We start from the raw sequence: 72089 nt of genomic DNA, 5'->3' as shown, positions 1-72089 counted from the left end.
GAGGCGATGTAGCTTTGACACACGTGATAGTACATTATGTAGTGGCTGGTTTGTTAGTAAGGTAACTGGCTAAAGCCTCAGTTTTTTTTGTATGTCCTTTACTATTTGTTGTAATAGCAATCATGTCATTACATGTGCCAGGTAATAATGGATAGCTGCTGAGACACTGGCCACTTACGCCTGGAACACAGAGGAGAGATGCTATAATGCAGTGAATGATCTTTCGCTCTCAGTTGTTGAGTGCAGCCTGATACTCTTAAATGCTGGTATTTATGGTCTTGATGCGTCAGGAGTGAGGCTGCTTTACCAGCCAATGACATTCTGCAGCATTGTGATTGCATATGTATGAGTTGATTAGCATTCTCCATATATTGATGATTCAGGACAGTGTTTGTGGCGTGTTCCCATACACATTTTTATAAGGTGATTGTAATTTATTAAGTACTAGCAAAATACCCGCGCTTCGCAGCGGAGAAGTAGTGTGTTAAAGAGGTTATGAAAAAGTAAAGGAAACATTTTAAAAATAACGTAACATGATTGTCAATGTAATTGTGTTGTCATTGTTATGAGTGTTGCTGTCATATATATATACATATACACATATACACACACATATACACACATATACAGATATATTATATATACATATACACATATATTTTTTATATATAGATTTTTTATATATATATATATATATATACACATACATACATACATACACATACATACATACATACATACATACATACATACACACACATAGATGCACTTACAATAACATAGAAATCAATATAAACAACATTAACATCATTATCATATGAGAATATGAAGTAATATATAAGAAGCACATTTCATATAAATATAAATTATTAAACAGTAAAATCTTCTTCTATAATTTGCTACCGTGGCTTTTCGTTGGTCTGTCCAGGATTTTAAATCAGCTGTAGCTTGCAAACCGTTTCACCTATTGACTTGAAATCTGGTACACATATAATACGTCACGTCTGCTATCCGCTTTATGGGTGATGATTGTATTACTCTTTTTATGTTTATTTTATTTTAGAATCAACTCCTATCTGCGCACACCAGGGCGGCCGTGGGCAGATGCGTATGGTGTATTCACTCCATGTTATCGTGCATTGCGCTGTCACTGGTATTTTGATAAAAGAATTTGAACAATATATAAAAAGCGTATAAATTATTAAACAGTAAAACATTAACATTTAAGAAGTAAAGTTACATTGAGTACTACTGCAGTGCCTTCGGGTATACCTCATTTTTTGTTTGCCCATTACATGCTTAAATGTATACATTTTTTGGTGTACCTACCCGAGAACACGCGACATATAACCGAGCGTGGGAGAAGCATGGATTTTAAACACGCGTTGAGTTCATCTGCTGGTCTCCCTCGTGGAATAACTGGTAATGTTTGAGTAAAATGTACAGCGAGTAAAACGACATTACCTCCTTTTTTTTTTTTTACGATCTCTGAGATCTTGCTTTTTTCGGTTCAAGGCTTCATAAGCTCTTTTATGTGCCATGGTGTACTTAATAAGTACTCATCTTTGAATGTTGCAAGACTTCCGTCTTGTATGTAGATCGGGGAAATTACATTCATTGCATTCCTAGTCTGAATCACAATCTGATTGTATGGGTGCTTACCTGGCACTGTAGGGTTGCCACCCGTCCTTTAAAATACGGAATCGTGCCGCGTTTGAGAATGAAATTGCGAGTCCCGTTTTGAATCAATACTGGACGGGATTTATCCCGTATTTTTTTTATCATTTTTTTTTTAAAGCAGCGTGTCATGCAAATCATCCCACACGCATTTTATGAAGATGCCTCCTTTCCTACTTTTGATTGGGTAATACTTGATGTCATCGTTAGTTTGATTGGTCTTTTTAACTGTCCAGTGAGGAGGGCGTGTCTTTTAAGTAGAGTCTGCAAAGTGTTGGCACTGAGATGTGGCGTGATCGCCATAGTTGAAGCCCCTAACGTTGCGGTCAGCAAGTCGGCTAACATCCGCCATGTGCTGTCTTTCAGTTACGAGAAGCAGATCATAGAATGGTTGAAACTGTTGCCCCTAACGTTGCGCCACGGCGTGTGGTTCGTTTATACCTCGTGTCTTCTCATTAAACTTTTATCTCGCGAATATGTTATTGCAATCCGCAGCGGGAGCGTTTCTATAAACTTAATTTAAACTTACGTTTTACACCGTGCTTTGTTTCCCTTATGAACATGCTTGTATGCTTCACTCGCTCCGTTCTCAATTGTTTAATTAATTTTTTGCTCTTCGCTGTTTCCGGCTCTTCCTCCATTTCCCCCTACTTCGTTCTTTTATCTCGCAAATATGTTATTGCAATCCTTAACGGGAGCGTTTCAATAAACTGATTGAAAATAGTTTTGCATTTACCTTTTTAGTAAAAGGCGAGCTTTTAAGCCTGAGAAATCACCCCGTAAATGCACACGTTTAATTGCACATGTGTTAATATGTATGGTTACACAGTATTAAAAGACAGTGAACAACGTCAGTTACCTTTGTTCCCGCGTTTGATAAAAGGTGAGCTTTTAAGCCTGAGAAATCACCCCGTAAATGCACACGTTTAATTGCACATGTGTTAATATGTATGCTTACACAGTATTAAAAGACAGTCAAAAATTAACGTCATTTACCTTTGTTCCCGCGTGTGTCTCGTGCTGTAAATCTCTTCCTTGTTTTTAGTTCACGTGATTACATAGGAGGCGTGATGACGCGATACGTGACTCCGCCTCCTCCATTACAGTGTATGGACAAAAAATATGTTCCAGTTATGACCATTACGCTTTGAATTTCGAAATGAAACCTGCCTAACTTTTGTAAGTAAGCTGTAAGGAATGGGCCTGCCAAATTTCAGCCTTCCACCTACACGGGAAGTTGGAGAATTAGTGATGAGTCAGTCAGTCAGTGAGTGAGTGAGTCAGTCAGTCAGTCAGTGAGGACTTTGCCTTTTATTATTATAGATAAATTGTGTGGAAATGTGTGTATACCAGGTTTTATAAATCTGATTTTTTTTTTTTGCAGTACACATTTTCCTTTTGGTGTGCACATATATTCCTACTTGAATCCACACAAAGTTTTATAAATGAGGCACATGGTTACAAGGTGGGATCTGCCCGAGTCACCTGAGGGCAGTCCCAGTGGTGCTAAGGTCAGAGAGGGTGGCAAAGAGGGATCTGGATCATGTCAATGGCAGAGGAAAGAACTAGCAGAAAAAGGACTATGTTCTAGTTAGCTGTAATGTGTGGACAACAGTAAGTAGAGCTATCTTGGTGAAATGGACCCTCTTGAAGCCTGACTAATTATTGTTAAGCGGTTGGTTCTGAAGAAGAAAAGAAAAGTTTTGGTTACGGATAGCACATTACATTTTTTTTGCAAAGCAAAATTTTAAGTTTCAATGTAAAATCAATTTTGTGCCAATTGTGGGCTCATCTTTATATATGCAATAATACGCTACTGTGGCTGTTCATTTATCTGTCCTGGATTTTAAATCACCTGTAGCTCGCAAAATGTTTGAAATATTGACCTGAAATTTTGTACACATATACTACGTGACGTCTACTTTCAGGGTGATGATTGACCTCCAAAGTTATTCCTCTTTTTATTTTTATTTTATTTTAGAACCAACTCTCAGCGGCCATGTGGCGTATGCATACACGTGCCATTCTCATCCCTACCACCTTCACTGTCACTTCCTCTACCTCTTCATATCTTAAATCATTCTTGAGGCAGATTGAAGACTTAAGTGCCAGCTTAAGTGAAAAATTAAAAAAAACATACTAAGTAATTGCAACACAAACACTGACTTAATCAGTTTTAATGTGAAAAGATGCCGAAGAAAGAAGAGAAGAAGCGGGCCACTAGGGTGGAGAAAAGAAGAGCTGCTGACGAAGCAGCAAGAGTATCAGTCTCTGAGCAAACGAATACTAAACATACAGAGAAAGAGTATGAAAACTAGGAATGCTCAAGTCAAGTGTATTCACTGCACGCTATTGTGCAGTGCGCCATTACTGGTCACTAATAAATACATAAAGAATGTAGCATTTCCTCTGGTGTAGGTCGCTTATGAGACAACAGAACAACTTTATGGTCTACAAGTGGGAATGTATGCTATTTTGTCATAGGTTATACAACAACAACATTTATTTATATAGCACATTTTCATACAAAAAGTATCTGAAAGTGCTTTACATAATGAAGAAAAGAAAAATAAAAGACAAAATAAGAAATTAAAATAAGACAACATTAATTAACATAGAAAAGAGTAAGGTCTGATGGCCAGGGGGGACAGAAAAAACAAAAAAAAACTCCAGACGGCTGGAGAAAAAAATAAAATCTGTAGGGGTTCCAGGCCACGAGACCACCCAGTCCCCTCTGGGCATTCTACCTAACATAAATGAAATAGTCCTCTTTGTTTTTAGGGTTCTCACGAAAGGACTTGATGATGATGGTCATGCAGACTTCTGGCTTTTAATCCATCACTGTTGGAACATCACGGTGCTTTGAGTACCAAAAGGACACCGGAAAAAGAAACAGAAGAGAGAGTAGGGGTTAGTACAGATTTTAGAGCCACCATGAATAGTTATTATAATGAATTGGATATACTGAGTATCAGGATTAAATTACAGTGAAGTTATGAGAAGGCCATGTTAAAGTAATGTGTTTTCAGCAGTTTTTTAAAGTGCTCCACTGTATTAGCCTGGCGAATTTCTATTGGCAGGCTATTCCAGATTTTAGGTGCATAACAGCAGAAGGCCGCCTCACCACTTCTTTTAAATTTTGCTCTTGGAATTCTAAGGAGACACTCATTTGAGGATCTGAGGTTGCGATTTGGAATATAAGGTGTCAGACATTCAGATATATAAGATGGAGCGAGATTATTTAAGGCTTTATAAACCACTAGTCATTTAGCCCGTTACAATAACGGGCTCTAGAACAGTAGTGCATAAACATTAGTAGGAACAGTCTATATTAAATGGCAAGGGACTTTGACCTCATTCTTTTTGTTGGTCGTATTTTTCTTTCTTTCAGCCTTTCTTTTGTTGATGTTTACTTACTGAGCTGACCGTTCTTCGTGGGCTGCCGCCGTGTATTGTGTGTCTTTAATTTTCTGTGACAGTTATACTGTCTTGTACGGCTCTATTCAATAAGGGCGCGTAGATAATTTAGTTCAAATGGCTCTGGAATATGTGAAGAGCAACAGGTGCAGATCTTTATTTACGCGCGCCTTTATTCGCTGCGCCCAATTGAGGACGTCCTTTTGAGGCTCGCCTTTTTGTGCGCGCCCTTATTGAAGGATACCATCTTGTACATCCGCTGGCTTGTACGTCCGCTGGCTTGTACGTCCGTAATATACGTCTGTACGTCCGTAATATACCTTTAATTTTCTCTGGCGGTAATACAGGCGTGCGCGTCGATAATATGCCTTTAATCTCCTCTGACAGTAATACTGGCTTGTATGTGGCTGTAATATGCGTCACTGTATTGTGTACCTTTAATTTCCTCTCGCAGTAATACTGGTTTGTATTTCCGTAAAACGCCTCTAACTTTCTCTGACAGTAATATCGCGCATAGCACCGTGCCCCGTGCATGCGCACTTCACCAGAAGACACCCACACACGGACACCTGGATGCACATAGGGATTTTATATATATAGATAAGCAGAATTTTAAAGTCAATCCTGAATGACACAGGTAACCAGTGTAGTGACATCAAAATTGGAGAAATGTGCTCGGATTTTCTTTTCCTGGTTAGGATTCTAGCAGCTGCATTCTGCACTCGTTGCAAACGATTTATGTCTTTTTTGGGTATTCCTGAGAGGAGTGCATTACAGTAATCTAGTCGACTGAAAACAAAAGTGTGAACTAATTTCTCAGCATCTTTCAATGATATAAGAGGTCTAACTATAACTAACTATAAGAGGTCATACAATTAGATATAGCCAATCAGCTAATTAACTGGATGATATTTTAAAACTTATTTTCTAGGAATTTGCTACTCCTTAAGAATATTTGAATTGCTTTGTAATAGAAACAGTTAAAAATAATTTCTGCACTGGTGTGTCACATGAATACTATTAAGCTGTTTGATCATGGGGATATAAAACTGCTCCTCTCCCAGTTTAGTCAGCATTCTGGAATAGAAGATCTGAAAAGAGCAGTTTAGATGATTCATCTATAGTCATGGATACTTTCTTTTTAACCTACTGTAGGCATATTCGCAACAGAAAAGCTTTGAAAAAGTCTAATTGTATATCTTTAACCACTGTAATTAACAAGAATGTTTGGAAGAAATAATTTTGAAGAAAATGAAAAACCTACAAATTCCATAAAAAGGACAGCCTACTTCAGAATCACACTTGGGAGACACCCATGTGGTGCAGTACACTGTACAACATTTCTGTACTAGCTATATTCTATAATAAGCTGGTACTTTTTAATATTTTTATTTTCATAAGAAAAATAAGTAAAAAATAAGTGATAATATAGGTAGTTCCGCTACCACTCATTTTCCAGTTCTCTCCATAGGATCATTTTTGTGCACAATAATGTTCCAACACAGCTGTAACTGTAGATCGACATGAAGCACTGTTCAACAAATTCAGAAATTTGAGACATGTCTTTATTAGGCACATATCTCTCTCTGCGACTTGACAGTGTGCAGCTGTCTTGGCTGGTAATGGTGGACACACCTGCTATTAATCCATAATTTAATATTACCGTGGTGACAGTAGTTGACAAGACTATTGGCACAATGGAATTATTTACAGGCTATTTGTCATCAGAATTTGATTTTAAAAATTGAATTTCAAATACTGCTTAATGATTCCACAAAGATATACCTGGAATTTTCTTTAAAAAAGGCTTTCCTTTGCTACTGAAAATACCTAATAAAGTAACCTTTCTGTTCAACATATACACAGTATAATTGCTAATAGAATTAAAATATACATTACATATCATTAGTTTATTTAGTAAATATTTAAACATTTTAACTTATTGATTGTATTTATACAAATATGTGTCATTTATATTAATATTTATATTTTATAAATAAAATTAAGTGTAATTTTTGAATAAGGGGTACACTTTGAAATATAATACATGTATATTCAAGGCCTTATACCCCACATTGTGATTAAAACTAATTATATGTTAGCCCAACATATCATGTCATTTTTCCACTATGAGGGCTTTCCACTGCTTACGTTAAAAGTTAAAGTCATTATTTTTGCATAACATAAATAGACACCTTTATTTGTGTTAAGCATTCTTTGTGGGTTCACAAAATCCAGCTTGCTACAGTATCTTCCCTGCTATTTTAAATTGCATAACATGTCTTCAGGAAGAGAGCATGCCCTTCAGAAATCCTCTGGCTAAATGGTCTAGTAGATTCCAAGTGCTAGCAAAAGGAATTAAAAGTACAACTCACACTAATATTTCTGTGAACTGTAAACTTCAGTGCATGCTTGACAAATGAAATCAGAAATTACTCTAGTTCTTTGTTTTGCAGGAATAACTTTTATCAGCCAATCAATTCTTTTTAGTGGCACTTGTCACTGTTATAATTGGTTAAAGAGAGCAAACAAGTTTACAAATCAACTGAATGCAATTCACGCGACTGCAAGGATGGTATGTTGTCAATATATGTTGGTATCTGTTATGAAGCTGCACATACTCCCCATATCTCCATAGGATTTCTCTGTGTATTCTGGTTTTCGTCCCAAACAAAATGTATTTAATTAATATCTGTTTCTAAATTGACCCTATGTGTGTGTGTGTGTGTGTGTGTGTGTGAAATGGACTTTGGAATTGACTGAAATTCAGCAAGGCAAACCTGGATGGAGTGCCAGTCCTACTCACACACAACCACACTTACAGTACATTGGGTGAGTTCAGAGAAGCCAATTAACATAAATGAAGAAGACCAAATAATTAAAAAAACAAACACAAGAGGAGAGTGCCGGGGGCTTTTAAAAAAGACTGGAGGAAAGTAGTAAATGTGTAGCCTAAAAGAAGGTACAAAAGAAAGCACAAGCAGCCTGTCATGTGAGAGCCTCTTGTTTATAACATGTGATGCCACACAAGCTGTCTTCTAAAGTTCTAAAATATACTATATATAATTCAGTTATAAATATTTCCTCTTTATATATTAGATATGCAAAATATTTGCATTCATAAATCTTGAGCCAAAAAGAGTCTTTATGCTGTATAAAAAGGTGAGTTTTCTACTAATGTCAGAAGCATTTGACTATACAAGCCCACAATTTTGATTTTAAAGGATCTATGCATTTCAAGTTAGTTTTTTTAATGAGAGAGAGGCTTACTTTTACAGACACTGCATGCATTTTATAGGGTGTAAAATAATACCAATGATGTCATTGAGGCTGAAGATCTGATCCTATATTAGAAAGCAATCTGGTGACTCAACAGTTCCATTCCTAAAAAAAAAAATAAAAGGAATGCAAAGTCAGCCTTATATAATGGATCTAGCTTTCTGGAGCATCAGCATTTTAATGCATATATCAGGTTTTAGAGGGACTTTGTGTTGTACTGCATTAGTTTTTGATTAGTGAAATCATGGCCATACGATTTGGATTTGAAATGCAGCATTTCTTCAGCCTGAGATAGCCCCTGTGCTGTTTGATTTGTTAATCAGGACTAAACAATGGCTGAGGTCAACTGTGTTCTGTAAATGGCACATTAAATGCCAGTACAAAGTGTTATCAAGGGTAGGTCTACCAGAATATTTCTTTTTGTTTATCTTGCCATGCAGTTAATCACATAAGGAGATTGTTTTAACTGCTAAGGCAGGCCATTACTATAATTGGGCTCTTATTGAAAAGAAAAAAAGGGTAAATGAGGCGGGTTCACTGTTTCCAGATTTTTATGTTTTATCAACCGAAACAAATGATGACTGTGTTGCTTGCATTTTAGCAGTATTTCAAAGATATAACTCCCTCTTGTTCATCTATTAATCTATTAACCCATCCAATTTTTAAAGTTATTATCTTGGCTCTATCAATACCCTGGACTCAGTGCCAGAATCTTTTGTTCAGTACTAGACCAGAGAATTGTATCTGTGTGTTCACCCAGGGGCTTGTGATACCAAATCACCAACCCCCCCCAATTCATGAAATTATCATGTGTCTGTGTGACAAAATCAAAGGGGAACCTGTGCTTGATAAAGTGATAGGGTGTCCATGTAACAAAAGCAAGTGTGGGAATTACTTAACGACCAGGTGCCCAAGAGCTGAACTGTTTGAAGACACTGTAGTAAGTCACCCAAGGGCCTGTGGGGCTCTTAATTCAGGCTTGCTTCATACTATAAAGACAATATACCTAGGTTGTGTGATGAGCATTTCAGAGAACTGTTGCTGACCAGCCTGGAATCCACCGTTAGTGGCTGGAATTTTAAAGCTCTACTGATACGTATTTAATCTGGTGAGAAAGAAGCCAAAATCTTATTCTGATTTCACTGAACATGAAGACAGGACATGGAAAGGTTTCAGAGAGCAGCAAAAGGGAATACTTTCTAGAAATAGTAGTGTAGCAAAACTATACTTTAGCAATACATATTCAATTGTTTATCAGTTTTTAAGAGACTTTTAGATAATGCATGTGCAAGTGACAAGCTCAATACACTTTTCATTTTTTCTGAAGTATATTGTACTTAAAATAAAAGAATAAACTGTTCCCCAGGGTTATGCTATCTTTTGGCCAGATCATTCAGAAGCATGGTGTGAAATTTCATTTTTGTACCGATGATAATCAAATGTATATGAAATTTAAACCTGCTAAATTGGTTTTTCCTTGTGTATTGATAGATTGTTTATAGCCAATACTAGCTGTGTAAGCCCATGCTATAACAATCTTGAGGTCCTAGAAACTATTGAAGTCGTCAGAAAAAAAAATGAAATGTAGAGATGTCAGGTAATTGAAAGGAACTACTCTGGGCATCTCTCTCCTAGGAGGTCTCGTTTTGCCGACGTGCTTGCATCGCTTGTGTGTTAGCGGTGGGAGGAAAAGTAAAAGGGATAAAAGTTTGCCGATGTTAGCGGCTAAGCGACTTTGTCTTTCTTCTGAGGTTTCATGTTGTTGATGTGCTGTCCTCGCTTGTGTTATTAGCGGCTAAGCGAGTTTTCTGTTTCCTCAGAGGCGGAGCTTTTACCCCAAATGCACCTCCCACTTCTGGGCCGGACAGACATACACACACATTTCCATGGGTAGACGTTTATATATAAGATTAATACACAGACATCTAAAAACTTTCTGAAGCTAAATTTTGATAAATCTCAAGCTTATTGTTGCATCGCATGCAGCACTCAAGACATGTGTTCACCTACCACTGTTTATTCCCAGTGTTCTTATTGCCAGCACAGATGAGGTGAAAAGCCTTTAGTTTTATTTTGGATTCTACTCTTTCTTTTGATTGACATATTTCTAATTTCCCTAGGACAGAATTGTTTTCTTTTCAAAATCATAGCTATATTATGTTCATTCTTTTCATAATCATGCAGCTGCTGGGACCTTCATACATGGACTACAGCAATGCACTTTCCATCTGATTGTCTGGTTGTACATTGAATAGGTTGCAGTATATCCAGAATACAGCAACAATACAGTTTTTACCCATACTAAATCATGTATTCATAGTACTCCCATTCTACGACATTTGCATTGGCCTTTTCATAACTTGGCTCCTCAGTATCTCCATAAAGTTCTCTGTCCCTACGTTCATTTTCGAGCATTGTAGATCCATGAGCACAACTGCTTTTTATACCTTCATCTACGTTACACTTTATGGGTGACAGGGCTCTTAGTGTAGCTGCTATACTATAGAATACCCTTCCTCTTACATTTCGCTTCCAAACTTTTAAGAAAGTGTCAAAAACTCATGTAATACATCTATAGGTATGTTGTTGTTTAAATTTCATTTTATTAATTTTATTTATAAATTGATTTTTTGAATTGTTAATTTTTGATTGTACAGTGACCTTGGGTGTTTTGAAAGGTGCTTATAAATAAAATGTACAAATAAATAAAACACTGTATAATCTATATATATAAAATCCCTATGTGCGTCCAGGTGTCCACTGTGTGTGTGTCTTCTGGTGAAGTGCGCATGCACGGGGCACTGTGCGATGCACGATATTACTGTCAGAGAAAGTTAGAGGCGTTTTACGGAAATACAAACCAGTATTACTGCGAGAGGAAATTAAAGGTACACAATACAGTGACGCATATTACAGCCACATACAAGCCAGTATTACTGTCAGAGGAGATTAAAGGCATATTACCGACGCGCACGCCTGTATTACCGCCAGAGAAAATTAAAGGTATATTACGGACATACAAGCCAGCGGACATACAAGACAGTATCCTTCAATAAGGGCGCGCACAGGCATCCTTCAATAAGGGCGCGCACAAAAAGGCGAGCCTCAAAAGGGCGACCTCAATTGGGCGCAGCGAATAAAGGCGCGCGTAAATAAAGACCTGCACCTTTGTTGCTCTTCACATATTCCAGAGCCATCTGAACTAAACTATCTACAAACGCTTTTATTCGCCGCGCTCAAGACACACAATACACGGCAGCAGCCCATGAAGAACGGTCTGCTCAGCAAGTAAACATCAACAAAAGAAAGGCTGAAAGAAAGAAAAATACGACCAACAAAAAGAATGAGGTCAAAGTCCCTTGCCATTTAATATAGACTGTTCCTACTAATGTTTATGCACTACTGTTCTAGCGCCCGTTATTGTAACGGGCTAAATGACTAGTATGTAAATAAAAATACAAATATATATATTATTATTATTGTTAATTACATTTCTATAGCGCTTTTCTATCCTACTCAAAGTGCTTTACATAGAGAGTGGGGTGACACTTCAGCTACCACATATGTGCAGCAGGATGATGCAATGGTAGCCATTCTTGCACCAGCTACTGAGTGGAGAAGGGGTGAGAGAGATAGTTAGCCAGAAAGGAACAGGGGATGATTAGGGGTCAGAATGGACAAGACTGTGCTGAGCAATTTAGCCAGGACATAAGGAAACATCCTGCTCTTTTTGTAAGAATGCCTAGAGATCTTTTATGACAAAAGAGAGTCAGGAACTCGGTTTTATGTCTCACCCAAAGGACAGAGCCAATTCTTACAGCAAAGTGTTTCTGTCACTGCACTGGGGCTTTGGGATGCACACACAGAAGACAGGGTAAGTGCCCTCTGATGACCTCACGAACACCTCTTCCAGCAGCAACCCAAGCTTTTCCTAGATGATCTACCCTCCAAGTACAGGTAGTACTGGTCGAGCCAAAGAGCATGCTTAGCTTCAGGTGGATTACCTGTTCTGAAATGATATGAGTATCTGTATGGTTTCTCTTTAGATTCTGTAGTCACAGCAGATAGAAATGAATGTGGAGTGAATAACACATCAAACTCACAGTAGTAGGGACTTCCATTCAGTTCCTGGCTGTATGGACTCTGCATATTCTCCCCATGAGTTTTCTTCAGGCATTTCGGCTTCCTATCTCATGCATCCTATTGTCATTTGCAACATCAAAAGACCTGATGTGTGTGTGTGTGTGTGTTGTGTGTGTGCATGAGTGTACATCTTGTGCTTAATGTCATTGAAAAGGACATGTATCTAAATGTATACATATATAAAGCTGGGTCAAAATAGGAGAAAAAAATAAAACTTCTCTTTACAAAGATGTAGAAGGAATGTATTTCTGAGGCCAGTGTTCCCCACTTTGTTTTCTAAAACAGTAGGGATCCTATAAACAGAGACCAAGAAATTTTAAGACAGGGCAAGCTGGGGTACCATTTTTGCTTTTGTGATTATTCGGTGATTTCCAGTGTTAAAATATTACAAATCTGGATTCCAGGTTCTTTTACTGTCTCTGAAATCTTTTAGCACTCAGTTAAAAGGCCTAGTAGCATCCTGCCAATATTGATTTTTCTCTGTTTTGTCTAGTTGAGGGGCACAGGGAAATATTGATTTATTAAAGCTAAAATTATACAGCAGCTTTAAATACATGACAATAAATTGTATTCCCAAAGCAGTGTCAATATAAGGGATACTGGTGATTTAAAGGGCAAAGCCAAATGATCTTAAAGCTCAGTTTCAAAGCAGAATGTGTGTGTGCGTGTGTGTATGCAGAATGTAACACATAGAACAGAAGGCCATTCTTTTAAATTCCTAGAGGTCCTTGTAATAAGAAAAGTAAAAGTTGTAAATACTCATTCATTTGTTTTTCACAAGAGCAATTTCCAATATATATTTTTGTTGGAGGCCCAGACTGGCAACATCAAGGGTCACGGGAAAAAGCAGCAACAACCTCAGTCAGGTCTCCATTCAATTTCAGTGAAGTTCAATGTATAGATATGTAATACCACGTAGTATGTATGTGTACAAATTATTCAGTCAACACATTTTGCTGTCTTGGGTTTCATAAGTGAAAAAAATAATACTTTTGATTTTGTTTGAGTAATCTACAAAGCTTTGTATACCATATAAAATTAAATAGAAATAGCGAAAAATTTTCAACAGGTACTGCAACATATGAAATGCAAATCATACAATTAAATAAGCATTTAGCACCTTTGAAATGTTTATTGATGGAATCCACCTATATGGGTGACTAATTTGTGCATAGAAGCCCCCCTCTTTCTCTCTGTTAAGTCCTACAGTATGCCAGAAACTTTCCAAAAAGGCTGGATTTAAGCTCCAATGGGGTGCATTTTTGGACAAGCCCTCTATGCTTCTCTGGACAGTTGTGATTGTCTAGGCAGCTGTGCGCTGAGTCCATATAAGGGAAGCAGGCACAAGTTGAATACAAGTGCAACTAACTGTGTGGTGCAGCGGCACTCGAAACAAATTTTAAAGAAGCCAGACCCTTCCACCTTACATAGTCACAAAACATGCGACCTGCAAAATAATGATAATAAAGATGGCCCATTCTCGTCTAGACTGTTCTAATATGTTAATGTTTCTGAATTTTTGGTACAAGAAAAAAGTGTGAAACATCTGCACAGATAGATCGGAAACAAAAACACATACCAGCTGCGTCTCAAACGTGACTTGAAAAAAATGTAGCGTGGCATGGCCAATCAGTGCCTTGAAGACTGGAACTCTGTAAGAATAATTATTTTAATTATATTTAGTTTTCCTGACCCTTAACACTTAAAACACTGTTACACTATTATAATTTACTCAAAACTAGTTTAGTTACTCCATCCTTATTGACTTCAGTGTATTTTGCTGAATTGTGAAGATCCTGAACATTTCTGTGATTTTGCAGAGCTTGCAGTGAAGAGAACTCTGCTGTTCTTGCTCATCACTAGTTGGGGTATCCTTCAATAAGGGCGCACACAAAAAGGCAAGCTTCAAAAGGGCGACCTCAATTGAGCGAATGTTTTAATATTCTTGCTTTCGCCTTTTTATACGTTCAATCATTGCCTTTATCTAATAAATTTTCTGTAATAATTTTGTTGTGTTTGCCTTTATTCGCTGCATCCAATTGAGGTCGCCCTTTTGAAGCTCGCCTTTTTGTGCGCGCCCTTATTGAATAGAACCACTAGTTGGTAATACCCAATTAAAATGATCCATCCATCCATCTTCTAACCCGCTGAATCAGAACACAGGGTCACGGGGTCTGCTGGAGCCAATCCCAGCCAACACAGGGCACAAGGCAGGAAACAATCCCGGGCAGGGTGCCAACCCACTGCAGGACACACACAAACACACCCACACACCAAGCACACACTAGGGCCAATTTAGAATCACCAATCCACCTAACCTGCATGTCTTTGGACTGTGGGAGGAAACCGGAGCACCCGGAGGAAACCCATACAGACACGGGGAGAACATGCAAACTCCACGCAGGGTGGACCCGGGAAGCAAACCCGGGTCTCCTAACTGTGAGGCAGTAGAGCTACCACTGCGCCACCCCAATTAAAATGATTCATGTGTTTTTTAGGAGCGATTTTAAAAACCTCTATGAAAGTTTTAAGAAGAGTGAGCTATGCTAAAATATTAAGTATACAGCCCATATTTAAATACTGAGACCATTGGGACTTCTCTAATATTGGTAGGCAGATTGTTCTAGAGTATGGGAACCCTACACCTAATTGCATCTGCCTGATACACTGGTTTTATTTGCCTTAATAATTCATTTTTCATTTCATACAATGGAACAATGTTTTTCATAGTTAGAGTGAGAGATTTCTCAGAATTAATTTTGTAATCTATTATTCAGTTTAGGGGGGATTAACTAACATAACCTTCTCCAACCCATGGGTGTGGGGCCTGGAGCCAGAAGCCTCAGGCCTAAAGCAGGAAGTTGAGTATCTGATGCATTGGAAAAGGAATGGCCCAGAGGACCACACTTGGGTCCATTCCAGTGAAATTTTTGCAGCTCATGTGCTGTCTGGATTTCATAAACGACGTCCTGCCAAGCCTGATTGGCATTTTCAGAGACCACACCCTAACCAGGGGAACTCTATTATGAATGGCGTTCTTTTTGTATTTTTATCAGGCTTCCTTGAAATTGGAATCCTAGTTTTGGTGTTATTTTGGGAGTTTTGCCAGCCAAGGAACCTAATTCTATAAACCTATAAGCCTTCATTTTGAAGTTAATTCATTTTCATTGTTTTCTCCACTGCCATTTCGTTTTGGCAATAGGCATTACAATTTTGCAGAGTTTGCATTGTTGTCTCCATGGAATTCCATCCAATGATGTTTTAGGTTGTTGCAGCTTATGATATCATCAGGAACAAGCCTTGGGCATGGTGCCACTCCATCACAGAACCCACCAAAACTATCAGTTAATCTTAAAAACATGTCTTTGGAGGTTGGAAGTTGATAAAGGGAGAACATGCAGACTCTACACAGCCAGGGATCAGGTACAGCATTTGAATCCACGGCACTGGATCTGTGAGGAAGCAATGCTAACTACTGCACCACCATATCACCTAGAGGAATAAATTACTGTCACAATATAATCTGAGTCTCCATGATGTTAGCAACTACACTGTAGGAAGACATGGATGCAGCATACTGTCACAAGGTGTAATGTTTCTGTCTCACTGCACTTGTTCATTGTCTAATTTTTCATCCTCACATACTGTATTGAATTTCATAGTGTCCTGAAAAAAGCCCTATTGTTTTCTTAACTTGGTTGTTCTGAGTGTATAACTATATTTGTACATCCAGTTATAGAATAATGTCCCATAATCTTGAAAAAGTTGAGAAAGTGGAGTGAAATGTGACGTTCATTGTCAAAATTTTCTCTTCTCTTTGCACATATATGAGAGAAAAAACAAAAAATAAAAATACATCTTGGTCTAATGATACAAAACAACCCCACAAAGATATCAATATATTATTAGCAGCACTGTCCAAGTCATCTACTCTGTACTGCTATTACATGTGCAAATCATACAATTTGCCTCTTGGCCATACAGCAGGGCAGGCTTTATTGTTTTGCATTCATCTGTTCAGGGAGATTTTTTTACTTTGCTTTCAAATGACATTCCTCAACAAAAGGATGGCTCTATTCTTCACAAGTGCACTTGTGGTAGATTCTAAAACTGACAGGACTAAATCCAGAATCCGCAGACAGTCAGTTTAGCCAAACTCTGCAGTCATGTGTATAATTAACACTAACTCCGAACATAGCATTCTGCAGCTTCCATAAAGACTTGTGTGCAGCTATTCTAGTTCCCCAGACACTGCTAATTTAATATTATAAATGCTAATGTAGTCCTTGGGATTTATAAGTCAGACGCTGACAGTCATACCATGAATTCATTGTAATATGTGACACATGAAAAAAATAAAGACTCCATTTATAGATGTGCAATCTTTAAATAGCTCTGTGCGCTCAAAATAGATGAGAGAAACAACTATAATGATAGACTGTTCACCAGAATGGGTAACCTTATTTTGCAAAGCAAAGGAAAAAACAAATCAAATCACAGCTTTTAAGCTTCCGCTTTGTCTGAACTTGAAACTCTCCTCTTGACAAAAGTATGAATTAAAGCAGAAAAACAAATCCAACTAGCGTTAATGCAGTCTGCCATATAAATTGAGCTGAATGTTCTCAAAAATAAGTGATTTAATAATTACAAAACATGTAGAGATTAGTTCAATATAACATATAATAAAAGAAAAATGTCTATCGGGCATACCTTCCAGAATTTATTTCTGACTGTCTGTTGGAGTGGCCACTCCAGTATTATAGATGGTCTGTCTTTTGCCTCCTTGTCCCATTCTTTAGAATTTTCTGGTCGATCTTCCTTCTCAATGTTTCTTTGACCAAAATTCACCTTTTGACTCCACAGTGCCACAGTCTTTAAATCACATCTTGGCCATACTGTTGATTTAGCACTCAATAACTTCTAGACTCAAACATTAACTTAAATTCTGGGGTAGTTTAATTTGCAGCCAGTGTATCCAATGCCCCCTTAGACCCAAACTTCCAAAATAAGAATCAGCTTTACTTTTATCGACCAAGTATGCATGCATACAAGGGATTTGAGTCTGTTGTTTTTTTTTATGACCCTCCAAGTATAGTTACATGACAAACATACACACCTGAGATAAATACAAGACAAAGAATGAAAACATATGCATACAAGGAGCATGGCAGGGCTAGAAATGCTGAAATAAATACAGAATTTAACATTTATGTAAGAATATTGCAAGATATTAATGGGCAGGTTCTCAGACTGAGCAAAGACAGCTGAATTAACCATTTATGAGTCTGATGGCCTGTAGATAGAAACTGTTCTTATATCTGCTAGTTTTGGTGTAGCTTGGAAAGGTTAAAAGAGGTTGTGGCCTGGACGTGAAGATTTGGTGATGAATATTTCTGCCTGTTTCATGACTTTGGAGTAGTACAGGTCCTATAAGGTGAAATGATTGGGGCCAATGATCTTTTCTGAGGACCTGACAAATTATTGTAGCCTGTCCTTGTCATGTTTTTGCTGATCTAAACCACATTGTAATGGGTGCGCTTAGAACAGACTCAACGATTGCTTTGCAGAACTGAATCTGCTGCTCCTGTGGTAGATTGAACTCCCTCAGCTATTGAAGGAAGTACATCTCCTACTGTGTCTTTTTTATTATGGAATCTATGTTGGTCTTCCATGTCAAGGTGATTATAGATCCCAGAGATGTGAAGGTTTCCACATCTAACACCTCTGTGTTAAATATGGAGAGGGGTAGTAATATTGAGGGACAGTAATGAAGTCCAATGTCATCTAGACAGTTTTGAGCATGTTTAGCTTCTTAACCTCCCTTCTGTATGAGTCCATATTCGCATATTTGAGGAGCTTGACTTAGGGTTCTCAGAGGTGCAGTCATTAGAGGGAGAAGAGCAATGCGGAGAGCACGCATCCCTGGGAGTCACCAGTGCTTATTATATATGAGCTAGAGGTGAGTTTTCCCAGTTTTACCTGCTAATCCTTATTTGTTAGGAAATTGGTAATCCACTGACAGGTGGAGGCAAGGACAGAAAACTGAGTGAGTTTAGAGTGGAGGAGTTCCAGGATGACTGTGTTAAAACACAGAGCTGAAGTCCACAAACAGAATCTTTGCCTAGTTCCTGTACTTTCAAGATGTTGCAGATGTAGTACAGACCTATGTTGAGTGCTTCACCTACTGACCTATTTGCTCAATAGACAAACTAAAAGGGGTCTGACAGGGGAACTGCAATGTTCTTCAAGTAAGCTAACACTAGTCTCTCAAAGATTTTCATGAGCACAGATGTCAAGCAACAGATCTGAAGTCATTCAGCCATGCTATGTGGGATTATTGCGACTTGTTTGAAGCTTAAGGGAGTTTCAAACATCACTAATGATTTGTTGAAAATCCAAGTAAAGACAAGGGCCCTGTTGATCAGCGCAGATTTTCAACCTGGAGTGTGAGACATCATCTGGACCTGTTGCTTTCTTGGTGTTTTGTCTCTTGAAAAGCCAACACACATCTTCAACACAAATGTTTAGTGCAGGAAGCACAGGTTAAATGAGAAAAAGTGTAGGGGAGAAGGACATAATTGTTTTATTACTGGGAAGGCTGGACCTGGTGAGGGGTGTGAACTTGGGCTTATCAAACCTGCAATAAAATATGTTCAGGTCATCAGCCAGCTAATGGGAAATTACAATATGGGGGGATTGATTCCTGTAGTTGGTGATACTGCGGTGGGTTGGCACCCTGCCCGGGATTGGTTCCTGCCTTGTGCCCTGTGTAGGCTGGGATTGGCTCCAGCAGACCCCCGTGACCCTGTGTTCGGATTCAGCGGGTTGGAAAATGGATGGATGGATGGATGGATGGATAGTTGGTGATATCATTTCTGCCCTGATGCAGGACCATTAGCTGAATTCTTACTTTTCAGTTTTTCAGAGCAGTTCTTCTTAGCCATTCTGATTTCTTTTGTCCGTGTTATTTGCCTACCTAAACAGTGTTCTGTTTCCACTTCTATAGGCAGCTTCCTTGGACTGACAAAGCTGCCTGAGTTTTGCCGTAAACCATGGTTTGCTGTTGTTAAATTTTAACAAGGTCCTGGTGGAGACACACAAGTCCTCACAATATCTGATACAGGTTGTGATATTGTCTGTCAGCTCATCCAAGTCAGCTATTGCATCTTTAAAAGCAGTCCAATCAGCACAATCAATGCAGGCCTGTGGCTTCAGTTTTTGCCTCATTAGTTCACATTCTCACAGTGTTAACTTAAAGGCTTACATATCTTTAACATATCCTTATAGGTTGGAAGCAAGTGAACCAAACAGTGATCAGGAAGTCCCAAAGCTGTTCTGGGGGCAGACAATATGCATACTCTAACACTGTATACCAGTAGTTCATTGTGTTTCTGTCTCTAGTAGGGTACATAAGAAATGTTTTATATAAATTTAGGTAGTTTGTGTATTGAATGTTTCCTGATCATCGGTGTTATAGCACAGCAGGTCAAGGCAAGTGCCAAACACCTCTGTGAGACTTCACGTTTTAAACTGTTGGCGCTGCAAAATGGACTAAACTTACCTGAAATTATACGATCAGTACGGGACAACAGCCATATTAACATTAGTGAGGATATGAATAAACAAGTGGATGGAATGCTACGTATATGGTTCACCTACATTAGACATCAAGTGATAAAAAAATAAAATGCAAGGCAAAATTAAGAGTAACGGGGGAAGCAAAAGACAAAGTCAAATAGTCCAATGCTGAAGCAATAAACATTAGGAAACTAAGCATGGGTAAACTTGCAAAATGAAGACTCTGACTAAGTGATAGATTCCTGGAAAATGCTTGAACAAGCATCTACAAAACATGGCCAACAGGGTTAGCGCAACAATTACAGCAGTCAGATGTATTTCCAGAGCCAATATAAAACCTTATTTATCAAAGTAAAAGATGTTTTAAGTCAAAAACAAAAAACATGAACATAATTCCCTAAAGATCTTGAAACACTAAACACTCCCCAAAGTTATTTATTACAAGACCAAATGTTTGGAAGGCTCTGAGAGTGGGTCACCATCCTAAAATTTGTCAGGTCACTGATGTCATTCATTGTAACCTTCAGTTGGCACGTGATAGCAACAGGAAAATGTTGTTAGCAGCAACGTGACTGCAATCACTGATGAATTCACTAAAAGGCAGCGATGTTATAAAAAAAAAAAATGGTTGCTCAAATGTATAAACAAAATCACATCATCAAAATGAAATTGAAAGTACGAAAAACTTCAATTAGCATCTTCTGAAACCTCAGAATCATAACATCAGGAGCAAGGAAAATCAGCACTTAAAAATGTTAGCAAAAAGTCTTTTTGATGGGTATGTCTAAGAGTTTGAGGATATAGAATGCCAGCCTGTGCTTGTTTAGTATTAATAGGACTCCTTAATTCCATTTTGGGGCCTAACTGCTGTAATTCCCAGGAAAACGGGAACAGCCAAGCTCGCATATATAGCATGTAAAAGTGTAAAAATTGATCAAGAAATAACAGAGTTATAGTTTAAAATAATTAAGTGGCACAGTTTTTTGGCCTACGGTGTAGTGTGTTGCTCATTAATTCATTCAACAACAGACCAGCAGCAGTCATTCTTCCAGCTCCCACTAAGACTGAGCACAGTGGAATGGGAGGTGTCTGCACTCTGCAGCTCACAAATGCCGGGACGGGGCAGAGCTCATTGACGTCTGTGCTGTTGACAGCTTTGAACGGCAACTTGAAATTGCAATGCGTCAGTCTGTTGCATCTGCATTATCTGTGCCAAGAAACTTGCCATCACAGAAACTGGATGCATCAGTAAAAGCTGAAATGGCAGTGTTTCAGAGCAACGGCAAGCACGGGCATTGTTTAGAACAAGTGTATCAGTATCTGATGACTGTGCCGCCTTCTTCAGTGGAGGCAGAGCGTGCTTTCTCAGCGGCTGGTGTACTCTGCACGAAGGTGCGCTCTCGCCTGGATGACCGCACGCTGGACACGTTGTGCTTTCTACGCTCTTATTACCGCAACTAATTAGATACATGTACTTATATGACAGCATGAACTATGAACTGCTTGTAATTAAGGTTAGTCTTTTATTGGTGTCAACATATTGCAGTAGTTTTATTAAAAATAAGTGTCGCTCGTTCTAAAACCGTTCACATGTGAGATGCCCATGCACTGTGTCATCCCCAGGAGCTTGGGATTCCCGGGAATGGATAAATCCATCCGGGAATAGATTCCCTAGGCCTGACTGCTACCATCTAGTACTTTAGAGCAGGGGTTCCCAAGTTCAGTCCTGGTCTGCCACTGTGGCTTCAGACTTTCATTCCAGTCAGTTTCACACATTAGTGGGTCACTCTTATGTCTCATCAATCTAATTGTTTAGCTGTCCTTTTCTTTTCTTATTCTGCAATCTGAAAAATGCTCTAGTATGATATTTGTATTTAGAAAAAAATCAGAAATGTGTTTTCTTTGTCACAGTTTTAACCACTGAACTTTGTTTTAATATTTTTATTTAACTTCACCTTATTTCTTTGGAGTATCCAGATACTGACAATTAGTGATAAGCAGCAGAGAGACTGGTGCAAATGACACCAAATGTTACAGCAGAGCCACTGCTTCAATGACACATTCATTAGTGCACTAATTAGTAACTAAGTGGTCCTCAAGTTCTGTTCTGTGGACCACCTAAACTGCAGGTGTCCATCTCAACCACCTTCTGCTTTTACCTGGACTCCTGCCTTTATTAAATGGTCTGTTATTCCCCAGTTTCTGCCTTTTTTTGTGTCAATCCAGAAATGACAAACTGTTTTTTAGGGGAATATAACAAGCATTTGCAACTTTGACATTAATTATTGTTCTTTTCTTGCATATAAAGATTTTGTTTTTTTCAATGTTCTGGTCATTTTAACCTTTTCTTATTAATCAGCACACAAGTGAATTTTATACTGAAGTAGCTGCAATCCTTTAGTATTCAGTGTCATTTGTACTACTCATCAATAATCATCAGCATTTGGATATATTTAAGTTAGTAAACTCCACAGGAATTGTGAATTAAAAAGAATATGGTAAAAGAAAATTAACATTTAAAGATATGGCAAGATTTAGCAAAAATACAATTTGCAATTTGCAAGCATGCACGTTTCTGAATTTTGTTTGCATGTAAACATACTAGCATGTATTTCTGAATGCAAAATAAGAGTAAAAAAGATTAATTATAGATCATTTATAAGTTGTGAAACTGGTTAGAATGAAAACCCACAGACTAAATTTGGGAACCCCTGGTGTAGAGGACTGTTTCTGCTTGTCTCTAAATTTGTTCAGGTCCTCCTGGAGAATTCCCTTCCCTCTGTTTATACAAGGCTTACCACTTCCCATAAAGACGCGTTCTCTGAGTGCCAGTGTGAGTTCTCTCTCTTATCTGTCTTCCTTCTGCCAAGCCAAACTGGAAATTCTATTCCTGGCAAGTATGTTCCGTGAACTTTATGTTCTATTATAAAACCTCCTTTATTTATATGACTTTGAAAAACTATAACGGCACATATTTAGCGTAATTGATTGTTTTGTGATGTGCTTGTTCAGTAAGTGAAACGAATAATTCATTAGACTAATAAGTGACTTTCTTCCTGTTCATTTGGATGAAAATAAGATTACATTGACATAAAGTTCTAATAAGTACTATCATTTTTTGGTGATCAATCTAATATTACTACAGTATATTGCCTTAAAAGAAAGCAATTCAGAATTAAGTATAAGTACACACATATATTAAAGGTCTCATGACATACACTTCTCTGAATAACATTTCTATTTATATTTCTGGCATTGCCATATATAGCAGGCAGCTTCTTAGAGTAGAGGTGGGAATTCACTTAGAAGTGTTACAAAACAGTGTCATCAGCATCGAAATGTAATCTTGGCAAACAGCATACTATACTTATCACCAGCTATTTATATTTGAGGTATTTCACATTTAACAAGAAAAGCCTTTATCATGTCGACACAAATGTAGAGCTTTAGTTAGAGGAACGTTTGTTCTGACGCTTAAGGCCTTACCTCATGCTAGGTATTTTAAATGGCTCTGTACCAAAGTAAACAGACATTTTTGATTTCTTAGTAGATAAAGCTTTCTCCTGATATGGCTTGTAAGCTAAGTGGCTGCTCTTTTATTTCCATATAGGGCTTTCATTGTATCAAAAGAAACCTGAGATTATAACTTTCTTAGTGGCCTGGTGCCTTTTGTTTAAAAGCTTATTAAACAGACCTCTGGGGATGTGTTGTACACTGCTAAGGGAGGGACAATATGGAAAAGAGCTAGTTCTGCTTTATTTTTATCTTCTTTTTCCACTAAAGCGTGCAAGGTGAAAAATAGAAAGTCCAGCCATACACGCAATATAAAACAGTTATATTACTGGTCATCATATGGAATTTGGAGGGCTTCTGAGTGAAAATTAACTTTGTCACTTGAAACGGCTACGCAGTTAATTTATTCTTATACAAAACTGACTGTGTACAGACTCAGAATGCTAACACAGACTTACAAGTATAATATAGTATTTTTGAACATGGTGGCACAACGTCTTCCAGCAGTTCTATTAGCTTTAATAGAACAGTGAAACTTTTCTGTCTTCATAATTCTAATGGCCTTCAGAAGCTAATGGATATTGGAACATAATTCAAAGTCCAAAGTCACAATCTTCTTGAAATGGAATTAATTAGTGGGGGTCTTTTTGGTATTTCAGGTGCAGACGTTGTCAGGCTACTTTGACTTTTAAGACATAAAATGATAATGCAAGCCAAGACGATGCAAACAGAACCAGGGTAAGTGGAAAACAAGACCTAGAAGATCTTCTTCTGCTCAGTTTGCTTCTCACAAATATGTTTTCTCTAGAAAATAAGATGGATGAACTATTGGTGCATTACAGAACATGACACTGCTATATGTTCAAGTAGGGTGTAATGAATGTCCTATCAGCCAGATTTTATTTAGCAAGTGGAACAGAACAATAAGATCTTTCAATAGGACAAAATCATGAGCAGTTGTCTAATGCATAGGTTGTTTGACAGGGAACCAATAGTTTGTCTTTCAGAATTTTCACGAATAAATCAAAGTCAGAGTCCATAACAATTCAGAAGTTGTGACCTGAATCTTTTTCTAAGTAATTTGTTTTACATTTTGTTGTTTGACTGTTTATTTTCTTGCAAATGTCTTTGTTGGGACACAATATGGATGTTTAGTACAGGTGGTCATCTTAAATATCACACCCACTATGATGTCATAGATCATGTGCATCACATGTCTGGTGACCATGAAGCATCATAGCAACTACATACACAAAATAATGTGCTTAAGAAATCTAACACACAAAATGGTGGCGCCAATGAGCAAACAAATGCACAAAATGGTAGAAAAAATGGTAAGACAATATTACAAAGAAAAATATCCTATTTCTTTGATCTATCTAGGGAATTCACTATAATTTTAACAAGCCCCCAAACCCCAGACACATAAGACCCAACACCACTCCGTGTTCAAATAAAGGGTTTTAAATACACGCAACTCTGATATAATGAGGATTACAGCCAATATACAGATTTAAATAGTCGCTCTTTTGTTCTCTCTCTTTTTTCTCTCCTCCAGTAAGTGTTGTCTGCTGCTCCCTGACTCACTGAGGTATGGCGGCGAGCTCCTTTAAAGCTGGACCTGGGAGTACTTCTGCTGGCATGTCATGGCTTGTTGGAAGCACTTCCGGTTCATACAGAAACCAGAGACGCCCACCCCTGGCAGTACCCTCTAATGTCACCCAAGGAACCCTACAGGGCTACGCCTGTGGGTGTCCAAACTGGGACTGCTTGCAAGGAACATTGCCACCTATTAATTTGGGGGATGTACTGCTCCCAGCTTGCAGCTCTCACCTGCCTATTCTTCCTTCCAGCATCCCAGCTAGGACGGGTATTAAAAGACGTCCTGGTCGGGTAGTGTTCTTAATCTGGCCGTCCTTCCATTATGGCCTCCCGGCTGGGCAGGAAATCCTCTTTTAGCCAGGCCTGGATTCCCATCCGTCATCCTGGGCACTTACAATATATTTAAATTTATTCCATCTGCTTACATAAAGACAGTCAAATCATCAATAATAACTCAAATGTTGGCAAGGTGAGGAAGAATCAATGTTCAAGGACTGTTTTGAATGCATTGTAATATGTTCAAAAAAGTAGCTGCTAATGGAAAACAAACTAAAGTAGATGAATATGTTTCTTTATTAGCTGTTTATATCAGGAAATTTGTTGGTGATATTGTACTGCTGACTTAATCAGACAATCAATTAATGGTGAATAGCATTTCCTGTCCAAAACTTTTCATATAGCTTTTAAATCTGGAAAACAACGGGACATCCAGCTACCTTCTCTTAAGGACATAGAAAATTCATTGACTTAAAAAGGCAAACAGGATTATAAAAGACATCAGTCACTTTTTTTATTCCTTGCAGAAAATGGTACAGGCTCACTGCCACTAATAACAATAGATAGGTATATCTGGGATAATAATGTATCCAAAGGTCACAGTGCGACTGAACAGACAAGTGTGAGTATGGTATATTTTCAGGGCTCCTCTGAAAATGTTATGCATACACCCAATGGAGACTGGGTGCACTTGCTAAGTCTTTTTGGAAAATTTCACCTGTAGAAGAACCATATAGGTACTGATTTCAGTTTTTGTTCAAGCTCCAAAACCCTGCCTTTTCCACCTCCACTGATATGCATGGTCAAGACATCCCGGAAGTCCGCAAATCCACAACTGCGAGAGACATAACAATTTACACATTTGTTTTTCCCTATTCCTATATTCTACTGATTTTCCTCCATTGACCAGGGATTGATGTGGAGACTCTCCAACTGTTTATCTTGTTTTCCTCATCTTGTATTACTGTATATACTGCTACACACTTGTGCATGGGAGATGGTTTACAGGCTAAAATGGTGTTATTTCTCAGCCAGACCAGGGATTGGCACTGTCACCTGATGCTTTCTCCTCTAGTCCCGCTGCACAGGTCAGTCGAAGACCCTGCCTCTCAGTGACATAACCACCAATCCACACACTGATGACATCACTTCCAGCACCCTTTGATGACATCATTTCCAGTACCCAGAACCCATCTACTTGCCACATGAGTTCTGGTTCCAACCTCCCTGACTCTACCTCTGCCTCTAATCCACCATATTTATAGACCAGTTTCATTCACTTAGTCAGTTCTTTCTTGAACTTGTGTCTGAAGATGAATTTTTCATTTTTGCCTGCCTTTTACAAGTATACATTTATTTATTTATATAGCGAGATTGTTGAGCTCTTTTGAGACCCTCTCCAACTCTGCTAACATGTCAATACACGTTTGACGCGTCTGTCAAAGGTTGCTTGTCTGTTGGCAAGGTAACTGCAGGTTTTCAGCACAACCAAGGCAACTTCAAGTTCAAAGCCTCCCCTCGTAACATGTCTGTTGCCCAATGGTTGATGTGGGGAACATTCTATCCCAGCCACTGACATGGCCCCATCCCTGCGTGTTTGCTGTGTCTGTGTGTATTGGTAGCTCCCATTTGAATAAATGCAGTACCTTGACTGCTATGCATAGTTTTAATGTGTGTGGGTCCTTTGTTGTCTCTCTTAAGGTTTCATTGCGCTATGTACACATGATAATAAACTTGTATTATTACAAGTTATTGAAGTTAAACTAATATTGGTTGCAAGACTACTAATTCTAGCATGTTAGTAGCTTCAGTCACTCTCCAGGGTCTCAAAATATACATTTGGACTGACACTATACACTTTGAATGTACAGATATTTTACGTGGATTCATACGTGAGGAACCAAAAATGCTTCTCCTATGGCATCCCTACAAAGAAACACTCTTGCACCTGCATTTTTATGAGTGTGTAGTGTCGGATATAATAGGTGTCTTTCTAATGCTTGCAGGTGGTTATATCTAAACCAAGTTTATCGTAAAAAAGACATTACATGCCCCATGAATTGTTTATGAAGATGTTTTTGGCATATAATCACAAGGGACAGTGCTTGCCTTAGCAGTTTCAGCTTAGACCTATGTGTGAGTTCCTGTCTTGCACCCCAAAACACGAGGCTGAGTCTCAGTACTTTAGCAAAACCAGCTTATTCCGCTTGAAACAGCAACAGCATGGTTATTTATTGTAGCAGGATCTACCACTCTCCTATACACAGACACAGCAATCCGGCAGGGTCGTGGCCAGGTTAGTGGCCAAGTAATACCGTTCCAAGCAGTTATAATGTTCCTTGCATCACCCATTGACGGCAGGTGCTCATAGCGTGACCGCTGTTTCCCTGGCAACCGACAGGCTATCTTCTATAAATGCGGCGTATCACACTTTTGGACGCTCTTGGGCATGTCGTCCTGTTGGGGGGAGCCCGAAAAGAGTTTAGAAAACTTACTATATATATATATATATATATACTAGGGGGCTTCGCCCCCTGCTCGCTTTGCTTGCCAACCCTCCGGCCTGCGTTATGCTCCAGCCACTTCACGTCTCTGCTGCTCGCATATGTGGATTTCACTTTCAACAAACAACAAATCTTTTAATTCTTGTGTATAGTCCTCTTCATTGGGAAGAAACTACTTTTCCCTCATGGCAACACGAATTAGATGATCTACAAGTGTCCGACTTAACCCTTAAACCACCACATACTTGGGGGTTAATGCACCCCTGGATGCCAAATACTTTTTTTCTGCACTTTTTAAGTAAACGTCACAATTCACAAAGAAAATGTGAAATTTTAATGGGACACGTTTTTTTTTTCACAATTACTGCAACACTGATCATTTTACACACTGCTAATGAACTGTAAAAACTTTTTAAAAAGTACTGTAACAATCAATTATTATATGTACAAGGTGCAACTGACGCCATTGATGACATTCAGTAAATCACCAAGCCAACTGCACTTGAACTGAATGCACGCAAGAACACACAGAGGTAAGCGCTGATGCTTGCAGGCTCGTCTAGTGCAGCGGCTGAATCCCAGGGACAGTGATGCTGCAGTGCTGCCGGGGCCGGCAGTGGTCATGAGCTGTTTTCTCAACGAATATACGGCACTGACTGATCAGCTCCGGCGTGCTGGCAAATTGCTGTGAAGCAGCTATAGCCAGTTGCAGTGTTCAATGAATGTACATCGCCAAATTTACTCGGCTCCTGCGTGCTGGCAAAATTCACTGAGACATGACTAGAGCCGGTTGCAGCATTCAATGAATATATGTCGCTGAATATACTCGCTCCGGTGTGCTGGCAAATTGCACTGGGAAACAACTTTAGCCAGTTGCGGAGTTCAATGAATGTACTTTTCCGAATATACTCGGCTCCGTCGTGCTGGCAAATTGCATTGGGAACTAACTATAGCCAATTCTGGTGGTTTAAGGGTTAAAGTTTAAAGCCGAACAATATCTACATATTTCTGTCATATCACCTATGTCCATATATTCAATCTCTTTTTGCTGTTCTGTTATTTTACCAAGTAATAATTTCTGTTTGTTAGCGCTAATGCAAAGTTTTTTGAGACTTTCCAATTTTAGTACTTTCATAATCTCTAACCTGCTCTGAATGTGTATCACGCCAACATTTTTGATCCTCTTTACGACTTTCTACTTTTTCTTCTACTCTTTGTCTTTTATTTCTGACCCGCTTGAAGCTGAGAGCGTAGGAACTGTGTCTGACAATAGCATTCACACAAATGAGAAGTGAGTGGACCATGGGCATGGTTGTAAATGTTTGATAGGAGGGCAGGACTTGTCACAATCTCTTGGCAAAAAGTCTTGTCTCGCAGGAGTTGAAATTATCTCCAAGAAAGTCTCGTCTCAGGATTTCCTTTTGTATATATATATAAGTACACACACACAGTACATTACAGGGCGGCACGGTGGCTCAGGGGTAGCGGTGCTGCCTCGCAGTAAGGAGACCTGGGTTCACTTACCAGGTCCTCCCTGCATGGAGTTTGCATGTTCTCCCTGTGTCTGCGTGGGTTTCCACCAGGTGCTCCGGTTTCCTCCCACAGTCCAAAGACATGGAGGTTAGGTGCATTGGCGATCCTAAATTGTCCCTAGTATGTGCTTGGTGTGTGTGTGTGTGTGTGTGTGTGTGTGCCCTGCAGTGGGCTGACACCCTGCCTTGCTCCCTGTGTTGGCTGGGATTGGCTCAGTGACCCTGTGTTAGGATATAGCGGGTTGGACAATGACTAACTGACAGTATATTACAAAGAATGAATGGCCAGTGGTATTTCTGTGTTGAGGGCCAATGGGGCACTGCTCCACCAGATATTGTGCAAAAAAGTAAATAAGCTTTTCTTAGTAATTTAACTTATTATTAAAATGTTTATAAGAACCCTCAACTGTGCCTTCAGGAATGTTTCACCAATTTCCCATCATATTCACAGTGTGATTTATTGTTTTTTGTAGTTAAACTCTTTGTGTGATTTGCTTCGAGTCTGCTTCTGGCTGACTGGCTAGCCAATTGGCCCTGCAGTGTTCTAGGTTTTCCGTTGGATGTGTGTAAGCACATCTGCTGATTGAATTTTCTAGTTTTTGTACTCCTGGTCCAACCTTTTTCCAGTCAAGACTATGCAGCACAAGCTAGTAAACAGGTACAAAAAGTCCAGTACCATTTAATCTCTTAAAGGTACCTACAGCGGATTTAAAATAAAAAATGATCATATTCAGTAATACATTGAGCAGAGGACATTACAAATATCAGAATTATGTCTGAAGTGCATTGCCTGATGGCACTAAAGTCGTAAAAATCACCAAGGAAGCATATTTGATGGAAAGGAAGCCAACAATATGAAGCCCCTGTGTCAAAGAGGTGCAGGATTCTGGAACAGAAAGAAACTCGTTTGTCAAAATGTGTTTTTCAATTGTGTTCTGGTCCCACATTGTCCAGCAATCACCTGGCTGCACCGTAGTCAGCACTGTGACCAGACAACTCCAGAGTCTTTTGTTGAAGTCGTGCAGTGTATGTATTCATGCTATTTTTATTTATCTTTTTTCACCTCAAGCCATTTCATTCTAAACTTGAGGTGTTGCTGTTTGCATTTAGGCAGTTCATACTTAATAGATTTTCCTGAGCAGTGGGTGGTTGTGAATCTTTCACTTTACTTAGTGTTTAAACCTATATGCTGTATTTTGTCATAAGCTGACAATGCCAGAGGCTATCACAATGATCTGATTGCAGCTGAGGCAGATCAGGTACCAACATCACATTGTTTGAATGATTTTTTGTGAACTTGTATGTCTCACAAGTCATTATTCAGAGGGGGACAGATATTTTAGGGTAGGTATATTCATACTAATGTTACAGAAGTCTGTACAAATAAGACAAAATTGTGGAATGGCCACACAACTGTTTTCATGCTAAAAATGCCACTGTGTATGGCCCACACAGGGGCTGGATAAAGACAAAGAATAGACAAAAAAATATAGTTCTAAATTTTTTCTCTATCTACCTGAGATTATCCTCTGCATCAAAAGCAAATGACCATGTTCTTCCAGTTTCTTTTTTTTATATCCTATGTTAAGTGAACATTTGCCTCAACTCACACCAGGATAATCTCACTGGCTGTAGTTACAAGCAATTTGCAAAGTTTCATAATTTAGAATGTGTATATACAATGTTATTGCCAAATAAAATGCTCCATTTAAAGCTGCTCTTTAATTCTGCAATCCAAAAGGTAATTGTGGTGTTTTCCAGCAATCACAGCAGACGTCCGGAAAACGGGTGCAGTAGTGCTGTGTTTTACACAGAATATTTATATAACAGGCCTAGATTTTATTTTGGCTGCCATATGAGATGTCAGCACGCTCTATTTTCTTTGTGCAGCATTGTGTCATGTTCTGTTAAAGTTCAGGCATTCTCAGCTGTACTCAACCTTTTGAAAGGAAGACAGGAACTTGAGTCAGAAATGTATCTAAACCTACTGTTTACAGTCCTTCAGTTTACTGCTTCTGGTTTCTAAAGCAACTTAAACAAAGTGGATAAAAGTTTAGTGAAAAACATGTTAGGGAGATTCACTCAAATAGAGCAAAAAATATTTTTTTAGGTGAACTGTTTATGAAACCATGTCCATTGTCTTCATCCACCCATTCATCTACTCAATCAATTACAGAATGTCAAGGAGCTAGATCCTTTTCATGTGGCATTTGGCTTGAGGCAGGAATCAGAATAGGGCTCAATTCAAACGTTTTGCACAACAATGCATACACAAAGCTTTGAATCTGAATAAGAGACAAAAAGTTAGAATAAAAATACAAAAACACTACAAGAAAAACCTGAATAAATAACATAATTTGTGATACAAATGCATTCTTGCATTCAAATTGTCTTGAACACCTGGGGCATCATGCTTAAATGGTGCATACACACAAAAATGTTGCGTATGCCCGTTTCCATGCTCACATCACAATGTATAAAAACTAAACTTGCCATAAAGCCATGCACATTTTCATGCTAGCTCAATCCCTGGCATACATAAGTTCTCCACTCGGTTTTGCAAACTGGTGGCACCCAACGTCAAAACAGTGCTTTTGTTCCAGTGTGGTTTCCTTTTCTTTTTTAGATCCACATTAACCGCATATTGTTTATTAGTTTAAGGCATCTGATTGTAATTAACCTGTAACAATATAATGGTTCACGGAATGGCCAAACTATTCCAAATACCATAGCTGCTTTAGCGTTGTTACTCTCACTGTACCACTCGGAGTATTTATATTACTGGATCTGAGTGTGGAATCACAGCTGTACAGCAGCTGATCAGAAAGAGAATTATCGGTATACAGCATCAAGCACATGCTGCCTCAGCCATGGGCAGAGTCTATTGAACCGCTCCCATACGGCAAACGCTTCAGAGCCTTTCCTGTATGGACCTCATGGTTCAGAAACAGTTTCATCCCAAGAACGATAAACACACTCAATCAGTCCATCAAGTGCTCCTTGTAGAACGCTTTGTACTTATAAGTGCAATTACCTCACTGTAAACTTGCGATACAGTTATAATATTGCACAACCTGAGCCACTATAAAGCGTGTATTTACATATGATGACGATATCATTTTTAAGATGAAATGCAGCAAAATATGTTTATTACATTATACAGATAAAATGTTAACATCATTTAAATAATCTATATTGTTAATAATTAACCATGAGAGGACACTGTGTCGCAGTGCTAGTGACGAGCTGGATTCCTGCTGGGACTGGTGCGACACTGTATGGATAGATGGATAGAATAATTAAACATGTACTACAAAAATATTTCAATGTTCCTTAGAAGTGTTGAAGAATCTGCATTCTAAGCTTACAAATGACTTGACATCTATTACAGAGCTGATTGTGTGGAGATTGGTTAGTTGGAGAATGAAAAGGAAGGACAGGAATTGGGGATTAGTATGTTTGAAAGAGACAGTACTGCTGCAGTAAATTATTTCATCGAAGGTCACGCACAGCGCAGCAAGCATCTTGCGGGCGGCAGGAACAATCTCTGGACGGGGCGCCAGCTCATCACTATCACTGCGCCACCATGTTCCCATGTTTAATAACATGCTTTAATTCCTATCATCATGAAATACATCTCAGTATTTAAATTATTCAGAGAGCTCTAATATCACGAACGTAATGGATTCTGTGTCCTGTCAGAGGAAGAGAATGCCTGTTTAAGAATCACATAGTGATTCACACACATAGAGCACATAGAAGAACACATACAAAACAAAGCATTTAACGTGCTACTTTAGTTACGATGGTATTTGAGAAACTAGTAAATTAAAGATTTTAAAATGAAGTTTATGATGTTCTACTTTAAAGACAAAATAAACTATGTGATTAAAGTGGAAATTTCGAGATTAAAGTTGACATTTCAAGCTTTTTTCCCACTGTCTCCCTATTTTTTTCCTTTTCTCTGTACCCTAATAGGCTTCCATATAACTCTCAGACGGTGGGCTACAACTCGCCTTTTCATGGTGACTTTGATATCTGACTTCTTTTTTATTCTTTTTTTGCAACTTTGTGAGCGCAGCACTGCTGCCTCGCAGTTAGGAGACCCGGGTTCGCTTCCCAGGTCTTCCCTGTGTGGAGTTTGCATGTTTTCCCCGTGTCTGCATGGGTTTCCTCCAGGTACTCCGCTTTCCTCCCACAGTTCAAAGACATGCAGGTTAGCTGAACTGGCGATTCTAAATTGTTCCTAGTGTGTGCTTGGTGTGTAGGTGTGTGTGTGTGCGTGTGTGTGTGTGTGTGTGCCCTGCGGTGGGCTGGCACCCTGCTCAGGGTTTATTTCCTGCCTTGCACCGTGTTGCTTGGGAATGGCTTCAGCAGACTCCCGTGACACTGTAGTTAGGATATAGCGGGTTGGATAAAGGATGGATGGAAACCAACAAATAGTACGTTTTTCCTTGCCTCCACTTGGCATTCACTGAAATTCTTCTATTTTCCCCTGTGCTTTTGCCATTGTCTTTTCACAGAACGCTGAGCTTAAGAGCTATTATACTGATTTGCATATTAAAAGAGGCATAATTCTGGGAGGAGTTGGGAAGTGGCAGAAGGCACGTACAAGTGTGTTACTTTTCATGCAGACCGGGATTTATGTAGCAGAAGAATGTGGAAATCGGCGTACGTAGAGATTCATGCATCTGGATTTTTTTGTGTGTACGCACATTTCTGCTTTTGTCCGTATGCCATGTTTAGTGTGAATTCTATGTGTGGCGTTATACATGAGGCCCCTGCAGATTCTTAGCATATCTACTCAAACCATTCTCTATTGTACAAAGTTTTTCCTGTTTGGAACCCTAACTTTTCTCCTCATCTTTTGCGTTTATTTTTTTACAGGTGATACCGATGTATCAAGAATATCACCAACTTAAAAAACAACCAGAACAATAGTCCTGTGGTCAAAAACAGATGTTTAATAAAAAGGGCCAACAGGGACTGCCTTCATGAATCCAATAAAATAAATGGGTTACAGTCAGTTGAATACAATAGCGGTTCCAAAAGAGGCATATTAATTGTAAAACTTGAAGCATATTTTCATGGATGGTTATGGCATTGCCTGAAACCAATACCCTTTAACTCATGTCATTGAAAATAGCATGTCACTGCAATTGGGCTAAGGAAATCAAATAATGAACACTGATAGATTAGAAAAACACTGCCTAGTCAGATTAAGAGATGGATCAGGATAAGGAAAATGTTTCATGAGTCAACTGATAAATCCTAGAGGATGTTGACAATGAAAGCTAGTGGTGGCTGTGCAATGGTGTGGAGTGTATTCATGTATTCATTAATTATGGCTTGACCAAAGTATGAATGCCACCATGTTACTGTTGTTAAACAGGGGTATCTTTTTATGGCATCAGTGTGCCCATTTTCAAAAACAAATTTCCAACAGGTTAATCTACATACCACAAGGTTTAAGAAAGTTCTGGAATAGTTTAAGGAATGTAACAACAAATCCATTTTAATGTAATGGACTCCCCAGTCTCCAGACCTCCATCCAATTGTGAATCAATAGACATTAAGTTAGAACAAGAAATACAGGTCAGGGAAAGAGCAGCAACTAATTTATAACATCTGTGAGACAAACTAAAGTCCATACTGGTAAGCATTCTTTTATGGCACTTGTCATACCTTGGTGAGTTTTTTATCTCTTCTGTGGGCAAAGGAAGGAACAATGTACTGTAGGTGTATTTAATAAAATGATTGGTATAATAAAAGCAATTAGAACTACTTAATGTACATGAAGGACAACTTAAAGTACTTGGTTTAAATGACAATTTTTTCTATTTGGAGCAACCTTTGTTAAGAATTTTCTGAATCTGCAGGCTCCTGTTAATCACCCAGATTAAGACAGCTTTCACAGGTCCAACCACGTGAGGAAAGGATTTAGGAGCAACTCTCAGTCAAACCATGCCTTAGGAACGTGTGAGCTGTAGTTAATGGCACATTCAACACAACCAAATACAAAAGCTGTATTAATTAACAAAAGTAACCGATAAAGGAAACAGCTGAAACACAAGAAAAACATGAAGATAATTCATATTTAAATAATAATAATAATAACTCATTACATTTATATAGTGCTTTTCTCAGTACTCAAAACGTAATAATAAATTGCATTGTCACGGAAACAAATGTTCTTTTGGTATTGATAGAATATAAAAAGTCAAAGTTGTGTACTCTTCTTGGTATCTTCCTTAAGAGCCTTCCGCAAGCTTATTTGAGATAAAACCTTTTCTGTATGGCTTTCGCTCCTCAAACATGTCTGTATACTCCTGGGAGCCCTTGCACAGACACTTCTTTCAAACTGATAGACCACTGTAGATGTGAACCTCTCATCGTACAGAATGACACAGAAGAACTCACGTGTCACTTAACTTAACTATGGTCTTATAAAGCTTTTAGCCTTAACCAATACACATGTCACAAAATGCAATTGTGGTCTGACTTCACCAAGAAGAACAGTTAAATAATAATAAATAATGATAGCCAACAAACAATGGAGGCAGAGACACCCTGCACCGCCAAGTGGCATAGCCCCTTTTCTTTTCTCCCTTTAATGTTTTGGATCGAGGCTGGGCGATTATCTGACATCGACAAGAGGTGTCGTTATTTTGATTAACATTGGCCAGAGGTTTTTCACTCTCTCTCTGCTGCAGCAAGATTCTGCACTTAGTGCTCAGTGTCAGTCCTTTTTAAAATACATTTCCATTAAGCTAAAACACACGTGTTTACAGTAACAGCTAAAGGCTTTATGTTAGTCTTTCCATTAAATATTATTTGTCTTCTGTGTGATGGAGGGATTGATGTTCATCAAGTAACAAAAGATGTGTCATATTGATGTCTTGTGGTGACCTTTCTGCTTGATGTGCATGTTATTTCTTTTTGGCCATAATCAATTTGAGCTCCTAGTGAAGAAAACCAGTCCAGCCTGCATTACCTTGGCTTTTCACATCAGCAATGCATTTCCTTTAATAAGAAAAACGGATTGTTAAGCTATTGTAGTTTATGCATTGTGTGCCTAATGTAGAACAACACAGTGCTTCATAGTATACATCCTCAACCAATGAGGAAATAAGACACTACAGTAGTGTGATATGTAGTATGATATTTTATACAGTGTTATTACTTTCCCTAGCAGCCAGTGATTAGATATGGCAAATTTATCTTTGTTTACATATTTATCTTCCTGTCAATATGGCCTCGATCATACTTTTTTGTTCTTATAGCTACTGTACTCTAAAAATAGAAGTAACAATGATCATAGCTCAGAAACCATCTCAGGTGTACAGTAGTAAATACAAAGTAATTTCCCTTGAAGCGTCAATTCATTTTGAAAACTCACTTTGTCTAGGGTCTGATTTTAATCCTAGGTGGGGACTACTTTGTGCTGAGCTCAAAGAGCACACTCATTCTTGTTCACAGTTCAGTCCAACAACACTGAAAGAGTAAAATGAGAGAAAATAATATACAGTAATCCCTCCTCCATCGCAGGGGTTGCGTTCCAGAGCCACCCACGAAATAAGAAAATCCGCGAAGTAGAAACCATATGTTTATATGGTTATTTTTATATTGTCATGCTTGGGTCACAGATTTGCGCAGAAACACAGGAGGTTGTAGAGAAACAGGAACGTTATTCAAACACTGCAAACAAACATTTGTCTCTTTTTCAAAAGTTTAAACTGTGCTCCTTGACAAGACAGAGATGACAGTTCTGTCTCACAATTAAAAGAATGCAAACATATCTTCCTCTTCAAAGGAGTGCGTGTCAGGAGCACAGAATGTCACATAGATAGAGAAAACAATCTCTAGCAAACAAATCAATAGGGCTGTTTGGCTTTTAAGTATGCGAAGCACCGCGGCCCAAAGCTGTTGAAGGCGGCAGCTCACACCCCCTCCGTCAGGAGCAGGGAGAGAGAGAGAGAGAGAGAGACAGAGAAAAACAAACATGCAAAAATCAATACGTGCCCTTCGAGCTTTTAAGTATGCGAAGCACCGTGCAGCATGTCGCTTCACTAAGCAGCTGCACAGAAGGTAGCAACGTGAAGATAGTCTTTTAGCATTTTTAGACGAGCGTCCGTATCCTCTAGGTGTGCGAACAGCCCCCCTGCTCACACTCCCTACGTCAGGATCAGAGAAAGCGCAAGAGAGAGAAAGAGAAAAGTAAGTTGGGTAGCTTCTCAGCCATCTGCCAATAGCGTCCCTTGTATGAAATCAACTGGGCAAACCAACTGAGGAAGCATGTACCAGAAATTAAAAGACCTATTGTCCTCAGAAATCCGCGAACCAGCAAAAAATCCGCGATATATATTTAAATATGCTTACATATAAAATCTGCGATAGAGTGAAGCCGCGAAAGGCGAAGCGCGATATAGCGAGGGATCACTGTATAAGAAACCATTTTTCCATTGCATAAGCGGTGTTGTGTTTCCAGTTACTTTCTGAACAGACTACAGAAGAAAAAGAAATGTCTTCCATCCCTTTAAAATAAAAAATGTTGAAAATTATTTTGAATACACATAGCACATGAAGATCTCTAAATAAAACCAGAATCTGTAGTTCAATGGATTAGAACAGCATTGCAATATAAGTCTGTGTTTTTGTGTTTTCTATTCCTCTCCTTTATGAGCAATTTACAAGTCGAGCCTGCAACTCTCTGGCTTCATATACTAGTCTGAGATATCTGGGTTACCAGATGTAGCTCATATCTTTTTGTAATTATTATTTTCTGAATACATATTTGATTGCAGTTTAGCAATGTACATAGTAAATGCATAACTACTTTGCTCTCTCTGTTCCAGCAAATTAATTTGGTGCATGGAAGGAATTTCCTCAGAATCATTTTATCCTACTACCACCTGGTTCGAAGTATTCATGTTTGTCTTTAATTGGATTTGACAGCAAGCCCTACACATTTTGAGATGAATCTATTTTGATAGCTCAATATAGAAAGTGACAAGATGTGACATGTTCAGGACAGACACCTGCTGTGTGTAGCAGGCTTAAGAACATAATGATCCTGGAAGGAATGTTAATTCTTATTGTGGAGATAAGTAATTGCAGGAATGTAAACTCTGAATATGCCAGAGCAGATTGCAAAAACATAATGGAAACTTTTAAAACTGTATAGCTATCATCATTAATTTGATTTTACTGTAAGCAATTAGTATTTTAATAAAAGAATCTTCATTTAAATAATTTATATTGTTTAATATAGCACTCATCACAGAGGACAGAGTGCTACCCATATCACATACAAACCATTTAATCAATACAGAAAATCGGTTTAACAAAAAAATAGGAAGTCCATCCATCCATCCATCCATTTTCCAACCCGCTGAATCCGAACACAGGGTCACGGGGGTCTGCTGGAGCCAATATAGGAAGTATTTACATTAACTGATTGTACACAGCTTTTAAAAAAAATCAGCTTATCTATTTATAAATAATATTGCAAAGTGAATTTGCTCATTAATTAAAGAAAACATGTTTCTTAATTATATAGTTGCTAAGCAAACACTGTATATGGCTTATAACAATATAATATCAATTTTAATTTTACGTGTGCATCAAATTCTGTTAAATCGTTCAGGTGATTATTACTTTTAATGTTAGAAAACTTATTTGTAAAGGCAACAATGACATTTTTCTATTAGTAAATTCTGCTAAATTCAGGTTGGTTCATGTACCATATTTCAGAAACTATGTTTTTATATTTATTTAGACTGTTACTACAATGACATATTTACATCAGAGAAAACTAATATGCTAACAGTGAATTTTGTAGTTAAATATACATTATTTTGGGGGATTTTTTTAAGCTTTATTTCTTTGAAAATTACAATAACTTCATTCAACTTTGTGGTCCTTATGGCATGATGCTTGTGATGCCCAGATTGCCCACAGTGGGTATTACTTTTCTGAATCCGAGGCATCGATAGTCATAGACAAAAATGAACTAGGGCAAATAAGGAAACATTACAATAAAAGGTAGGTGCAAATCAGTAAAGTGCTGTTGAGTAAAGTGAGGCCTCATCTTGAGTACTGTGTGCAGTTGTGGTCTTCAGGCTACAAAAAGGACATAGCAGCACTAAAAAAGGTCCAGAGAAGAGCGACTAGGCTGAATCCAGGGTTGAATTATGAGGAAAGGTTCAAAGAGCTGAGCCTATGCAGTTTAAGCAAAAGAAGATTAAGAGGTGACATGATTGAAGTGTTTAAAAGTATGAAGGGAATCAGTACAGTGGATTGAGACTGTTATTTTAAAATGAGTTCATCAAGAACACGGAGACACAGGACTTGTTAAGGGTAAATTTCGCACAAACATTAGGAAGTATTTCTTTACACAAAGAACAACAGACACATGGAATAAGCTACCAAGTAGTGTGGTAAACAGTAAGACTTCAGGAACTTTCAAAACTCGACTTGATGTTTTTTGGAAGAAATAAGTGGATAGGACTGGCGAGCTTTGTTGGGCTGAATTGCCTGCTCTCATCTAGAATGTTCTAATGTTCTAATGTTTTCCCTTAAACAGTTCAGATTTCAAAACAAAGATCCAAATAAATAATAAATGATAAAAGGTGTTCAAGAAGAGGTTAAAATTCAATTAACAAACAATTCCATAAATAAGATAAAAATCCAAGGACTATCTATAAAAGCCATCACGAGCCTCAGTGTATCCATCTAAAAGAGTATCTTCTCTACTCACCCTGTATGGTCTGCTCAGTGAGGGGAGACATCAGCTGTCAACTGGCTCGTGTTGCCATCGCCATCCCCTGACATTCACGGTTACCTCACAAGTCCTTCTATCTCCTCCCACAGCCATCATTTAGCATCCATGGGATTTCCCAAAGTGATTACTTAGCACTCTGTGACCAGGGGCATCATGTATAAACGGTGTGTATGCACAAAAATGTTGTGTAAGCCCATTTCCACACTCAAATCGCGATATATAAAACCTAAACTTGGCGTAAAGCCACACACATTTTCATGGTAGCTCTAACCCTGGCGTACGCAAGTTCTCCACTCGATTTTCAAACTGGCGGCACCCAGCGTCAAAGCAGTGCTGCTGTTCCCGGGTGGTTTCCCTTTCTTTTTTACATCCACAATGCCGGCTTTATCAAATACACTGAAATTAACCGCATATTGTTCATTTGTTTAAGGCATCTGATTGTAATTAACCTGTAACAATATAATGGACCATGGAATGGCCAAACTATTCTAAATACCATAGCTGCTTTAGTGTTGTTACTCTCACTGCACCTTCTTGTTCTACTTTCAGCTGCTCCCGTTAGGGGTTGTCACAGCAGATCATTTTTTTCCATATTACTCTCACTGCACCACTTGGAGCAGCTGATTGGAAAGAGAATTACCGGTATACAGAATCAAGCACACGCTGCCTCAACCATTCACTATTTGAACTGCTCTCATCCGACAAACGCTTCAGAGCCTTTCCTGTACGGACCTCGTGGTTCAGAAACAGTTTCATCCCAAGAACTATAAATGCACTCAGTCCATCAAGTGCTCCTTATAGAACTGTTTGAACGTATAAGTACAATTACCTCACTGTAAACTTGCGATACAGTTATAATATTGCACAACTTGTGCCACTTTATAGAGCGCATATTTACATATGATGATGATATCATTTTTAAGATGAAATGCAGCAAAATATGTTTATTACATTATACAGATAAAATGTTAACGTCATTTAAATAATCTATATTGTTAATAATTAAACATGTGAGGACACAGTGGTGCAACGCTAGCTAGTTCAGGGATTGTTCCTGCTGGGGCTGGCATGACACTGTATGGATAGATGGATAGAATAATTAAACATGTACTATGAAGATATTTCAATGTTCCTTAAAAGTTTTGAAGAATCAGAGCTCTAAGCTTACAGATGGCTTAACATCTATTACAGAGCTAATTGTGTGGCGATCGGTTACTTGGAGAAAGAAAAGGAAGGACAGGGACTGGGGGTTAGTACATTTGAAAGAGACAGTACTGCTGCAATAAATTATTTCATCGAAGGTCACGCATGGCGCAGCAAGCATCTTGCGTGAGGCAGGAACAATCTGTGGACGAGGCGCCTGCTCATCACTATCACTGCGCCACCATGTTCCCATGTTTAATACATGCTTTAATTCCTATCATCATGAAAATGATAACAAGTATACATCTCAGTATTTTAATTATTCAGAGAGCTGTAATATCACGAATGTAATGGATTCTGTGTTCTGTCGGAGGAAGAGCAAGTCAATTTAAGAAGCACATAGTGATTCACACACATAGAGCACATAAAACACATACAAAACAAAGCATTTAACGTGCTATTTTAGTTATGACTAGGGGGCTCCGCCCCCTGCTCGCTTCGCTCGCCAACCCCTGGTGTTGGGTAATTATAAATAGCGTGATGTATGTATGAGATATAGCATAGTGTGAAGGTGTAGATGACGCATATAGGAAGCCAAGAATCAATTGCAAGGCACAGTGTAAAGATTTATCGGAAAATGTCTTTGTACACAACATTAGTAGTAAAGATGGTGTCTTGTTCTTGAATGAGTGTCTCTTGGCATGGATCATTTATAACCTTAATTTTAATGTCAGATGAACGTCGAACTCGTGAGAAGGCCACATAAAGTTGTCCATGTCCAAAAACGGGGTCAGAGAGGTAGATGCCAACCTTGTTCATGGTTTGGCCTTGTCATTTGTTGATGGTTATGGCAAATACAGGTTTAATGGGGAACTGTCGCCGTTTAAGTGTAATTCTAGGTCAGAACTTGTAAGGTCAATTGTAGGAATCAGAACAGTATTGTTAGCATGTGATCCTGTAAGAAGTTTTGCTTCAATAACATTGTGTGTCATGGTGTTGAAGACTAAACGTGTACCATTGCATAAACCTTGTTTAGTGTTAAGGTTTCTTAATAGCATGATTATTGTTCCGATTGTAAGGTTAAGATTGTGTTGTGGTAATCCGGCTGGGTTAATAGTGTTCAAATATTGTAAGGGGAAATTAAGATGGTCATTGTTGTCATCAGAGTCAACTTTGTCAAAGCTTAGAAAGAGCTGTGCCTCTACAGGAAGTAATGCAATGACTTGGTTATTTATGTGATCAACATTAATATTTTTTGGACATAATATAGTCCGTTGTGTTAAAAGGGGTATTTGGTCTAATGAGATTGCTGTTCCAAATATCTCCGTAACTAAGTCGTCGCAGATAAAGGCTTGAGGAATTGTAATAATATCTGGGTGAAGTCCATCTGTATTGGTGAGTGTACCATCTCCGAGTTGTAATAACCAATTGTTATATTCTGGATCTGGACATCGCATGTTTTGTACTAACTGTACCTTTTGAAAGCAATGCCAATTGTCCGCGTAACATTTTTTCTTCTGCGGTTTTAGAAGCGCGTTGTAGGCGCCGACGTTTATTGTTTTTTTTTGATGCGGGTTCGTGTTTGTGGTCCCGTTACTCGAGCCGTCTCGTTCTGTACCCGTGATCTTGAATGCATGACTTGTTTGTTCTTTATCGTTAGTAATATGGATAAGTAATAAGGAGGATCGCACTCACTGTTAATATGTGGACTGTTCGTTTCTTCGTATTATTATCAATCAGGTGTCGCGCCTGTATATGTATTGTAGTCCGGTCTCTTGTTGTTTATGTATGACGTTGTCCGCGTATTTTAAGGTGGACTGAACAATAGCTGAGCGCATGGCATGTGGAGCAATAGGTAAGCACTGTCTAAAATCTCCTCCTAATAAAAGTACCTTTCCTCCAAAGGGAATATTATTATTCATCAACGCAATGCCAATTGTCCGCGTATTTTAAGGTGGACTGAACAATAGCTGAGCGCATTGCATGTGGAGCAATAGGTAAGCACTGTCTAAAATGTCCTCCTAATAAAAGTACCTTTCCTCCAAAGGGAATATTATTATTCATCAACGTTTGTAGAGAGACATTTTTTCTTCCGCGGTTTCAGAAGCCCGTTGCAGGCGCTGACGTGTATTGTTTTTTTTCATGCGGGTTCGTGTTTGTGGTCCCGTTACTCGAGCCGTAGCGTTTTGTACCCGTGATCGTGAATTCATGACTTGTTTGTTCATTATCGTTAGTAATATGGATAAGTAATAAGGAGGATCGCACTGACTGTTAATATGGAGCCTTTACTGATCGTGAATTCATGAATTGTTTGTTCTTTATTGTTAGTAATATGGATAAGTAATAAGGAGGATCGCACTCACTGTTACGTCGTTTGTTGGCGTGCGTTTTTTTTGAGGGGCGCGTTGCCTCATTTTTTATTTCTGTTAGTGGAGGGGGGCTTTGTGTGTCGTGGGTCTGAATCCTCTTTTTTGTGTGTGTCCTGTTTCGTGTGGTATGGGCTTCGTCTGGCGCTTTGTTGCATGGGTCTGTTGCTATGGGCGGGGAGCATCATTTCTCATTTTCCGGTGCTTGGAGGGTTTCTTCGTATTATTACCCATCAGGTGTCGCGCCTGTATATGTATTGTAGTCCGGTCTCTTGTTGTCTATGTATGACGTCGTTTGTTGGTGTGCGTTTTCTTTGAGGGGCACGTTGCCTCATTTTTTATTTTTGTTAGTGGAGGGGGGCTTTGTGTGTCGTGGGTGTGAATCCTCATTTTTGTGTGCTTAACGTTTCGTGTGCTATGTGGCGCTTGCGTCTGACTCCTTTGTTTTTGGTGTGCTAGGGGTGCGTTGCCTCATTTCTTATTTCTGTTAGTGGAGGGGTGCTTTGTGTGTCGTGGGTCTGAATCCTCTTTTTTGTGTGTGTCCTGTTTCGTGTGGTATGGCCTTCGTGTGGCGCTTTGTTGCATGGGTCTGTTGCTATGGGCGTGGCGCATCATTTCTCATTTTCCGGTGGTTGGAGGGGGGCTTTGTGTGGCGCCTGCGCACTACGTCTTTTGCGTCCACGGCCTATGTCCCTGCGTCCATCCGGTTTACCATTCTCGTTTAGTAATATGGATGGTATTTGAGAAACTAGTAAATTAAACGATTTAAAGATGACGTTGATGTTCTACTTTAATGACAAAATAAACTACGTGACTGAAGTGGAAATTTCGAGATTAAAGTTGGCATTTCGAGCTTTTTTCTGACTGTGTCCCTATTTTTTTTTTTCCTTTTCTCTGTACCCTAATAAGCTTTCATATGACACTCAGACAGTGGGCTACGACTCGCCTTTTCACTGTGACTTTGATATCTGACAACTTCTTTTTTATTTTGGGCACTGTGCATCTTTGTGAGCTTGAGCTTTTGAGTTTCTCTGACACTCTGTCACTCGATCAACTTCCTTTTGTTGATTATATCACTGTTTAAACCAACAAATAGTAAGTTTTTCCTTGCCTCCACTTGGTATTCGCTGAAATTCTTCAATTTTCCCCAGTGCTTTTGCCATTGTCTTTTCACAGAAGGCTGAGCTTAAGGGCTATTTATATTAATTTGCATATTCAAAGAGGTGTAATTCTGGAAGGAGTTTGGGGAATGGCAGCAGGCGCGTGCACTTGTGTTACTTTTCACGCTGACTGGGATTTATGTAGAGGAAGAACATGGAAGTTGGCGTTCGCACAGATTTATGCATCTGGATTTTTTTGTGCGTACGAACATTTCCGCTTTTGTCCATATGCCATGTTATAGTGTGAATTTTACACACGGCGTTACACATGAGGCCCCAGGAATGACCATACCTGTGAGCAATGTCCACTCACTCTACAGAAGGCCTCATCCCCAACCACTTACCTCCTCTTCACAACACTAGCTCTGCCACAATCCTGACTCTTCTTTTCCTTTCTTTCCACTTTTTCTTTTATACTAAATATGGGTGTAGGTGCCTTGATTATGATCCACAGATTACTAATGAGGAAACTGGCTGGGCTGACTGCGCCTGGTCATGAATGTGCAATCAGTTAATTTCCTCATCAACACCCCGGGACCGCCTGGCTATGCTACCAAGCGCACCTACACATCTGAGCATATTGTTTTTGGCTAAAAACTCACAGCCACAGACCCCTAATAAGTATCACCACAACACTGATAGATAGATAGATAGATAGATAGATAGATAGATAGATAGATAGATAGATAGATAGATAGATAGATAGATAGATAGATAGATAGATAGATAGATAGATAGATAGATAGATAGATAGATAGATACTTTATTAATCCCAAAGGGAAATTCACAATTGTGTTTCACATTTAACTTTACTTATACCAATTGATGATATCTGAGTAAACTTTCTCCGTACTTCCTTTTAAAAAAAAGAAAATTATTTTTTAAGATAGAGTTCTAAAAACAATTTTGATGAGAACTTTGGATTTTTGGCCTAGACCCCTACTCTTCAAGTTTTGGTTCATGCATTAAGTGAAAGTTTGCTGAATTGCGTCATGGTTTAACTATGGTTCCAACTATTTATTTTATTATTTGTTGTTTCTTTTTTTTTCTCTGTTAATGTTTTTATTAAAGTCTTTAATTTGATATTTTGTTTTCATATGGTGTTTTTTGATTTTTGAATATTTGTTAAGAATGTTAATTTAGTGGGTTATTTTTCTTGTTATCACCCTTTCAATTCAAATTTGTCTTTTATAAGTTGAGACAAAGTTGGCTTACAGTAGCTCTGTGGTCCAGTCAATACTAATTAATGTCAGTTTGTCAAATCCCCACATTCCATCATTCACGTAAGATTTTATACCTGTTATGATTTTTTTTCAAAGAGGAAGGCCAAAACCATCTAAAGTCTTGTCCAAACTTAATGCTTAATTTTAGCTAATTATTTTTATTTCAAGATTCAAAAATTTATAATACAAGAAAACAATAATAGCAACAATAATAACTGAAAAAGGGGCGGCACGGTGGTGCAGTGGGTAGCGCTGCTGCCTCGCAGTTGGGAGACCTGGGGACCTGGGTTTGCTTTCCGGGTCCTCCCTGTGTGGAGTTTGCATGTTCTCCCCGTGTCTGTGTGGGTTTCCTCCGGGCGCTCTGGTTTCCTCCCACATTCCAAAGACATCCTGGTTAGGTGGATTGGCAATTCTAAATTGGCCCTAGTGTGTGCGTGGTGTGTTTGTGTGTGTCCTGTGGTGGGTTGGCACCCTGCCTGGGATTGGTTCCTGCCTTGTGCCCTGTGTTGGCTAGGATTGACTCCAGCAGACCCCCATGACCCTGTGTTCGGATTCAGCAGGTTGGGAAATGGATGGATGGATAACTGAAAAATAACCTATCATAATCTAAGTAATTTAGTTATACAAAAAATAGAAATGTACTCAAAAATGAAACTAGATAAATAGAGCAGGAGGGTGATATACAGTAATGAAGGAATCACAAAAAAACATGAAAATAAAAATAATTAAAGAAAATATTAAGTGGTCAAATCCATAAGCAAATTCCAAAACTCAAGGTGCACAAAGAAAAAATGTTCAGAGGCGAAATGTGACTCGGAGAATTATTGTAAGTGCTGAAAGACAGGGGGGTTAATCATTAAATGAAGATGTGGTCAGGTAAGCAAAGATTCAAAACCAAGAGATCAAAAATAACTTGGCCACCAGAAAAAAAAATTAACATGATACTCAGGAGCAGAGGCATATTGAAAGTAAAAAAAAAAAACAGAACACAATCCTAATGCTAAAAAAAATAAGAAAATAAGCTTACACTAAGGATTCATGTTTTTTTCCACCAAGGAATAACACAAAGTGCGATCACCACCATATTTATACCAACGCTACAGTGACGTCAACACTGTGGTGAAAGAGGTCACAAGTGGTGTTGTGTAAACAAAGAAAAACATAATTATATAAAAAAAATTCTTAATTCATTTCCAGTAGTGAAATACATGTCAGAAATGGATTCCTCATTTGTCAAAACCCCAAAATAGACAAAAGTAAATGCACTGTATAATAAAAGTACAATTCCAAAACTCAATTGCCAAACCAAAAGATTGTTAAAACTTGGCAAAGGCTGCGCAAAACAGAGCCAGAGCATACAGTTGCAAAGCAACTAATTCTACAACAAAGTGCCGGTAGCATCTTAACTTGTTGCTTTGTTCTCATACAGTTTTAAGTTGGTCCTATATGTTCACTTTTAGATTCTTTACTGAGTAGACTTTAACAGAATCCCCCAAATTTCATCTGTAGCTTGCATTTTATTATTACCAACCTGCCAACATTCAGGATTGACTGCTATTGTAGTTAAACATTTCCCCCTTTCTCTTAATTAGTAACCACAGGCAATAAGACAGAGTACCAGAACAAGCATGAGAAACACATTAGTCGTGTATTATCTGTTTATATTTAAAGCAATAAGATGTCTGTCCATTCAGCGCCCTACCCTTGCCTGGGTGTAATGTTTTCAAGCATCCACAAGAGGGTACGAATGTCCAATGAACAAAAGCAAGTGGCTGGCATAACATAGTAAACCATGTGCAATACGTCTGTGCATCAAGATGTTCAGCATCCACAACAGGGCTGGAAAGTCTGACAATGAAGGGCAACAAGAAGCACAAAGAAAGATAGATGAAGGGCATATCTGTGAAAAGAGATTTGTAAACACATTGCACAATTAAAGCAGACAGACTTACCTTTGTGCCATTAAGTCTGTTATAATAAACAGGTGTTTTGCTGTGTTAGCAGATAATATTCCCAAAATATAAGCATAGTAAAAATGTGAATGTTGGCAAAATAATATTAATGCAACCTGGATAATAATTATCTAAATGACCAGGGGCCTTATGTATAAACGGTGCGTGCGCACAAAAATGTTGCATACAAACGTTTCCACGCTCAAATCATGATGTATAAAACCTAAACTTGGCGTAAAGCCACGCACATTTTCACGGTAGCTAAATGTCTGGCGTACCAAAGTTCTCTGCTCGGTTTTGCAAACTGGCAGCACCAAGCGTCAAAGCAGTGCTACTGTTCCAGTGTGGTTTCCCTTTCTTTTTTAAATCCACATCCCTGATGCGGCTTTATAAATACAGTACACTGAAATTAACCTCATATTGTTTATTAGTTTAATGCATCTGATTGTAATTAACCTGTAACAATATAATGGTCCACAGAATGGTCAAACTATTCTAAATACCATAACTGCTTTAGCATTGTTACTCTCACTGTACCTTCTTCTTCTTCATTCAGCTGCTCCCGTTAGGGGTTGCCACAGCGGATCATTTTTTTCCATATTACTCTCGCTGCACCACTCGGAGTATTTATATCACTGTATCTGAATGGGAAATCAGAGCTCTACAGCAGATGATTGGAAAGAGTTTATCGGTATACAACATCAAGCACATGCTGCCTCAGCCTAGCTGTCTATTGAACTGCTCTCATACGGCAAACACTTCAGAGCCTTTCCTCGCGGTTCAGAAACAGTTTCATCCCAAGAACTATAAATGCACTCAGTCAGTCCATCAAGTGCTTCTTGTAGAACGCTTTGTACTTATAAGTGCAATTACCTCACTGTAAACTTGGGATACAGTTGTAATATTGCACAACCTGAGCCACTTTATAAAGCGCATATTTATCATTTTTAAGATGAAATGCAGGAAAATATGTTTATTATATTATACAGATAAAATGTTAACATCATCATTTAAATAATCTATATTGTTATTAATTAAACATGTGAAGACACGGTGCTGCAGCGCTAGCGAGGAGCTGGCGCTCTGTTCACAGATTGTTCCTGCCTCGCGCCGTATTCTTGCTGGGGCTAGCGCGACACTGGAAGGATTGATGGACAGAATAATTAAAAATGTACTACAAAGATATTTCAATGTTCCTTATAAATTTTTAAGGATCTGCGTTCTAAGCTTACAGATGGCTTAGTGTCTATTACAGAGCTGATTGTGTGGTGATTGGGTATTTGGAGAAAGAAAAGTAAGGACAGGAATTGGGGGTTAGTACATTTGAAAGAGACAGTACTGCTGCAATAAATTATTTCATCGAAAGTTGCGCGTGGCGCAGCAAGCATCTTGCGTAAGGCAGGAACAATCATTTCCCATATTTAATAACATGCTGTAACTCCTATCATCATGAAAATGATATCAAGTATACATCTCAGTATTTTAATTATTATTCAGAGAGCTGTAATATCACGAATGTAATGGATTGTGTGTCCTGTCAGAGGAACAGAAAACCTGTTTAAGAAGCACAGTGATTCGCACACATAGAGCACATAGAAGATCAAATACAAAACAAAGCACTTAATGTGCTACTTTAGTTACGATGGGATTTGAGAAACTAGCAAATTTGAAGTTTATAATGTTCTGCTTTAATGACAAAATAAACTACGTGATTAAAGTGGAAATTTCGAGATTAAAGTTGACATTTCGTGCTTTTTTCCCACTGTGTGCCTATTTTTTTTTCTCTGTACCCTAATAAGCTTTCATATGACACTCAGACGGTGGGCTAGAACTCACCCTTTCACGGCGACTTTAATATCTGACAACTTCTTTTTTATTTCGGGCACTGTGCGACTTTGTGAACTTGAGCTTTTGAGTTTCTCCGACACTCTATGTCACTCAATCATATTCTTTTTGTTGTTTATACAACTGTTTAAACCAACAAATAGTACATTTTTCCTTGCCTCCACTTGGTATTCGCTGAAATTCTTCTATTTTCCCCGTGGTTTTGCCATTGTCTTTTCACAGAACACTGAGCTTAAGGGCTATTTATATTGATTTGCATATTCAAAGAGGCGCAATTCTGGGAGGAGTTTGGGGAGTGGCAGCAGGCACGTGCATGTGCGTTACTTTTAATGCTGACCGGGGTTTATGGAGCAGAAGATTGTGGAAGTTGGCGAACACACAGATTTATGCATCTGGATTTTTTTGTGTGTACGCACATTTCCGCTTTTGTCCTTACGCCATGTTTTAATGTGAATTCTACGCACGGTGTTATGCATGAGGCCCCAGGTGACTTTTTGTCTTAGAATGTCGATTAGTCTATGTTGCATGGTCATTTGATGGAATGGCCTACTGCATGTATATCATCGTTAATTTAACGGAAATCTATGGCTTCTTGACATACCTCTTGCAGCAGTGGATGTGTAGCTCCCAAAAACTCAGCTCAGGAAGACTCACTATTCCCAAAGTTCAGTTGCTAGCCTGTTCATGTAATTTCATCTTGGCCATTTATATTCTTACAGGCTGTCTTCTTGAAAGGGGTACTCATTATCACTAAAACTTGTTCACCTGCTAGAGGATCATAAAATATACTTGTCCAATTAAATCCATGCTATTGATATCACAGCAGCTTTGCAGTTAGCAGGGGTATAGGTTATAGCAAAACACACTTGTGCAATCAGTTACAACCAGATTGATGTTGTACCTTCAACCCTCCAGTCCCGCTCTTAGCAAATGTTCTTATCTGATCTAGTAGGTTCATGAATCAGGATCAGAATCATATTTATTGACCTTGTAATTTTACAAAAATAATAACTACACACCTGAGATAAATACAAGTCAGAGAATGAAAACACAAGTACAAGTACAAGGCTTTCCAATAGCTTGACTTGACTCCTTTTAAAGTCCCGCAGTCTCTGAAGTAGAAGTCCTGTCCCTTTTAGGTCCACTAACAAAATGCCCCTCCATGAGCATGACCTCAAAATGTGGGCCTAGTTAGGCTCCCTGTACTTCCCATGGCCCCTTTGAGGTTTGTCCCATACTCTGGGTTTCTAGGGTTTAGCAATTCTAGGATCTAAAATTCTTAAATTTCTATGAAATGGTCTTTTCTATGTTCATGGAAGTTCTAGCAAGAGCTGGTGAGGCAAACTATAACAGCATATTGTCAGATTATATTAAATATAGCATGGAGTTTTCTGTTCCTAGTACTAAGATACGACTTTATTTACATTAAAATTGTGTTAAATAAGTACATTTGCAGCAAACAAATAAACATAATTGCTATTTTCTAGGCAGCAGAAAACTGCAGATAATTATTTTTTGACCTCAAATAAGCTGACAGACAGGCAATAAATATAAGGACAAAATAGCTTAGATCACCCGCATGATGAGACCTACAATGTTTCATTTATTTTACTTTAAGGATTGTATAAGAGCATTAAATACATATCAACAATTGTTTATTCCTGCATTATAACACCCAAAGACAAAATTTATAAAAAATGCCAGGACTTGCTTAGGAATGTGACAACGACAGCCTTTATTTTTTTCATTTTATTATGGTACCATTATAAAAACTCTCTATTTCTTTTGCTGTGTTCTTTGCCCAGCCTGCATAGTTCAATGATCTTACCCTTTTCAGCCTGGGTAGAACTGTGCTTTGTTTGACAGCCTTGGCCCCCTTGCAATGAAACTTACCAATTGTGGGACTGTGTGAGATAAGAGTGTTCTTATGGAGAAGTTGCTAAAAGATAGATAGATAGATAGATAGATAGATAGATAGATAGATAGATAGATAGATAGATAGATAGATAGATAGATAGATAGATAGATAGATAGATAGATAGATAGATAGATAGATAGATAGATAGATAGATAGATACTTTATTAATCCCAAGGGGAAATTCACATACTCCAGCAGCAGCATATTGATAAAAAAACAATATTAAATTAAAGAGTGATAACAATGCAGGTATACAGACTGTCAATAACTTTGAATAATGTTAACGTTTTCCCCCCCAGGTGGAATTGAAGAGTCGCATAGTGTGGGGGAGGAACAATGTCAGTGGAGCAGGAAAGTGAACAAAGGTACAATCGAGAGATTTGATACTACTAACAAAAACAATAGGCAAAGCTTTTTCGCAGCAAATATGCTGTGTTTGGCAATGACCTTGTTCATTGAATATTTTCCAGGAAATTTGCCAAGTGACTGGATTAGACTAACATTTTCTTTCTCAGCTTGACATTACAGAATTGTAGCAGCCATGCACCGAACTTTAACGCAAGTGTACTCCACCTAGCATTTTATGTTGCTGCCTGCTCTGCTTTGCACATGCATGATGTCACTACTCATACACTACTCCAGCCAGATTTCTTTTTTCTAAAAAAAACTTGGTGTATCTTCATTTGAGGGATATACTAGTTGGCCATAATGAGAATATTATGAATACTTGTAAATTTCTTATGCAAGCTAATTTCATATGCAAGCTGAAAGATTACACAGTTAGCCAGGAGGCCAGCAACGAGTCAAAACAAACCATAATGTAGCCCTTTCCCACCCACTCTTTGAGTCAGAAAACACATACGTAAGACCTTGAGAAATAATAATAATAATAATAACAAAAAATTCTTACTATTTACTAGGTATTTCTATCTTCTTAATGGAAGTAAAGAGTGTGAAGCATCTGCATAGATGGATCAGAAATAAAAAATACATGCCAGCTGTGTGGACACATCAAAAAATGATGCATGGCATGACCAATCAGTGCCCAGAAGATTGGGACTCTGAACACAATAACAACAACAGCAACATTTATTTATATAGCACATTTTCATATAAACAATATAGCTCAAAGTGCTTTACAAGATGTCAACGAGACTATCATACATCTTTTTTTACTTATTGCTAGTTTGTGACCATTGTTTGTATCTTATTTGTGGCTATCTTTCCTTTTGCGTATTAGTTTCTTGAGGGACTGTGGTGGAATTGTTAGCACTTCTGCCTCACAGCTTAGGTCACATTTTTGCAAAGTATAGTTGGCAGATGCTTTCTTAGTTCTCAAGGGCACTTAAAAAACTATTGCACCATCATAAGCTACCCAAACCTAGTTCAGTTTCCCCATTGGCTTCAATGCATTTCATCATATTTGGAAAAGCTCCTGGTCATTTCCACTATTTCTCCGAACTCTGCAGGGTTTACTCTTCACTACTGAACATGATGAAGATGCTTAAAGTTAAAATTAATGAGTGAATGAATCTGTGAATTTGATGAATCCTTGCTCAGATTTTGTTGATATTTAATCACCAATGCAAGGCAAGTTCTTAGTTGTTTTCTGGCTTTATCTTTGATTTCTTGGTTTGTGAATTGATTTTTGACAAAAAGATATGGTGGATTCTCAGTAAAGATCTTTTGGACATTTTTCTTGACTTTCCTGCTCCTAGTTACCTCCATTAATCTCAGTTCTCACTTTTATTAGCAATCTACTATATAACATAACCATTATCAGAAGATGACATCATGAAGACATTCATTATGTTGTTACAAAATTTGGCTTGTCCAAATAATTTTATGTCAGTTAAGGATATGTTGTGAACCTCCAAGAATCTAAGATGTGATATACAAGTTAAGTAGACAACAAAAAGTAAGTCAGAGACATTGGCATAACTAGGCCCTTGCCAATAAGTAATGAACAGTTCAAGCTCAGGCACAATAGGAGAGGAAAAACAGTGACTGAACAAATAGAATGTTTAAATAGACTGTCTAGCACTTGGTTTTACCTAATATTAAGTCTTCCAGCTTTAGTTTCACTAACTATCATGATTTCTTATTTTTATTCTTTTTTTGAATATCTTCCATAATGTTTGAAAGTTATTATTTTATTTGTAAATGATTTATTTATTTTATCCTTGTTTGTGTTCATTTTTTTGTTCGATTGGCTCCATTTTGTGGCAATTAAAGATATTGGCGAGACAGGGTCAGTATCTTTGCTATGGGATGATTTAATAATGAAATTTGTGTGCTAAGTGAATTATTTTTGCTAGGGAATCTATTGCCATTAGTTTTGTTTTTTTAACACTAGACCTTCACCCACTGATTTTTGCTCATCATTTTGGCTTGTTGTCAGATTGCTTTCTGTTTGCAAACCCTGCCTTTTCCCAGACCATCTACTTGCCTGACACTTTTTCAGTATTTGCCCATCTCTTGGTGTCTATTTCTTACTTCCTTCTTTTACCCTTTTAGTGTGTGCTCGCTTTTTCAAATGTGCTCACAACTGGAAAACTGTGTGAAGAATGATAATTATGCGTATATGAAGTAAGCTTATATATGTATTTAAATACCCACCTGACTGACATGCACATATGCTGAGTGTAAACAGTACACTAAATATAGAATTTCATGTCAGCTTATTTGTACAAACGAATATGTATTAGTCCACCTTATCATCAATTATGTATTGGAGGCCATATTCTAATGAAAAAGCCAAATAAGAGCAACATCCAAAGTGTAACAGATTTCAAACAAATTATCACTAATTAATTACAAATATTTCTAAAGACTTCCTTGTAAGAAAACTAGAAGAGTTTGCTAGAGTTAGGCTTGCAACATCAGACTAGGTCTGGTTTTTCCTTTCACTTTCCACCAGGCTGTCATGAGGTAAGTTGCCATAAATACACAACATAGAGCACTGACTGACAGGGCACGTGGCATGGCTTTCAGGCTTTCACCAACCATATGAGGAATGCCAGTCAAATAACACTCCTTACTTCACTCCTTACTTCTAGACAAAATAAGGACTAAAACGCAGATCATTCAAGACTTCCAATAAACCAAAGGACTTTTTTGCTCCATCTCAAAGAAATAAGGTGGCTGGACCTTTAAAGTATAAGTTATTTCTTCACAATTATGGTATATATGAATTTCATACATAAAATTATGTTTTAAATAAAGTGTTTTTTTTTTATTTTAAAATATTGTAATAACTAGAATTGTTCAACAGCACCAGATGCCCATTATCTCAAAGTAGTATTCGCTGCCAGCACCTTTTTTTTCACCGGTTGGGTCTGATGTGTGTCTGAACAATTTATGCACCTTAATAAGCAAATACAATCAATCCCTTTAAAATACCCCATTTATTAATAAGAACTGGGGTTCCTTATACTAACAAAAGAATATAAAAAGTACACAAAAATCAACAGTTTAGTGAACGCACAACAATTCACTTCTAACTCTATAAGAAGAATAAATTACAATCAAACCATACATCCACAATCATGAATAAAGAAAATCACCATATATTCACATGCACCAAAAAAACACATCCCCCTAGACATCCCAAACTTACTTAAAGCCACCTCACCTTCAATTCAACCTCTCTGAAAACTAAAAGAATCACAACACACTCTTTCATACACATACCCCAATTAAAACCAATCTTCCCTTCTTAAATGAAAGCAGGGATCCTCCTCCATGAAATCTTGTTGTCTGTCCTTACAAGTTCAGCTTCACATTAATACACGCGTCCCAGGGTGTCTTATCTATGACAACTTAGTTCAAAGTAATTTTAAAAAATCAGCCACACAGCTGTGGTTAAAAAGTAATCACTGGGTCACAAAGTTTTCACCCACCCTGAACATCAGCTCATTCAGACCACTTCACAAACACCTTCCTTGGCTTCAGATTCATGCAACGAGTCCACATTGTTTTGATCCCTTGCCTTAAATGTTCACCTTCAGCAAGGGGCATCATCTGCATTATGATTACTCCAATCAGTCAGTCAGCCATATCAACAAATTCATTACAATACCTTGTCTGGTCTTGCAGCTTTTAATGGGGCTGAAGAGCATAGAGTTCTATATATGATAGAAATAAACTTATAACTGACCAAATACATAAAGTTTGAAGCAGCAAAGGTTTTTGATTTAAGAAAGCGTGCCTAGAAATAATTATCACTGATTCTTGGAATTATTTTGCTCTGCTAACAGCTACTGTTGTTGGTGAAGTTTAGATGTAAATATGGAAGCTGATCAGCACAAAATCAAATATGTGCTTGAAACTGCTCAGAGCAATTTTGTCTTTCAAGAAAATGGTTTGAAAATATGCATATCTAGAATGTCAACATAAATTTAGAAAACAAAGCATTTACAGTTTTCATCGACTTCCTTTACGGTAACCACAATACCTTAAAGTTATGGCTTGTACCACTTAGTTTGGATATTAACACTCCAATGGAAGACCTACTGAAAGTGGAACAGCTAGTTTGTATTGCTGATTTTTGCATGGATGACAACTTACAGCCAAAGATGACAAAAAATGTTCCTGATCACCTATTGATGAAGCCAACTGCAGTTTGAAACATATTATAGAAAATTAATTTCACTGAATCTGTAACTGAAGTGGGCTGAAATGTAGAGCCATTGAATAATAGCAATGGCCTTGTTGTTTAATAGAAACTGAATACTGTTTAGATGAGTAGCTATTGTGTACTGTAGGGGCACAAGATGGCACAATTGTTAGTGGTGTTGCTTCATGGATTTAACATCATGGGTTGGAATTATGTGTTTTTTTTACATTTTATTGAGTTTATTATTAAAATCAAGTAATATTCCATACAAGCAAGTCAAGTTTAACAAAACTAGGTTTGAAACTAATTAACCCCACCCATGAGAAAGACAGCTAGACCAGCAGAATAGAACTATGTAAATAAATAAATGAATAAAAATAAATAGAATAAAAAAGAGGGGAGAGAATCTGCTTCCTCAATTTAAATGCTTATTCTAAAATGTTATTGATTAGATCCTGCCAAGTTTTGAAAAAGTTTTGTACAGATCCTCTAAGTGAGAATTAGATTTTTTCCAATTTCAAATAATATATAACATCAGTTCCCCACTGACTTAAAAGAGGTGGGCTAGGATTATTCCAGTTGAGCAAGATCACTCTATGTGCTAATAATGTAGTAAAGGCAATCACAGTTTGTTTGTCCTTATCCACTTTAAGCCCATCTGGAAGTACACCAAACAAAGCTGTTAGTGGATTAGGAGGGATTGTGACACCAAGGCTGTCTGATAGACATTTAAAGATTTTGGTCCAGAATTATGTTAATTTGCTGCAGGCCCAAAACATATGGCCCAGTGAGGCTGGAACTTGATTGCAACGTTCGCAGGTTGGATCTTGCACTGGAAACATTTTGGACAATTTTAAACAAGACAGATCTGCTGGATATATAATTTTAAGTTGAATAATTGTGATTGTTGATCATGTATATTACTCAGTTCCCTGTTTTATAAGTGTTTAATGGAGTCTGAAATAAGTGAACTCCGAGGGACAGTTTAGGGTCTGACACAGTCCTTACAATGTTTTCACTTCCATCCTGAGGATGGAGGAGGAGGACCCAGTGACAGGGTAATGATGTCACTTTCACTTCCACTTCCTCCCCTTCCGGTAGCATATCATAAAAGAGAACTGCAACAGGAAATGAGGGTCACTTAATGGACCACCGTTCATGAAGACAGATCACCTACTAATATCACATACTACTTTACTAGCTTTCCTTTGAACAACGCTATACCTTTAACAATTACACAAGGCTTTTCCATGTAGACTCAAACACATTTTATTCTTTGTCTTATTTATTCACTCTTGTTATTCAATAGACCTATGGGGCAATGATATGCAAATGCCAGGAGCCCAGTTTGAAACTGTTTTGCTTTGATATTTTTAATCTAATTCATATTGGATACACTTGGACCCTTTAGTGATGCTTGCTAAACGTTACAATTTATACCATGTGAAGTCAGTTTAATTTATTAAATGAATATTGGTCTATGAAAAGATTCCTAATTGTGGGTGCAACATGCTGCTATTGTAGCCTTATACTTAAGTCAATCTAATATGCCTGTATGGTATTTTAAGTTATGCATTAGAAATGTTGTAATGTTTCATTCATTAAATTTAGTAGTATTTACATATTTAGGCAGACACTGTAAACTAGTGTTTAAACCATTTGACTACATGGTTGAGGGTTCAATACATTCTTTCACTCACTGTGTGACCTTGAGCAAGCAACTTGTTATGAAAAATGATAGGTAAACAATTTCACTGCATCTTCATTCTAGAAAGATTATGATGTGTTATTCAAGTTCAAGTTTATTATTTTGTGTCCATAGTACATGGTATACATGATTCAAGATCATTTTTACTTGCATGTAATATGACTCTTTACACAATATTTAAAAACATAAGAAGCAAGAAACAGGTAATAATAACAAAATAGAACAACAGAACAAGCAAAAGTGTCAGATTCTTCAAGGACTAAAATTCAAAGACTGAAGAAAAATATTGATTAAAGATGAAAATGTATTTGTAAAATAAAAAGGTGAAGAGCAGTCACACCAATGTTAATGTAAGGAGTTCATAGCACTGAATGATCTGTCACCCCAAGAAGAATGTTTGGTTTGTGGGAAGACCTAAGGACACATGCCAGATAATATCTATGAATAAGCTGGGGACGATATGAGCTAGACCATGCAAAACTTTAAAAGTAATAACTATGATGTTTATAATTGATATGTAAAGAAACATCTGGCATGTAACTTGATGTGTATGATGATTGTAGAAGCTGAGCTCTGATTGCAATCTAGTGAGTGTTTTAACAGGAAGGCCAGCAAGCAGTAAGTTACAATAGTTGAGATGAGATGTAATGACAGAATGCACAAGTGTTTCAGCATTTCCCCTATTAAGTAATGGGCAAAGACAACCACAATTATAATAATAATAAGCATTTTTGATAAGTGACCTTATGTGAGGCTTAAAAGTAAGTAATAAGTCAAAAAGGAAATTGCATACAACTTATGAAGGTTAACCAACACACCATAAATTTTAAATCTGAAGTCTGCAATCATGGAGACAAATGACATGAAGACAACTAATAACAATTCAGTCTCATCGACATTCATGTCATTTTGTCATTTCATGTCATTTTCTAATCCACTTTATCCTGAGTAGGGTCGCAGGTGGGGCAATTGGCATTCAATTTAGCAAAATTTCCATTTAGCCAAATCATTAATTCTATAGCAAATTGGTGGTAGATCTGATATTAAGATAGATCTGAATGTCATCTGCATGCCAATGAAAGTTGAGGCCATGTTAGTGAATAACTTGTCCCAAAAAGACAAGAGGACTAGATAGATAGATAGATAGATAGATAGATAGATAGATAGATAGATAGATAGATAGATAGATAGATAGATAGATAGATAGATAGATAGATAGATAGATACTTTATTAATCCCAATGGGAAACTAACAATAGGATCTAATCAGGAGAGATAAAGGAAAGGGAATGTCCAGATGAACAACAGTATCTGAGAAGAAGATAAGGACATCAGAGTAAACAGCTAACAGGTTCTCAGTTGACTATTTCATTAAATACACACCAAATACCAGTGTGATCTGCAAAAGAGAAAAGATAATTCTGCATTGTTGGTCTTAATACACTTTTCTAGTCATCTTCTGTTCAAGGTCATGAGCTCTTTTGTCCATTTTCATTTATCTGTTTAGATATGAAATGGTTAAAAAGAAAGTCATGCACACATGCTTTCATGTGTGAATAATAAATTATAAATAAGTAATCGCCAGCCCTAATAGACATTTACAAGATTAGTAATGCCTTGGCTGTAATTTTAAATAAACATGTTTCTTGATTTAAAAAGTATTAATTTCAATCCAAAACATGAAAATTCCAAACCTTTGAATGCTAGTGTGTATTTACTACTTGTAACAAAATACTTTCTGTCAGACAGATCAGATTTAAACCAGGATAGAACTCTTCCAGAAATACCATTTGAGGAAAGGTGAGACAGGCTGGAACATTTTAGTTTGAGAAATGCAAAAATGGCTCGAATTCTAATTCACTCTTAGACTAGATAAAACTTTATTTGGCATATTACAAAATCTCCTTAAATATATAAATACATAAATAGGTAGATAAACATAAATAGATATATAAATTAATATACGCACACACTATGGTCTGAACACCCACCAGGTTGATTTAGTGGGCCTGTCTTGAAGTGATGTTATATCTTTCACACCACAACATAGAAAATCACACTGGCCATCACAGAGTTGTAGAAGATGTGAAGCATGTCACTTCCCACATTAAGGAAACACAGTCTCTCTGTGTTCCAAGACCATTCGTTAATGTGGACCCCCAAGTGCTTGCAAGAGGGAACCACATCTCCATCCACTCCCTAAATAGTGACCGGATATAGAGGCTTTTTGCAGTTATGTAACAAGACCTGAAAAAAGGCTTTTTTTGGTCTAATTCATGCTTACAAAACATTGATAAAGTGTCAAAGGCCACACTGTGATTAAGAATAAGGAGAATGTTGAGTGCTTCATCATCAGCAGATAAATGGAAATCATTAACAGTCTTTAAGAGTGCATTCTGTAAGTGCTGTGTGTAACATTCAAGAACCACATTGAAATGCTTCCTGAAGGTCCTGTTTAACTAAATAGGTCTGCTTTTTTTTTTTACTGAAACCCACTTCCAGCACATTTCCGAGGAATGGAATGTTGGAGATGGACCTGAAGCTATCAAGACAGGATGAGTCAAGACCAGGATTCTTAAGAATGTATGTAACAGCAGCAAGTTTAAAAGAGGAAGAGAGATGCATTAAACAGGTAAGAAATGAGATCTGCCGTAAGAGAGATGCAGGACTTAAGAGAAGGTAGTGCAGGATCAAGTTGTGAGGGGTCAGATTTAGATTTTTGAAATTAATTCAGTGATACATTAATGGTCAGTAGTGACAAAATCAGTACACAAAATCTCAGAAACTTCAAGGAGGTTGTCATGTTAAACTGAAAAGGACAAAATTGTAGAGAACTGGTGATAGATATGTCTAAAAAAGTGTAAAAATGCTGGACGCTGTTTGACAGATCTAGGAATAGATAATATGGGAGGTTGTGTAAGTTGGCCTATTCAAGAAAAAAGATTCTTATGATTACAACTACCTTCATTTTTGATAGAAGAATAATAGTGAACATTATTTTAAGCTTCCCTGTTATTACAATTATTAAATGATTTATAATTATTTTAAGCTTCCAGCTATGTTATATGGGTTGGAGATGGTGGCACTGACCAGAAAGCAGGAGACAGAGCTGGAGGTAGCAGAGTTAAAGATGCTAAGATTTGCACTGGGTGTGATGAGGATGGACAGGATTAGAAATGAGTACATTAGAGAGTCAGCTCAAGTTGGACGGTTGGGAGACAAAGTCAGAGAGGCGAGATTGCGTTGGTGTGGACATGTGCAGAGGAGAGATGCTGGGTATATTGGGAGAACAATGCTAAGGATAGAGCTGCCAGGGAAGAGGAAAAGAGGAAGGCCTAAGCGAAGGTTTATGGATGTGGTGAGAGAGGACATGCAGGTGATGGGTGTAAAAGAACAAGATGCAGAGGACAGAAAGATATGGAAGAAGATGATCCGCTGTGGCAACCCCTAATGGGAGCAGCCAAAAGAATAATAAGAAGACGATTTTAAGCTTCCCTGTACTTAAGTATATGTTTACTGTAAGCCATTAAATGGACGGTATGACCCATTTTCATATAACTGCCAACCTTAAAAGAGTGACAATAATACAATATCAACTCACATACACAAGCTGCAACATAAAATAAGTGCTCTTTGTTTATACACTGTACATTTGATACTTTATTTTCTGTACTTTGAAAATATGTCTTCATTGAACCTCTTGATCTTTCTTTTTAATTATTGTTCTGGAAACAGCATGATAGTGAAAACAATTCACAGATTGTTGAGAGGTATCTTTTCATCTGAAGTATGTGTTTTGATCTGTAATACAGTCGCATAGTTACAATTCAGTTTACAGTACATTGTGAAAGCAATTAAACCAATATTCATATTGCTGGCACTATTCTATTAGTAATAGCAGTGAGAATGCAAGGAACTAGCAGGAAATAAAAATGCATTACTGAAAATCGCAGCAACTTTCACATAGTCAGACATTTACATTTATAATATTTATTTCTGAAGTACGCACAGTTCTGTCCAACCTCATAAAAGAGGTACATGCAGAAATGTACAGAACTCTTTGAGTCTGCACTGACCTTGCTAAACCTACATGGATTTTAAAACTCAAATAAAACTACAGACGGCTGCCTGAAGCTCAAAGCAATGTGTTTTTGAGAAGAACACCCTGTAATACTTGCAAATTACTTTAAATAAATGCCTTGTCCTAGTTAATAGGCACACCATATTTTTGTGGTTTTTCATCTATGCAAGAGTTTATTACATTTACATTCTTAGTTAAAAACTGAGTAAGTGAATAAAATAAATGCACAGACTTTCTTATTTAAAGGACTGAATATTTATTATGCCTGTTTCTTATGATATCTTACTGCAAGCAAAAGTTATAAAATGCCATTATGATGATTCAAACAATTCTGTTCCCTATGTGTGCTTAGAACATAATAAGTGATACAATGAAGAGTCAATTCCAAAGTAATAAAAAAAACACATGCAGTTGTAACTGGTTTTTGGAGGTTTGTTTCAGAGACGCAGAAATAATGCCTAGTTTTACTTGATGTTTAGTGTGGTTTAATAGAAAGAACAGTCTATTGCAGTCAATTTCTAAACATCATTTAATAGATCTGTTCATTTTGGACAAAATTCTGAAGAAATGAATGAAGGGAAGTACATAAACAGTTTTTTTATTTTAGAAAGTAGCCTATTTCTGAAAAATGATTATCTAAAAAATATTAAAAGTAAGTATCAAATACATCATCACAGTAGTACAGCTGCCTCACAGCTCCAAAGTCACTTTGTAGCCTGGACACTTTCTGTTTGGAGGTTCCAGATTCTTGTCTTGTTTATCTTTCTCTCAGTACTCTGTCTTCCAGCCAGATCTTCAGTTGGCAACTTTAAACTAATCTGGTGTGAGTCAGTAGAGTTGTGTGAGTGAGTATGTCCTTCAATGGACTGGTAACCTGTATTGGCTCTTGCCTTGCCCCATAAGGATTTAGAAAATGGATGAAGATCTGATCTAATCTAATCTAATCTAATATAATATAATATAATATAATATTATAATATAATATAATATAATATAATATAATATGTTGTGTGCAGAGGTGTTGGATTAATTTGTTATTGATTTTAATGGTTCTTAACTCATGCTGGTCAGTGGTCCATTTCAGTCATGACTACAGATGTTCTGGCAGAGTTTGGTGTCCATAGCTGTGGGCACTGGGGCATCACATTATGGTGTCAGAGGTGGGAGGATTCAACATGCAGTGATGGGGCAAGCTAAGAGTCTGCCTCATCATGAGCTGGCAGTACATCCTTATCTTATGAAATACTAGACATCCCAATAGGGATTGGTACCCATGGCTGTGGGCACAGGGTGTCATATTTGGTGGCAGCATTGGGAGAAACTGGCATGCAGTGCGAGGAGTATCTACTAGGAAGGATTCTAATAAAGAAGACTAAAGGATCTGGATGATGGCCTGAATTTTTGTATGTGTGTATTTGGTGTACTGTATTGTCCTATATTTGTTTGAACATGTATGTCAGGGGTGGCCAACCAGTCAGAGACCAAGAGCCACATTTTTTACTGTGTTACCGCAAAGAGCCACATCATACACATGGGCACACATGAACATCACCCATCCCTTCCTCACACACACACACACACACACACACCTCTGCTCAGCCAGATTTATTGTAAATGTCACACACCAACATGATAACGACAGAAATGAACTCCTACAGTACTAAAACCACAGGCCAGTCATTTTCAACAATGAACATTGTGTGCACTGTCTCACACACACAAACTCTCAGTTCAACCAAGTCCACAAACAAAAATATAATAATTTACAATAGCGTTTTTCTTTTACTATGCATGTTGCTTAGTGGGACGTCTGGCATTCCTTGCCTTGAACAATCCTCTTCAAATCTGGCTTGTATTCCGTTGTTGCCACTCGAAGCAATTCTTTCACATGGGTGTCAGTCAGAACAGATCGATGCTTTGATTTCATGTGTTTCAGGGTAGAAAACACAGACTCGCAGACGTATGTTGACCCAAACATTGACAGTATCTTAAGCATCCAAAAGCTCAAAGAAATGAGAGAGTACTTGGCCTTTTGACAGCCACCTCACAGTGCAGTGCAGCACCAGATCACCTGGAAGCCCTTGGTCCAGCTCAGCGATGAGATTCTTGAAATGCCTGTGGTTAAGTACATGTGTGCGGATGTAGTTGACGATTTCCATCACAGGCTTCATGATGTCTAAATTCAATGATTTAGACACGAGTTGCTCCCTGTGGATGATGCAGTGGAAATTCCAAAACTCGGGAAATGTTTGGTCAGCTTTGCACAGCCCCACAAGCCCATTCACAGATCCAATCATGGCTGGCACTCCATCCGTGGCTATTGCAGTTAGTTTCGGTATGGGCAGATTTGCTTTTGCAAATACAGCCATCATTGTTTCTTTCACATCTATGCCACAGGTTCTGTCTTTTAATGGCACAATATCAAGGAGTTCTTCTTTGATCACACAATCGTTTGACACAGACCGTGCAAATATTGCCAACTGAGGCTTGTCTTGTTTGTCACAACTCTCATCCAATGCGACACTAAAATACTCACATGCTTGAAGGTCAGAGTGCAGCTGTGATTCAATAGCCGTGTTAATGTCCGATATTCTGTGTTCAACAGTGAGGCGGGACAGTTGGTCGTCTGATACCATGCGTTTTAGTTTGTCGGTTTCAGGAGACAAGATTTCAACAACGTCACTGACGCATTTTTTAACGAACTACCCTTCATTGTATGGCTTTTTAGTCCGTGCAATGTTCCAAGCCAGTTGATACGATGCGAGCGTTACGGTCTCTGAGCGCTTTGTAAATTTACGGAAAAACTGTATCTGCTTTTCTGCCTGAGTTTTCAAAGTGACCAACTCATGCTTGCGAAGTTCAGTCCCTTTTGGAAATTCCTGGTCGATGTTAGCATGGAGTGAGCTGAAGTGGCGCTGAAGATTTGAAGCTTTGAAATGCGCTAATGATGCCTGACATATAAGGGAGAATGGCTTGCCATTACGTTCAACAAAAAAATATAAACTCTCCCACTCTGTTAAAAACGTCCTGTGTTCATCTTCATATTTTCGTTTTGCTGTGCATTTTTTCCCTGCCATTTTGAGAGCGAACTTGACACAAATTGTTTACTTAAATGATCTTGCCCCTACTAGGAAACTTTGCGGTATTTTCATCTCACGCACATGCGCATTTGACGAAAATACCGTATTGAACTCAAGCAAAGCGAACACGAACATTAAAAAAAAAACACAAACACAAACTTCGATATGAGCCGCATGAAACCAGGCAAAGAGAAGCATGCGGCTCGGGAGCCACGGTTTGGCCACTCCAGATGTATGTGCTAGGGAAGGGGTTGGGGAAGATATGTGTGTGCGTGTGTGTGTGTGTCTGTGGGAGTGTGTGTGTTGTGCATGTGTACAAATGTAGAAGTATGCATAAGTTAGCAGATTATGTGAATGATGTTGCACACACTTGGACTTCTGGTTTCATCACTTTTCAGGACTGATGGTTCATTCCAGCCAGTGCAAACTGGAGGTTTGATGTGTGAGTTATGTGGCAGGTCAGGTCACAAGACTAATGAAAAAAGACAGGTCTCCTAATTTTGGTAGATGCTTAGCACATGGAAGCATATGATTAAACTCTGCTGCTGCACTTGGAAGAGTAAGCTGTGGGGAGGAGTTGGTAGCCACCTAACTGTGGCTATGATATTAGCTAACTGACAATGTAGACTCATGTGAAGACTGATATTGTGGTAATAGGCATGCGGGAATGAGGAGCAGGGTAGATTACCCACAGTGTATATTAGTGTTAGCATGGTCAGAAGAGCGCAAAATGGTTAAAGACTAGTGGGAAATCGTGCTGAGCTTGAGAGAAGAGAAGGAAGACATCCTGCTTTTAGACCTTGAGAAATGGTGACAGGGCAACTGGGGATGGTGTTAAAGGGTGAGGTTGGTGGCAAGAATTTTAGTACAAACATGTAGCAAAAATGTATTAAATACAAAGAATTAGAGTTAAAAAGTGCAAGAGTGTCTTAATAAATAATTCTTAAAATCTTGCCCTTAAAAACAGTGACCTTGGTTATTCCATAATTATTCCAAAAACCCTTTATGATGTACTCCATTCTTCCCTGTAAGGACATTATAACAAATCCTCATCAAGTAGCCCACCATATCCCAAAATGCAAGCTTAATAGGTCACCACATTCCTGTACTACCACCTCAGTCGGTGCCCCACAGCTCTTGAACTGCCACCTTCATAGGTGCTTTGCAACTTACCCAGTTTCTTGCTCACTATATGGATCAGCATATTGCTCTCTCATCTCAGTCCATTCTCATCTTTTTTGCTGGCAAATCAGTCATCGGTCGTGCTCCCTTTTTGTAGCTCAACAGAGGCAATGCTGCCTGTTCTGTCCTTTTAACATGGGATGCTCGTCAAGCCAAACGTTTGGCAAACAACCACTTTTATCTTTCTCATTCTCATGCTCTGTCAATCTCCTTAGCACTAACCCACCTCTCTTTTATTCACCCTTAACTCTAGCTGGTGGCACTTAATTACCACACTTTTCATGTAATTAACTACAATCAAGCAGGTGCATGTATTCATGCGCATATCACTGACCAGTGTGAGTTAAGCCATCAGACCATGATTTAAAACCATTTAATTGAATAACATGTTAATCCAATAAAACACCCCAAGACTCGACTTATAACTATAATATAATATAATAAGTATTTCGAAAGGTACTCTAATATTACTCCCACACCTCAAAGACATGCATTTTAGAAGAGTTGATTGTTCTAAATTTACTACATACTAAATATATTGGCCGTGTAACTATTGATGTCTGCCTTGTGCCAATTGAGATTTATTTGAACTTAAACCATCCACAGATTAAATTTATCCTTGTTTTGTGGGAAATGCCTGTAAAGTTAAAATAAAACAATAGCAACTACAATTCTTTAAAGAATTCATGAACTTTATGAACATTTCTGGCATAATTAATTATTAGAAATTGTTATTCTTGGCTTTGTCTAAAGCTGTAATGTTCTACTACGAACTGTTTATATATATTTGGTTCTTTAAAGCTTTATTATTTACATGCTTTAATTTAATTTCAATTTAATTCTTTAATTGTTTTTAAACACTGGGTTTCTCACATAATGATTATTGTACCCCACTCTTTCAGAATATACTGTAGCCCTTGCAACCATGAAGTGGATTCAGCACATTTGAGAATGAGAAGTCATGAAAAAAATCTGAGAATGTATGTACAGTGTAATATAATATAATATAATATAATATAATATAATATAATATAATATAATATAATATAATATAATATTTCTGTATCTACTATGACTTTGTTTCCATAATTCAAATATTAGGTTAGATAGTGATTGTAAATTTGCCCAGTGTATAAAAGTGAATTGGCACCTTTTCTGGTCTTGTTTGCCATCTTGTGGCCTCTACTACCAGGATGTGCTCTACAACCTTAAACTGGCATGAGTGAGTTGGCTAATCTAATCTAATCTAATCTAATCTACAGTAAATTTATGTTCCAGCCTGTTCATTCCAGTTTGACTTAATACTGTATATGAGAAGAGGATTCAATTTACTGCCTTTTTAATCTACTATATGTTTTGAATGTCTTGAAACACAAATTGCTGGAATGTAATTTATTTTAAATATCATTCGAACATTCAGGCCACCATTCCAAGCATTTTTAGCTTTTCAAATTTTGAAGGTTGTTGATCTCCATCCAGAATGCAATCCAATATTATCTGGTCTTTTAGACTACGGTATTACCATGTGCTTACAATAATCACTAACAGTGTAACTTTCACTGAGTGCAGTTCTTTTGCATACACTGCCATAATCTCAGCATGCCCTTGCTATCTCTGCTACATTAATCCAGGTGCTGTCTGCAGCTGCTCATCTTTCTCTTTGGCAGCCTTTATCATATCAGCCTTGCATGATGACAGAGGATGGCTATTGATCACTGCTATGATCTATGACATAGCAAGGCGGCCCTCTAATTTGTCACATGCTCTCACAGCACAGAGCTCCTAAAGCAAAAGCGGTGCTGTTGCCCAAATCTACACAACTTTGTTTCCTTCTCCAAGTGGAGAAAACCTTAAAGAAAACTTGAATTTATTAATTTCAACTCCATTATTTATTATGTAATCAATGATTTACCTATGTAGGCATAGGAGGGAATATGGATTTATGTTACAGATTTTAAAAGAAAGACTCAGTTTTAATATGTTTACTTCCATCCATCCATCCAATTTCCAACCCGCTGAATCCGAACACAGGGTCACGGGGGTCTGCTGGAGCCAATCCCAGCCAACACAGGGCACAAGGCACGAACCAATCCCGGGCAGGGTGCCAACCCACCGCAGGACACACACAAACACACCCACACACCAAGCACACACTAGGGCCAATTTAGAATCGCCAATCCACCTAACCTGCATGTCTTTGGACTGTGGGAGGAAACCGGAGCGCCCGGAGGAAACCCACGCAGACACGGGGAGAACATGCAAACTCCATGCAGGGAGGACCCGGGAATCGAACCCAGGTCCCCAGATCTCCCAACTGCGAGGCAGCAGTGCTACCCACTGCGCCACCGTGCCGCCCATATGTTTACTTGTATTATACAATTTAACTTTTTAGCTTCCATATTAAATGATAAGCCATTTCTATTTCTGCTTTTTTTCCTGACTTGACCAGACTACTTTTACAGTACAAGGTGCACTCATATTTCAAATACATAAAGCAAAATATATATATTTTTTATGCCTTGTCACCAAGTGCAAATGAAGTGCATTCATAGCAATTGTTTGAAACAAGTATGACAGGTTAGAATGCCTAAAAACCTGCGCCTGTATTTATCAAGTGTCTCAGAGTAGGAAAGCGGCCTTAACAGGCTCAAAATTCTTAGAGTGATGCAGATTTGGTCCTACTTTTAGGAGTAAATAGCATTTTATCAGTTTCCTAATTTAGGAAACGACTGTTAACTTCACCAGGATTTAGGAGAGCTTGAGAGCTGTCTTACCTTGCTAGGAGCTGTCAGAAGATGCCAGCAAAGACTGGCACTCACGTCCCAGGAAAGGCTGAATGTTTTGGAAACACTTGACATCAATGAACTAATAAAAAGATACCGATTTGACAGAGCTGGAATAATATTTGTAACAAATCTTTAACATCACCTGATTGCTCCATTTATGTAGAGAAGTCATGTGCTGTCAGATGAAATTAAAATGTTGGTAGTACAGCTTTTGGAATGTGACAACCAGCCATTTCTCAAATTGTGCACCAAACTTTGAAAGCACCTAACAACGCGCAAATTTATACATTACCCCTGGACTCCTTGTAAAGATAATGTTAAGGCAATCTGCATTCATGAAAATCGGCATGCAAATAAAGATTATTGCCCCAAGTGTGGATGAACACGCATAGGTGAGCAATATCAAAGTATCAATATACAGGTGGATATGGGTGTAAACTGTACTCTGAAGATAAGCGGGACTGGATGGGTGATTGACAGCAAAATGTCACACACATATGCTGAGCTCTGTATTCCACAAACCACTGGAACATTCACATTACAGTTTACAAGCCCAGGAAAGTTCAAGAAGACAACTTCAGACTCCCGGGACATTAGATAAGGAGAGCCTCACAGAAGATAAGGGCAGTCATGGAGTGAGGCACGGCATGGCACAGTGGGAGATGATTGAGACACTGGACGTGTAACTGCAGCTTCAGAAACAATGCAAAAATATCCGTAGCTAGTTTCAGTAAGCGTTGCTTTACAAGGTGCTTTCCATGCTCATACCAGCAGGAAGGTGATTCATCTGAAAGTACAATTGTGGATTACCCATTCATCCATCCATCTATCCATTTTCTAAACCCACTTTATCCTGAGAAGGGTCATGGGGAAGCTGAAGCCTTTCCGAGCACACATAGGGTGCAAGGTGGGAACAATCTCTGAAGCATTCATTGTTAACTAAACAAGCCCATTTTCTAGCTTTACTGCCATTCACTGTGTGTGCCTTGGTCTTTCCATCTTGGGGCTTGTTAAAGTATTATAACTGATGTTGTAGTGAACTGGCAGCAAGTGTGTGCAGCTTAGCACAAAATCCCACCATCTTCTTCAACTACTACATTGAATATTATTGTTATTATTATCTTTGGTGGTGCAGCCTTAGCATTAGTATCAGAAAACTACAAAATATCATCCAAATTGCAGCTCAGGGGAACTCTTGAAGTTGTAATGTCATTTATTCTCAAACATGAAGTCTCCCTCTTAACTGGGAGTAGGTGTAGGACGCTTTATAAATTCTTCTTATGTCCTTCTCATTCTTATCCTAGTATGACGTTTAGTGCAGTTCTTAGGAGTAATTCTGAAATGTTTGGTGAATGTGGTTCCTGGTTTAGGAAGTGAAATATTGCTTTCAATTTGAATGTTCAATTTTTTGCCACTTTTAACATAAATATTTTATGTGAAAGTCAAGTTCAACATACTGTACAGTTTCTTACACCCATATAATGTTTGATATGAATTCAACATCCTCAGTCACTTGCCTTTCCACTCAGCTGAAAGGATGAGTTCAGCCATTACTGTTGCTACTTCATAAAGTGGCATGCAATGAATCTCACTTTGAAAATAAGCATTAATTAAATTTAAAAAAAGAAGAAGAAATGTTAAAAATAAACTATAGGAACAAGGAAAATAAGAGTATTCATCTACCCATTTCTTAACCTACTTATCCAGTTGAAGATGTGATTCTATACATTATAAAAAGTAAAGACGTGCAACACATTTTGGAAAATTTGCAGGGGGAGATAATGAAAGCATGAAGGAAATACATTTTGTTGCCTTTCTGTTGCTCTGTGATGGTGAGTACTAGTGAAAAGCACTATATAAAATACTAATTGACCAAAAGAATGTGGTATAGCCTTGTGAGAAAGTAAACGTATCTTCTGTCTATTTTATAGTTTCTACTATTTGAACTTAATGAACACTCATTTAGCCCATCACTGTGTCAACAATATCTAGCAGATTTTGCCTTATAATTTTTAACATAAGAAAATAAACTAATAAGAGATGGTCAAGGTGGAATAGTGGATACGTAGCTGGTCTCAAAACAATAAGGTCCAACATTGTCCTTATTATTTTGTCCAGCTACGTATCCACTGTTCCACCTGGACCATCTCTTTTTAGTCTAATTTCCATCTCTGGCTCACTGTGTAACCCTGTGTAACCTAATCCAAATGTAAAATTTGTGCAGTTTTTCTGTGTTTGTACATTACCTTTGCAAAAGAGCAGGTGTTCGGTGTAAGTGACAAAGAAGAAACGTGCAATTCAATATTTTGATCTTGTTTTATTTAAATATTAGCCTTGTGATCTATTCAGTTTTCTGTGTTGGGATTTTGAATTGCTTTACATTTGGAACCATCTTGATTCAGAAGTATTTTTGTAAGCAAATGCAATCTTATTTTTTTAATTATCATGTTAGAACTAAATCTTTCACTATGTAAGCAATGGTCCCATGCCATTTATTTTATCATTCATTCAGGGAATTCCTGGCATCTCTAAAACCATAAACATATTCACACAAATAAATAAGTAACATTAATTGAATTATCTTTCATTGTTAGAGCAGTATAAGAGAAGGTTTTGCTACACCCATTTGGCTCTGTTTGAAGTCTGAATAAAATGCTCATACTCATGTGAAATTTAACTAGAGATTTGGATTATGTTTGCTGAAAACATATTTTATGCTGATGT

The sequence above is a fragment of the Erpetoichthys calabaricus genome, chromosome 1, assembly GCF_900747795.2.
Source record: "Erpetoichthys calabaricus chromosome 1, fErpCal1.3, whole genome shotgun sequence".
Classification (NCBI taxonomy): Eukaryota; Metazoa; Chordata; class Cladistia; order Polypteriformes; family Polypteridae; genus Erpetoichthys; species Erpetoichthys calabaricus.
This window is presented reverse-complemented; position numbering follows the sequence as displayed.